At 40.8% G+C, this 72,089-nt stretch overlaps 1 protein-coding gene across 1 annotated transcript; it reads left to right on the plus strand.

The window, feature by feature from the left end:
* The first annotated feature begins 1,809 nt into the window (after positions 1–1,809).
* On the plus strand, positions 1,810–51,851 carry mmp15b (matrix metallopeptidase 15b). The gene is made up of 8 exons (XM_048605811.1): positions 1,810–1,928; positions 2,162–2,469; positions 16,842–17,003; positions 18,108–18,328; positions 18,991–19,129; positions 42,436–42,586; positions 43,081–43,196; positions 46,846–51,851. Exons 1-8 carry the CDS (start codon positions 1,810–1,812, stop codon positions 47,277–47,279), a joined length of 1,650 nt encoding a protein of 549 aa, XP_048461768.1. The 3' UTR covers positions 47,280–51,851.
* The last annotated feature ends 20,238 nt before the right edge of the window (positions 51,852–72,089 follow it).

A 72,089-nucleotide genomic window follows, 5' to 3' on the forward strand; every position in this document is an offset into this window, starting at 1 on the left:
CATGCTCTACGACTCTGTCACTGTTTCTGTATCTGAAGAGTCAGAAATTGTGTTGAGCATTGTGTTATCTTCAGTGAACATTCCCAGTTTTGACCTTTATCACCTTGATGAAGCAGCTGAAGAGAGATTGGACCGAACTAACTGAGGAATGCCTGCAGTGGTGTCCTGGGGCTGTTAGTATCAGTGGTTTAATCTGTATCTAGTTAGCTTCTAATTTTTTTTTAATTTCAACTTTAAATGTTAAGTGAATTTACAAGATAAAACAAGAAATGTCTCTAATGAATGCAACATTTTCTAATATCATGCATTCAATATAAGTATCAAGGACTGCCAGATCAAAGCATAACATAGTCGAGATATCAAACAGTACTTTCTGTTCCCAGCCTCAAATAAGTTTGGTAAGTCAGACAGGAAGATTTGTTGCTCCATTTCAACCTCTTTCGGCACTACGAGGTGTTTTTCTCCACTTCCCATCATCCCCCACACCCACTGCCACCTCAACTGCTACCGCATCACGCCACCTGATGTAGGCAACCTCAGCCTGCTTTGTTATATGAATTAGCTTTATTGCCACCTGTACTCAAATGCATATAGTGAAAAGTTCACAGTCACCGCATTATAGCACCATCTTAGGTACAAAGGTACCTGGCTACAGATACGTAAGATCAAATTCTTAGGAAACAGCAAAAATGTAGAAAGGCAAAGAAATAAATAGTCCAGCATTGTAGGTCATAGGAATAAATTAGAAAATAAGGAAGTAAAAAGTTCAGAATATCAGTCTTTCTGACCCCGTCCATGCCGGCATCTAGCCTCAAGGGAGCTTCCACACTTCACCGCCAGTTGTGCCGGACCCACCAACATAGGGATCGTCCCACTTTAGACATCATCTCTTCACCGCTGGGCCCACTTCACTGATGCCGCTGAACCTACACTTGCCCCACAACCAAGAATCTCTGGCTCCGCTGTCAGCCCAGGGTCCCACTGGACCACAAGTCCTGCTTTGGCTGCAGATGTTGCTTTGCCGGCACCGCTATCTTCAAGAGTCCGCTGCCACCAGCACTACCTTCCCCAATTGCTGGAGGAACTTTGCTGCTGCCATCGCCAGTCCTGAACACTGGGAGAACAACCCCACCGCCACCGGCCCCCTGAATACTGGAAGGATGATCTTGCTGCTGCCATTGATCCCAAACGATGGAAATATCAGTGAAACAACAGATCCTGGGGCAGCAGCAGCCTGTCTTTTCTGAAAATAATTAAGTGAGACAGTTTAGTATTAAATCTTTAAACCTTGTCAGAGATCCATTGGCTCATATACAATCTGCATTGAAAGTAAAAAAAAATTCCTAACACGATTCAGCGTTTTTCCATGTTGCTCCTTTTATTGATGCTACAGCAAGTGTCCTAAGTAGTATCACCTACTTTTGCTCCCATGAGATTGTGAGCTCAATCTTTCCAGTAGGGATCCTGTCAGAAAACTACTCTACATGCATTATGAGTGTCAATCTGGGCAAGTAGATCAAGGCATCAGCTGGAAACCCAATCCCTAACCTTACCAGTGGTGAATTCAAGCCTTTGAAGATATAAGCCAGAGGGAAATCCAATTCGAAGTGTTCAAGCATCAATGTTAAGAAAGTTCAACTGCTATCAGGCTATCTAGAAAGCTTTAATCTCATCAATATGAGCAAACCCAGTTAGGAACAGAAAACATATTCAGGGTGGCCTGAACAAACAAGCAGCATCATCAATTATGATTGAGAACAGGATGTAGGTTTCACTTCATTTTTTGTTTCATTAACCCCTGCCAGATGGATGAAGAAACCCCGCTGTGGTGTTCCTGACAACTTTGGTACAGAAATCAAGGCAAATCTGCGTCGTAAACGGTATGCCCTCACAGGACAAAAGTGGAACCGGGACCGTGTCACATTCAGGTAAGGAACTCAGACAACCTAAAATCTCATTAAAGGATTATGGTGTTTGCATATTGCCACATCTGTTTATGTGTGTGAGTCTATCTACAATCAACTCTTTAAAATCTCATGTATTCCATCTGAGCAGGAGGCATCATATTTTTATGTTTGATTTATGTGCACAATATCTTTCTTCAAAACTTATGCTAAGATTTGAGGTACCAAATTAATGTTGTCACTATTTCTTCGCACAGTATTCAGAACTATACACCCAAAGTGGGGGAGCTTAAGTCATACCAGGCCATCCGGAAGGCTTTTGCAGTCTGGCAGAAAGTTACACCATTAATCTTTGAGGAGATTCCTTATTATGATATTCGATATGGCCGCAGGAAGAATGCAGACATCATGGTCTTCTTTGCCTCTGGTTTCCATGGGGACAGTTCTCCATTTGATGGTGAGGGTGGTTTCCTTGCTCATGCCTACTTCCCTGGCCCTGGAATGGGTGGTGACACACATTTTGATTCAGATGAGCCCTGGACACTGGATAACATTGACCTTCAGGGTAAGAGTGTTTGTTTTTGTTTCTCTCTCAGATGTGAAAGAAAATAGTGAACAGTAAATGGGCTTTGTGATAGCCCCTACAAGGTCCATGGGGAATTCCAATTAATCTCCTTGTGGAGCTCATTGGATATGAGATCCCTTGGTAACAAGCAATGGCTTGTCCAGTTGGAACTCATCACCTGAGCCCTTAATAAGTTTTTACAAATTAACCATTTAAAAAAATTTAAAACAATAAAGCAGAACCCAGGGGGACCCTCTTGCGGCATAGTGGTAATGTCCCTATCCCTGGATCGGAAGGCCTGCATTCAAGTCCTACCTGCCCCAGAGATGTGTAATAACATCTCTGAACAGGTTGATTAGCAAAATAGGTTAAATAAAAAAACAAAATCACTCAATATTTGCATTGCCCATAATGGGCTTTGCTTTTAAATACTCAGTTGGATACACAAGTGTTTTGAGGGGGCCCTCTTTTGGTGCGTTGCTAGTGTCCCCGCCCCGGACCAGAGAAGTCTGGGTTGAAGTCCCACCTGCACCAGAGGTGTGTAATAGCATGTATGAACAGACTGGTTAGAAAAATAAGTTAAATAAAAGTTAAATATTTTTTAAAAATTAAAGCAGGCCCAGTAGCAGTCTTTGCAATATTTAATTGGCTACATGGGTGATTACTGGTGGTGATTAGTAATTTACCGCATAACACAGCCATGTGATTTTAGTGATGGGAAAGTTGTTCAGTTGTGTTTGATTACACTTCTGGGTAGAGATATGAAAAAACCCAGTAACGGGCTTTGCATGTAAATATTTAATTAGCTGCACAAGCAATTACTGGTTGTGGTTAGTAATTTACAAAAAAAACAGTCACGGTGATTTTGGTGGTGGGATGTTGCTCAGTTGTGTGTGATAACACTTCTGGGTAGAGATAAAAAAAATGCAGACCCAGTGGTTATGTTTGTGTCCAGGTATTCCTGGAGAGGGAGCACACGGTGTCCATCAATGCTGTCATGTCTTTAGAGAGAGGTGGGCACTGCAGGGGATATCGTGCTTTATTTGCCCATCCAACTCCATTTTGATTTAGCCCCTTCCCACTCTCCCTAGCTCTCCATCAGTTTTGATGGTTTGCATTGCCCTTAACAGGCTTTGCCCGTAAATTATTCAATTAGAAACACGTGATCAGTGGTGATTAATAAAAGGGTTTAAAAGATTAATAAAAGGTTCACTTGTGTGTAAGAGCATACTTCTGAATATAAAAATAAAAAAAAGCAGGCCTAGGGGTGGATCCACAGAACTGTCTGAACCAGGCTGGGGCAAGACTGTGTACACCATGAGGAGTGACTGTATTTTGGTGTTCAACAATAAACCCTGTTCCTTTCCAGTTTGGCTTCCTGAGTTATTACAGGCTTGAGGTTCAATCATCCTACTTCTCTCAGCTTTTGCACAGATTAACTCCTCGTCCTCAGTGATTTCAGTTTCCATTTTAGCATCTTGTCACTATTTCCAGCTATTAGGGGTGGCACAGTGGCTCAGTGGTTAGCATTGCTGCCTCACAGCATCAGGGTCCCAGGTTCAATTCCAACCTCAGGCAACTGTCTGTGTGGAGTTTGCACATTCTCCCCATATTTGCATGGGTTTCCTCCCACAGTCCAAAGATGTGTAGGCTAGATGGATTGGCCATGCTAAATTGCCCATGGTGTTTAGGGGGGTGCATTGGATGGGATGCTCTGAGGGTCAGTGTGGGCTTGTTGGGCTGAAGGGCCTGTTTCCACACTGTAGGGATTCTATGAATATCAACTGAATTAATTACAATTATGGTCCTTCTTAATTCTTTCTTCTTGTATAATCTCTCTGACCTTATTCTTGGACAACCTGTTGATCCTGCAATCCATGAAGCCTGTAGATTTATGTCTATCGTTAACAGAACCATCTCCAGCTACTTTCTTTTTTCTATTACCACATTCTAACTTGTGGTTATCAACTCTGGTTTGCTATATTACCATGAACTCCATGAGCCAACATGGGATTCCAAGAAACTAGCAAATTAAAAGAAAAATATTTCTTTTGAGGTGAGCAGGAACCATTTATTCTGGCAGGGTAATTCTGGTATATATTGACAGCCCAGGAAATGAGGGGAGAGCCAAAGAAGTTGAGACATTAGCTGGGAAGCAGTGTCAACAGAGCCTAGAGAGCGAGACTAGATACTGGTGAATGGGGCTAGAAACTGGTTAAAAGCACAGGTAAGCAGATCCACGAGCCCTATGAAAGGTTCCCAGGAGAGTGGGAATGTTATTTGTGGAATTTTTATGCTGGGGTTTTCAGTTCCAGCTCCAACCGTGAATTCTGCAAACTGAAGCTTTCTGTATGATTTGGACAAGCTTAGTGAATGGACAAATGCATGTCAAATGTTATACAATGTGGACAAATGTGAGTTATCCACTTTGGAAGCAAATGCAGGAAGACAGATTATTATCTGATAAACTATAAATTGAGGGAGGGAAATGTGCAATGAGACCTGCCTGTCCTCATACACAGTCGCTGAAGGTAAGCATGCAAATACAACAGTTGGAGAAGAGGGGAAATGCTATGTTGGTCTTCATAATGACAGGATTAAACTATGGGAGCAGGGATATCTTGCTGCAATTATGCAGGGCCTTGGTGAGACTACACCTGGTATGTTGTGTGCAGTTTTGGTCTTCTCAGCTGAGGAAGGGTTTTCTTGTTATAGAGGGAGTGCAATGAAGGTTTACAGATTGATTCCCGGGATGGCAGGACTGACAAATCAGAAGAGGCTGAATCAGTTTGGATTATTTTTGCTGAACTTCGGAAGAATGAGGCGGGGGGATCTCATAGAAACTTACAAAATTCTAACAGGAATATACAGGGTAGATGCAAAAAAGATGTCCTTGATGACTGGGGAGCCCAGAACCAAGGATAGGAGTATACCATTTAGAACTGAGATGAGGAGAAATGTCTTCACCCAGAGAGTGGTGAGCCTGTGGAATTAACTACCACAGAAAGCAGTTAAGGCCAAAACATTGGAAATTTTCAAAAAGGAGTTGGATATAGCTATGGGTTTTTCTTCTTAGCAATTTTTTAAACAAATAAATTCCTGATTCTTCTTCCTGAAGGCAAGTCAATGCCCTTCAACATTTACTCTGTCTGCTTTTAAAGCTTTCCCAATGTAAAGGAATTCCATTTATCAATCCAGGGACTCTTTTGTCAAAGTTCTGAAAAAGGGTCATATCAGACTTGAAACTTAAAACATTAACTCTATTCTCTCTTCACGGATGCTGCCAGACCTGCTGATTGCACCAGCATTTTCTGCTTCTCTTTCCTTCTTTCTGTCATGCTAGTTTAAAAATAAATCATAGCTCCAGAAACAATGACAAGTTAATCATTAAATCCCCTCAAACACAGAAACCAAAACCTGCATGCCTCTAGTTCAAGATCCAAACTCTACTATGAATGATCTTAATGTAGGGGCAGCACGGCGGCTCAGTGGTTAGCACTGTAGCTTCACAGCACCAGGGACCCGCGTTCGATTCCACCCTCGGGCGACTGTCTTTGTGGAGTTTGCATATTCTTCCCGTGTCTGCGTGGGTTTCCTCCGGGTGCTCCGGTTTCCTCCCACAGTCCAAAGATGTGCAGGCTAGGTGGATTGGCCATGCTAAATTGCCCATAGTGTTCAGGGAAGTGTAGATTAGGTGGGTAATAGGGGGATGGGTCTGGCTGGGATGCTTTGAGGTTCGGTGTGGACTTGTTGGGCTGAAGGGCCTGTTTCCACACTGTAGGGATTCTATATAGATAAATCGCACGCCTTGAAGCATATCAGGACAATTTTTGTTTCCTGTCCCTAAGTGCCTACAGGGCAGTTAAGAATCAACCACATTGTCATGCGTCTGGAGTCACATGTAGGTCAGACAGCAAGTTTTCTTTTCTGAAGGACATTACTGAACAAGATGGGTTTATTTTGTGGCAATCGTCAATAATTGCATGCTCATTGTTAGACTGACTTTTCATTCCAAATTTTCTTATTGAATTCAGATATTTGCCATGGTGGGATTTGTATCCTTGCCTCCAAAACATTACCCTAGTATTCTGGATTACTAGTCCATTGACATTACCACTGCATCATCACCTTTCCATCTGTGCAGTGGAGCCTGATCTCTAATTGCCTCAGTTATACCTTTGAAGGCCAAAACCATGTTCTGCTGGGACTGTTGTGAATATAGTGTGCAATGGTGACCTCATATTAAAGGAACCCATATTCAGCATCTTTCACTCCCCCAAAATGTAATACAGGATCTTGAACATCAAGACTCTTATGGACAGCCCCAGAAGCAACAGACCTGGATGTCGAACTGCTATCATTGCCCAGGATTTTCAATGTTATGACATCATAGTTACTGTCCTGTGTGAGACAAGATTTGCAGGACAAGGCCAGCTCAAAGAAAAAATAGTTGCACCTTCTTCTCAAAAGGTAACAGAAGACTCAATGGGGCTGGCTTCACCAAAATAAACAAAGTAGTTGAGTATCTCACTGAGTCCCCTTGTTGGAGAAATAATCATCACACGACCCTTTGGTTTAGACTAACCCAAAAGGAGCGCAACACCATCATCAATGCACAACCGTGCCCTAACCCATGAAGCAACAGATGAGGACAAAGAGAAATTCTACTTCAGTCTCATTGTCCTGTATACCAAAGGGAGACAGACTGATTACTCTTAGTGATTTTAATGCCAGAGTTGGCAAGGACACAAATCTCTGGAAAGGTGAAATTGACATCACTTGAAAGCCTCCTTTTGATGAAATACCTAGAAAGTAGTCTAATCAAAAGGTACACCCTATTTTATCAGAGAGACAAGTACAAAACTTTATGGCTATACCCTTACTCCTGATGTTGATACCTGCTTTACTCTGTTGTCATCAAGGTGCTTGCTTCATCCACGCCATCACAGATGACTGCCAGACTGACCATTGCATAATCCAGTTTACTATCTTACTTAAACAAAAATAGAAGTTGCTGGAAAAGCTCAGCAGGTCTGGCAGTATTTATGAAGATAAATCAGAGTTAACATTTCAGATCCAGTGACCCTTCTCAGAACTCACTCACTATCTCTCTTAACCTGGCCCAAAAATTGCAGAGGCAGCAGAAGAGCTGCACAGAAACTGCAATGTCGATGGACCTGGGGACACTGTAGAGAAAGACCTACTTACTGAGTTTCTTGCAGTCAACGTGATAATAATCAATGTATAGAAACCAAAGATGTTCGCAGTGCTTGATCTGCTCTTCTGTGCCCTAAACAGCTCAAGTGAAGATAATATTTCTCTACTAGGAAACATTAAGACTGGTTTGATGAGAATGAACAGGAAATTCAGCAACAGTGTAAGGTGTTCATGAACTGGAAACACCACCAAAATTCAACAAATTTCAAGGTGAATTAAAGCAGGCCCACAGACAAAGAAAGACTGAGGTTTAATAATAAAACCTATGATCTAAGGAACAGATGATGAATGAAAAGAGTGCAGGAAATCCAGCACATGCTGACAGCAATGACGTGTGGATTCAAGCACCAAGTGCCTATCCCAATAGAGAGCTAAGAGTGGAGTGATACTCAACATAGAAATAAAGGAACTTAGGAGAAGAATTAAGCAGTTCATTTTGTCAAGCCTGCTTTGCCATTCAGTAATATTCTGGATGATAATCCACTTCAGTGCCTTTTCCCCACACTATCCCTTTATATCACTGATGTTTAGAAATCTGTCAACGTTACTTTAAATGATGACTGAGTTTCCACCACTATCTGGGGTAGAAAATTCCAAAGATTCACAAGCCTCTGAGTAAAAGAAAAATTCTCTTCAATTTGATCCTAAGTAGCTGCCTCATTATTTTGAAATTCATTCTCCTAGTTCTAGACTCTCTATCTAGGCAAAGCATCTTATCTACATTGTTCTAACTATCCGTTCATATATTTTGTAAGTTTCAATGAGATCATCTATTAAATATTGCAAAGGAGATAAAAAGTAAAAGTTTTCCAATGAGGTCTCTTTGTACATCAAGACTAATATGCAAAATAAAAAGGCTTGAAAGGAGGGATGCCAAGATAAAACATATCAAAACTATTGACTATCAAATCATCACTCACTGTATGTCAGAAAAACTCGTGCAAGGTTCTATGTCCACCACTTTTGTTCTTAACTGTGCCCAGTTAACCTTAGATACCCTGGGACGGAAAGATGTCTAAAAGAATTGAACAACAACTGAAGCTGTATGTCTCATGTTGCAACTTTGCAGTGAATGCACAAGTGGTTTTCTCCAATAACAGAATGCTGCCATCAAACTACTTACATGATAAAAAGAGTAATATGATAGATGAGATTCACTGCCTGTGTGATGCCGGGTATGTGGGCTGTAAGTGCCAATACTGGCAGACTATATCAAAGAACATGTCCCATTGACAATTTTCAGTGGCAGCATATCAACCGTGCTCAGTCTATGCTTGTGAGCCTCAGAATAATGTGTCTGCTATTGGAAAACACTTACTGAATAATTTGAGATAACAAAGTGTGGAGCTGGAGGAACACAGCTGGCCAGGCAGCCTGATGTTTCAGGTTGGGACCCTTCTTCAGAAAAATCTGAAGAAGGGTCCTGACCCGAAATGTCAGCTTTCCTGTTCCTCTGATGCTGCTTGGCCTGCTGTGTTCCTCCAGCTCCACACTTTGTTATCTCTTGACTCTAGCATCTGCAGTTCTTGCTATCTCAGTTGAATAATTTGAATTACACTGGAAACTAATTTAAGATCACTGGCGAGGCTTACAGTGTGATGCATTTGCAAGCGCTATAGTCTATACAGGACCCTCTTTGCAGACAAAAGGAAATCCTATATACATTGCATCTGTTTCATAGGAGCTGCTTTGTACCATGGCAATGTCCTGACCAATCAGAGCTTGCCTTCCTAGTTTGAAAACTAAGATTGACAGTTAATTGTTCTTGCATCATTATGCCAAAGATGGCCTTACCAATGAGCACCCTGTTCTCATGCCCTGTAACCTAGTTTTCCTTTTTTCAAGTCTGTTTCTTGCATCCTTGTCCTGATGAGTGCAAGATGAAAAGCTTTGACTTCTTGTCTCCTTTTAGTTTGAGATCACTTTTCAATTTTTAAACTAGAGAATACAGGCCTAGATTCTCCAAATCACCATCCTGGGAACAGTCTTGTGAACCTTTGTTACCTTCCCTCTAAGGCAATAATACCTTCCTAAGGAAAGGGTAGAAAACTGCACGATACTGCAGATCCTATACCAAGGTTCTATATAACTGAAACAAGATTACACTACTCCTGTGCTCAAATCGTCTTGCAATAATAGCCACCATACCCTTAGCCCTCTTAACTGCTTGCTGCACGTGCATTTTAGCTTCAGTGACTTAATAATGAGGACACTGAGGTCTCTTTGTACATCCATACTTTGTAACTTCTTACCATTTAAGAAATACTGTACACATCTGTTCCTCTTCTAAAGTGGGTAACCTAACACATCCACATTATGTTCCAGCTGCCACGTTCTTGTCCATTCACTAAGTCGGTCCAAACCCTCTTTGAGGTGATTTGCATCTTCCTCACAGCATTCCCACCTAGTTTTGTATCATCCATTAACTTGGAAATATTTGTTTTTTAAAAATTAACCTATTTTTCCTAATCAACCTATTCAGCAATGTTATCACACACCTCTAGAGCAGGTGGGGTTGACTGGGCCTCTCGGTTCAGGGATAGGGACACCAGTCCCCACGTTTACATCAGTGCTACATATTGTGAACAGCTGGGATCCCAGTACTGATCCTGGCAGTACTACAATAGTCGTAGCCTACCAACGTGAGAATGACACATTTATTCCTACTCTCTGTTTTCTGTCTGTTAGCCAATTCTTAATCTATCCTAGTACATTCCCCCTTATCTCATGAGTATTTATTTTGCTAACCAGTCTCGTATCGGGAATTTTATTCTGAAAATCCAAGGAAACTAAATATCTACTTTATCAATCATGTGAGTAACATCTCCAACAGTTTCATCAAAAATGAGTTCCAATTCACAAATCCAAGCTAGCTGTTATTATACAACTATCCATTCGTCATAGCCTTTATAAAAGATTCCAGTTTTTTCCCTATTACTGCTGTAATGCTAACAGTTCTGAAATTCCTTGTTTTCTTTCTTACTTCCAATTTGCAGGAACCATTCCAGAATCTGTAAAATTTTAGATGATCATAACTAATGTATCCCTGATCTCCAACTCTTTCAACACCCTGGAATGTAGAATATTAGATACCAAAGGCTTAGTAACTTGAGTCCCATCAATTTCTCCAATATAAATTTCTGTTAATTCCTTATTCTCCCTAGTACCTTGCATCTCTAATCCTGGGAAATTTCTTGTATCTTGCTCAGCGAAGACAGACACGGTGCAATCATTTAGCTTCTATGCCATATCTTTATTCTCCATTATAAATTCTAAGGATTTTGATTGACATTTGTCCCAGTTAAGTCTTTTTAAGCAGCTGTGGAAGCTTAGGCAATTCATTTTCTATGTTTGCATTCTTATTCTATTCTCCACTTATTTGAGTTTCTTGGTTCTTCTTTGCTCTATTTGAAAATCCTCCCAATCCACAGGTTTATTACTATTTCTTTTCAAGACTTTTAATTTTACACAATCCTTATTTCCCTTTGGTGGCCGCAGTCGACTGATTTTGGATTTTGAATTTTCTGTTTTGAGGGAAAGTATCATTGTTGTAACATATGATATAACTCTTTCAAGGGTTTTTATTGCCACATATTGATAAACATTTTAAAGTTTTGTCCAAATTCACCACAACAAATTTACCATTCAAACTTTCATAATTTATTTTCTTCAAATTTAACACCCTTGATTCAGGTTGGACTTCAAGTATATGCAAGCATATAATCACTCATCCCTAAAGGTTCTTTTACCATAGTTCCATGCACTATGAGATTGGTCTTATTGGCAACCTTGTAATTATGGCCTGAGTGAGTTGTCCACCTGCAAACTTGCTGCTGAACTAGGGCACATCAAAGCCAATCTTTGTGATAATGGCTACCCTGATCAGATCATTTCTCGTTATATATCACACAAACTCATAAAAGGACCCAAACCTCTTATTCTTGAAAGGTGCCCAGTCTACCTCAGGTTGCGCTGGCAGGATAAGGTATTTCAAATGTTCGAGCAACAGATGAACAGATGAAACTAATTAATTCACACTGCTATTACGCAGTTGCAACACAAGTGGTGTTTGTCACTTACGGAATGTTGCTGTCAAGCCAAAAATACAATTCGCCTGTCTACAAATTAGTAATGCATATGAACTTCAGTGCTGGTGTGATGCCAGCTATGTAGGCTATGTGAATCGAATCAAACAACATAGTCCTTCAGCTGTTTGCCACAAGCAAGGTGCTGACTATACCCATTCTGCCCACACTTGCAAAACTCTTAACACAGTGTCCAACATTAAATGTGATTCGGCAGTTAGACAACAATTGTTGGGCTATTGAGTGTGTGAAGAATCATGCTGACAACCAATTTTAGGCAACATGGTGCACGTGCATTTACTGGAAGCTGTATGTATTGATACACAGAGCCCTGATCTTAGCAAACGGAAAGAACATATACAGACACTGTGCCTTTCCACTAAATAAAATAGGTGACAGCCATTTGCTGATTCATGACTTATGGCAATGCCCTGACCAATCAGAGTCAACCTGTCTGATTTAAAATTTAAACAAAGCCTGCCAGTTAAATTCAGTCACCATTTGTGGGTCCATTCTCCATGACAATAGCTCTACCAATCCAAAGCCACTTGCCCTCCAATCAGCACTGTTTTCTCATGTAGTATAAATGTTGGCTTCTGTTTGAATTGGCATTCTTGCGAATTGTCCTGATGAGTGGAAGATGAAAAGCTTTGACAAAATGTTTATATTTTCAGCAGTATTCATGTTCTGTATTATTAAAAAAATTGAACATTTTTGTTGAACCTAATGTCAACTGCATTAAACATAGGCATTTTGCCCATCCATCTTCCAAAAGATTAAGAATTTTAGTAAAGGATAAAGGAAAAGGGACAGGGTGTACAATAAGCTTATAGAAGGGATGGACAATAAATGTGATATCTGTAAGGAATACCAAAGGACACTGTCACAAACTACAGTAAGTCCACCCCGAGCAACAGATTTCAACAATGTAGTGGCTGTGGATTCTAAAACATTGGATCAAAAGACAATCATTTTACGCTTTGTTGATTTAGCAACCAGATTTTGTTGGTTGACAATAATATTAGTAAAGATAAAATAATTGTGGATAAGGACCAGACCTGGACAAATGACAACATGTTTCACTGATAATAGGGGGTAATTTGATAACAATGAATTTAGAATTTTGTATACAAATATAAAGATAACAGTTATAAATACGGCAGCAGAAATTTCTTTTAACCCTAATAGACAAAACAGTTCATAAAATTTTGGCATATCAGCTAAATTGTAAGTTATCATCTGCACTGTCATGGACGATCTATGTAAAATAAAAACCCATGGCAGATGATCTGAGGACATAACCCATTTTAATTAATTTTTGGTAGAAATCCTAACATTCAATCATTAAGTGTGATCAGACCCCGGCCCAGGAAAGGACTACAATGAGCTGCACTTTTTCAGACCACTTGAATGCACTGAATCCCAGCAAAAAAGCTTTCATTGAAGCCAAAGACTCAGGAATTTAGTGAACATTTAGATATAATGTATGACCATTGGAAATCAGTTTACAACACGAAGATATGCTTTATCACCAGAGAAAGAGGCTTAAAGAATGGAGAGGCCCAGGAAAGGATATTGGTAAAGACAGAAACATAACTGTACGGCATGGGAACTAACTGGGTATACTTTATATGGTTGCTTGGTATAGCTTATAAATTTGCAGATTTTAATGAAATTAAAGGAAAGTAAAAAGGAGCCAGATACCTGTCATAACCTAATGTTGAGTAACACAATGATGAGGATCAAACTGTTGCACTGGCAGCTTTTCTGATTATGGATAAGTCAATTCTGATGATCAAAATGAGGCTATTTTGTCCCAAAGGACAGCTGATATAAATGGGTACTAAAGTCAAATATTTGCCAGAAAGCTAGTCAGTGGAGAATGTAACAATTATAAGTACAGCAGTGATGGCCACTGGAAAGTACAGAAGCTAGTTTAATGTACAGCATGAGATCAGGGTTGGGACCGTGGGTTGGTAGTATGAAGCATTACCATGTTAAGACCAGAAAACAAAGTGCAAGCTCAGACAGTGGGTCTGAGAGTGAGCATGCCCTCGGAAAGAGATCACAAACCACTGAGAGGAATGTATTCATAGGAGAAAGAAGTTAAACAGGCCAGAAAGAGATGTTAGGCGAGGTAGAGGGGAGGCGATGGCCTAGAGGTATTGTCATGTTATAGTAATTCAGCGACCCAGGTAATGTTCTAGGGCCTGGGTTTGAATCCCAACCATTGTCAGTGCATTATGGAATTTGAATTCAAGAAAAAAATTGGAATTAAAAATCTAATGATGACCATGGAACCACTATCGATTGTCTTAAAACCCCTCTGGTTCATTAATGGTCTTTAGAGAAGGAGACACTGTCCTTATCCGGTCTGGCCTATGTATGATATACAACCTACAGAAATGTGGCCAACTCCTAATTGCCCTCTGAAATGTTTCAACCACTAGTAAGGAAAAAAAGTGAAAATGTATGGACCTCCTGACATCGACTGATGCACTGGAAATGACAACAACAAACACAGCCTTGTTGATCCTGTAAAGTCCTCGATAACATTTCGGGGCTAGTGCCAAAATTGGGAGAGCAGTCACAGAGATTAGTCAAGCAACAGCCTAAAGTAGTCATATTCATGGAATTATAGAAACACTATGTCCCAGATGACACCATCACCATCCCTAGATATATCTCATCCCACCGGCAGGACAGACAAGCAAAAGTGATGAAAAAATAGTGTACAGTTAGGAGGGAGTTGCCGTAGGAATCCTCAACATTGAATCTAGAACCCCTCCCCCCATCCAGTTGCTGATGACAGTACTCCTCCATGTTGAACATCATTTAGCAGAAACACTGAAAGTGGAAAGTGCGCAGAGTCCACCACCAAGGGTTGCTCAGGAGCATTATTACTGACTGTACTGGTAATGTCCTAAGGGGAGCCAGCAAGAGAGAAGAACATATTTGACTTCATCCTCACTAATCTGCCTGCTGCAATCTATGACACTGTTGGTGATGGTGATCACCACACAAACCTTTTGGAAATGCACCCCTGTCTTCACATTAAGAATACCCTCCATCATGTTGCGTGGCATGATCACTGTGCTGAATGGCATAAACTTTGAACAGATCAAGCAATTGAAGACTGGGCATCAGTTAGGCACTGTGGGCCATGAGCAGCAGCAGAACTGTAGTCTAAAAATTAATAACAGATGCTGATCAGCCAGAATTGCAAAGCTGGGGAAAATTTGGGATGTACACATCAGTGCAAAAAAAAGGGAACAGCCAAGCCAAAAAAAAGGTCATCCGAATGTTGAGAATCAAAATGGTCACCACCACAGATGGAATCCTCACTGAAATATTAAAATATGGCAGGAAAACACTTTTGGAATGAACACATGACTTCGTTGCCAGCCTCTGGAAGTGGCAGAGCACACACTCAAAGGCTGACCACCAAACCATTGTCAGTGCATTCACAGAGCCATGTGACAGAATGCAGTAAACATCCAGTGTTGTTTGATGCTGAACAACACAGAGGCTCTTCACAGCCATTGACAAGCTGAAGTCACCAGGTACCTGGTGTAACTTCTATATCGAGAATTCTTGGCATTTAGTTTGCTTGCATCACGTGATAAGATGGGAAGCTGCATATTAATGCGGTGTGATATGCAGTTAATAAGGCCATTGATATGCGATAATACGCTAATAAGCAACTTGCTACTTCCAAGCTAGAATCTCGCCTGAATGCCTGGAAATTACTTGATAGATGTAGCAAGTTGATCCTGATATAAGGTTAGAACATTCCAGACTTCTTGTGAGATTCTGCCGCATTGATCACCATAGCCCATGTCGTTCAGGTGTCCACATGGTTATGCCCTATATCTTTTAATCTCGCCTTTAGTCATGGCTTGCTGAGGTGACACGTCAGTCTTCAGAGACGAAAGAAACTAATCATGTTTGTCCTTTGTTAAGGTAAATGACGAAAAAATGAATACGAAATATACCTAAATAAGCTGCTATAATACAAAATCATCCAATGCAATTATTATAATGTTCAACAGAAATGAGTTCTTATGGGACCAGTCATTAATTTGATAAGTAACCACTTTTATTCAGAAGATTATCACTGTTTGCTTTGATTGACCTCATTGGCTCCTCTCGGTGATCGGAGACGGCAGTGGCAGCATCAGAGGCAGCTCCTCCCAGCAATCGGTGGCAGCAACAGAGGTGGCTCGTTCTAGTAATCAGTGGTGACAGTGGAGGCAACAGAGGTAGCTTGTTCCAGCAATTGGTGGTGGCACTGGCAGCAGCAAAGGCGAGCATTGGAGCATTTCCCCGGAGAAAGCGGACTGAAACTCCAGGCCAGGGCTAGGCCCAGGGAGATAAGACTTTAAAATCTGGACTTTTTCCTTTTCTTTTGGATTAGGACTTTTAGGTCTGGGCATTTTCCTTTTTCTTTTGGCTCTGTTTCTTTTAGTTCTTCTCTTCTTTTAAATTCTGATTTTGTATTTTGTATTGTGAGGTGGTTCCGTAGAATGGCGACTTTGTACACTTTTCACTGTACTGCTGTACTTGAGTACACGTGACAAATAAAATCTAATTCTAAAGAATTTCTTCAAAGAAAATAGCTTTGTTGGAGAAAATTATGAAATATGTGCAGCATTGATTAGATTTATTTTGAGAAATCTATGAGTGGGAGATAAATTAATTGTCTTTGACAAATGACTATTTCTTGAATGTATGTAACATTGCCGTGATTCTTCAGCTGCAGCCTGGCAATTTTTTGAATTACAGGTCCTATGTTCATTTTGTTACACATTTAGGAAGGTCAAATAATATCAGTGCATTGTTCTAACTGTGCCCTAAACCACAAATTATGCTGATGTCTTAATTTGATGCTATGTTAACCAGTACAACTGCATGTTATTTTTGATTTCCCCTGTGTCTTCTATCCTTTAGCCATGTTTATTATCTGACATGAAATGAAAAATATATTTTACTATGGTTTTCAGAATTACTATACTGTGGTATGTTACTGCTTAACTAGTTTTAGTTAAAATCAATTGCTTTTGCCCACAGGGAATGACCTGTTCCTTGTGGCAGTACATGAGTTGGGCCATGCTCTGGGCCTAGAACATTCCAATAACCCGACTGCCATCATGGCACCCTTTTACCAATGGATGGATACAGAGAAATTTGAGCTTCCAGAAGATGATCTGAGGGGGATACAGCGAATTTATGGTAAGCTTGAGGGATATTACTTTATTTAGCCTCTATATTTTGAAGTGAGATTCATTTGTGATAATTCATTTGTAATTCCCAGTTTTGTCACGTTTTGAAGGAATTTAACAGAGTTACGGAATGATTCTAATATTTTGAATGCCAAGAGGGGTTTTGATAGATACGCAGGAGTTGTTTCAGCCTTTGGACAAATTTCTAATAACAGCATACCGCAAGGGTGAATACAGTTCTATATAAAACAAAGAATTGTGGATGCTGGAGATCTGAAACAAACAAAAGCAGAAATTGCTTCAGAACTCCAGTTCTGAAGAACGATCGCTAGATTTGAAATGTTAATTCTGTTTCTCTGTCTACAAATGCTGCCACACCTGCTGAGTTTCTTCATCAGTTTTTGTTTATATACAGTTCTAATTTACACTTGATCTGTACTTTCATTGCATCACAACTATCATTTTAATCACAGGTGCCACACACATTTCTAAAAGCTCAGCTCGCGCTGAAGTATGCTTCCATGGTCACTGACAACGTTTTGGACTGATCCAAGTAACTGTTCTCCAAATATGGTAGACATCAGTCTCCTTACATTTATGCCATGCCATTTTTGCCCAGGAGAATATTCAGAAGCAGTAACCTTGGTTATTTTCTGTTTTTTCCCTCTTCTGGTATGGAAAGAAAGAGACCAATTGCAGTGCTCTCAACCATAGTAAAGATTATCCAGTTCAGCACGGAGCAGTGATGAATCAGGGATTTTAGTGATCTTTGTGGCTGAGGCCACACTATTACATCTATTTAATCATTGAATAACAAGAGATCTGGTAAAAATAATAAATCAAAATGAGGTGCTGGAATTCTGAAATAAAAGCAGAAAATTCCGGGAAGCACTCAGCTGCTCTGGCAGCATAAGCAGAAAAAAATGGAAGAAATCTAGAGTTAACATATTGAGTGAATTATCTTTTATACAGTTAATAGTCTGTACCTCATACTATGTATGTGAGTTTGATTATTTTCACCTCTCCCCCAGTTCACCCCTCCTTCACTTCACCCCTGCAAATGTGTAATTTATTGATTACTGCAAGGTTCTGATATTCATTGCTTTGTTTCTAGGTCCACCAGAAAGCAAACCCAAACCTACAAATTCATTGCCAACTGTGACACCACGGAGACCAAAGAAACCCAAAACACCTTCGGAGAGAAAGCCATCTCCCAGGGACCCTGATTCCGATAATCCCAGGTCTACTGATGGACCTACCCAGTATGGTCCGAATATATGCGATGGCAATTTTGATTCTGTGGCCATGCTGCGGGGAGAAATGTTTGTATTTAAGGTAAAAATAGACTGCATGTTGTTACTGAGTTTTTTCTTTAAATCTAGTTTTTTGTCAAGTATTCCAGAATAAGTCTGTGTAGTAAAATTTTTTTAAAAACTTAGGATCAAACATGTGGTGATGAACGTCAAGTAATCTGATGCAGATTTAGCAATGGTAAATTTGATACAACTCTTTAATTTCTGTTCTTCAGGCTCTCTCACCATTCCCCATAAGTGATGCAAAAAAGAGGAATAATCATTAATAATTAGGTGTGTCTCTTAACAATGCACAGAGAGGCAGTAACTGCAGAAGTAAACATGTAGTACTAGACAACTAGAAAGAACATTAAACGAATTATCTAGATGTATACCCATAGCAGTACACTTTGGGTTAGTAATGTGATTTTGATGCTGGATCTCTTATTATTGCAAGCTGTCCACATAGATGATATTACTAAACCAAAGTGTACTGGTTCACAGGAGGATCGTAATACCATTGTAATACTTAAATTATGCTATTCATTTAGGCTTGTTTAGTCCCTTACAACTAAGAATTAGTTTTGGTGATAAAAGGCATTTTTAAAACATCTAAATATTATGAACAACGTGAGAGATTTCGAGCTTGTACAGATCTAAAATTTGGTAAATGTGTGACCTGATTTTGCTCTCATCTCTAAATAGGGTCTTTGGTTCTGGAGGGTTCGAAATAACCGAGTACTCGACAACTACCCAATGCCTATCGGCCATTTCTGGAGAGGACTGCCAGCCAATATTGATGCAGCATATGAACGGCATGATGGAAAATTTGTATTTTTTAAAGGTAAAAGTTGCTTATGAATTCTGACTGACTGTATCCAGTGGGGAAGGGGAATGAGGCCAGTGCATTAATTACCAACTTTTCAAGTACATTTTGGTACCCTCTTTACATTAGAAGTTATTGCTTTGAGCTATGCTATCATCAGTGTCAAAACTGCTTAAATAAAATTGCTGCTGTTTTGGAGGCTATGCACTCTATGAAGGCAGGTGACTTCCAATAGTTCTGCAGCATAGATAAGAGGTGATGGAACATCAGTACAGAAGAGGTCAAAAATCTTCACCAGTCATGTGCTGATTGACTAAGTTCTTTTTACCCATCTCAGTATTAACAATGACATTTGCTACAAATGTATTAGTTAGATTTGCCATTGTTGGAGGCACTGGTACTAAAAGAAGTGGTCACAAATAGCAATCTTGAGATTCATGAATATACTGTTGTATTAATTGCTATAAAATTGATCTGCAGTATAAATTTGATGGTTTTATTTCAGCAGTAGCAACGGTAGAGACATACAGGACACTGGGGTTTTTCAGGCAGAAGGTCACACTTAATTTGGGAAAATAGACCAATCAATAATCTGCTCAAGATTATTTTTAATTTTACAGTGTCAGGAGGCATAAGAATGGCACTTCTGACCCAGTAAAAATTTTCCAAGTGATCTGCAATTAATTCCCAGTGACCCTGGTCCTATGCAGAGGGGCCAGTTTCTTCTCCTGAACAAGCTAGCTCCATCAGCGAATCAGTTCAGTCCAAATGAGGTTCAGGAATTAAAATTAATCTGGATACAAGACGGAAACAGCAGATGGCTAGAGGATATACTTTGCCCACCAAATTCTTGCTTTTCAACAAATATTAAAATTAGCCCTTGTGTGCTTATTACTCCTGAGGTATGGAAGGAAGCATTTATTACAATTCGTCTGACAAGATGAATTGCTTCAAATTGAATTCAGTGTCGATTTATTACTCATTGTCATTGACACGGGTTGATTCTGTTACAGGGTAAGTTTATTGCTTTTGCGATGTGACAGGTTTAAATTCTGAAAATGAAGATGTGTGATATTGTTACAAAAAAAAATGGCTAAATAGAAGCATGACAGTATGCTGTTGTTGTTCCAGAGGTGGAGAGGAATACATTTATATCACTCAGTAGACTTCTGAGTTTCCCCTGTTTTTTCAATTCCTCCATTTTGAAGCTACCTTCAAATGAACACTGCTGCAGCTATTGATATGCTGAACATTGCCTCAGCTCTATTTTCAAATACTTCAACCCTAGAAAAATCTTCCTTGTCCCATATCCCCTGAACCATCTCCCATTTTGCTCTCTAACATTCATGGGACACTAATTTGAGGATAGCTTGGTTGGAAATAATTTGACCCCGTCTCATTTTACTGAGCCTCAGCAGTCTCTGTCAAAATTGTGAACTGCTATGGGATCATGCCAGATGGTAATCCCTAGAATCTTTCTTATAAATACCACCTTCCTCCCTCAATTAATCTCCCCTCCTTTTCTAGCCTCATTTCAAACAACAAAGGCGAAGTGGTCCTGGATTTCTCTGCCACAAAGATCAAAACCATCCATTTAGCCAAATGCTACCTCCTCCTTATTTCTTAAGTCAAACAGTTCCTCCGGATGCTCCAGTTTCCTCCCACAGTTCAAAAATGTGCAGGCTAGGTGGATTGGCCTTGCTAAATTGCCCTTAGTGTTCAGGGATGTGTAGATTAGGTGGGTTATAGGGGAATGGGTCTGGGTGGGATGCTCTGAGGGTTGGTGTGGACTTGTTGGGCTGAAGGGCCTATTTCCACATTGTAGGGATTCTAAATAAAAAGTATTCTAGTCCAGAGATCAACCACTAGATCCAAGGTAAGTGCAGGATAGCGAAGGGAAGCAATAGTGGTTGGCTTGTAGCATGGCAGGTGGTTAGAATTCCCAGCAAGTACATCCAGATGGACATTTAGAGTTGTTTGATTTTTAGATCTGGTCATGTTACTGCAGACCACATGACCTACCCCACTTCCTTTTCTGTTAAGCTGGCATAGAGGTCCTGTTATTTCATTGGGTGATCTGTGCTATGACCCCATCCCCCAGGTAAGGATCCCCAATTTATTATGATTCCAGATGAGACACCCTAAAGTCATTACATTCCCAGTGAGAGGGAGGAATTTGATCACTCTCTTTATTCAGCCTCCCGCCTTGCCTTCGTCGGTTGCATCAAGGTTAATTTAACACAAGGAACCTTTCCCTTGTGGATATCTTGCCTAGTCCAATGTTTTAAATTTTAAAAGGAACAAAATTAGCCAGACTTTCTTGTACCAAACAACACATAAGCTTATTTGTTACTAAATGCAAGGAAAAATGATAAAATGCAACACATGAACTCATCTCCCATGTTCCCTTTTAGCTGTGTGGCTGCATGGTTGCACAGCTGGTCAGATTAACCACACAGTGGGAGGAATATTTAGAGGTAACATAGCTCATCTTCATCTTAAAAACAAGACTTTTGCAAAATCATGTTGATTTGATCTTATTATGTTCTGATTTTCTAAGTATACTGCTCTTACATTTTTAGTAATGTATTCTAGTAGTTTCCCTAATGACAGACGTAGGACTAATTGGCACGTAGTTTCCTGCCTTCTGTATCCCTCCTTTCTTGGATAATAATGCTACATTAGATCATTTTCAACCTGCTGAAAACCTTCCAGGATCTAAGTAGTTTTGGAAGATTATAGCCAATGTCTCTACTATCTCAGCAGCCATTCTTTTAAGACCTCAGGATGCATGACATCTAGTCCTGGGGACTTACTGAAGTTTAAGTCTAATACTCTCTCCCTGGTGATGGTGATTAATTTAAGTTCCTTCCTACTTATCACTAGTTGACTTTCAAGGGTCTTTGGGAAGTTTTCAAAGTCTTCTACATTGAAGACAGATGTAAAGTATCTGATAAAAACTTCTTTTTTTAATTTAATAATATCCTTAACTGCCTGAGTAAATCATGGATCGATCTTTCTTGCCAGGCTTATTTTTTCAATGGAATGCATTTTTGTTGAACATTTTGAATTAATTCTTTATAATTTTCCTATTAATATTTTATAGCCACATCTTTTGTCTACTTATCCATTTAAACTCAGCCAGCTTTCCCTCAAACATACGTGATTGGTTTTGATTAAGTTTAATATTTTGGTTAGTGATCAAATTATATTGTTTTCAAATGTAAGATGGAATTTGATTGTATTCAGATCCCAGTTCCTTTTACCATGAGATTGCTAATTGCACTCCCTCATTATCGAATACGGAATCTAAAATAACTTCTAAACTTAATTAGTTCCACAACCTATTGTTTCAGAAAACCGTCACAGAAAGCATTCTACAAACTCATTCTCTTGATCACCTTTCCAATTTGATTGGTCCAGTCTATATAAAGATCAAAAGTACCCCAAAATTATTGCATTGCCTTTGTTATTCACTCCAGTAGTTTGAATCTCTGTCCATTGGTACAGATGCAGTTAGGAGTTCTGTTTTCTGACTCTTGCTATTCCTAATCTCTGCCTATAAATTTTACTTCATAATTTCTGAGCCAAGGTACTTCTCTACTAATGTCCCAATGTCTTCCTTTATTACCAGGGCTACCCATTCTTCTGTATTGTTCTGTTTGTCTTTTCAAAATATTATGTACCCTGGAATATTTATTTCCTGACCATGGTCACCTTGTAACTATGTCTCTATAATCGTAATTAAATCTAAACCATGTTTCTCTATTTGTGTCACTACTGTGATCTGTCTTATTGTGGATGCTTTGTGCATTCAGATACAGAGTCTTTATTCTTTTTCACTATTCCTTGCATAGAACTTACTCAGTTATGACAATTGCTATTAAAATCCCCTTCCCCTCCTGTCCCACCTGGCATATCTTCTCCCACAGTACTATACTGCCCCATTTTCTCAGTTATTCTCTGTGGATTTCTAAGTCTCCTTCAGCCAAATTCTCCTTCCTCATCTATGTAGTTTAAAATCTGATCCATAGCCTTGTTATTTGATTCACCGAGACACTGTTCACAGTCCAATTTAAGTGGGACCCATCCTAATGGAACAGCTCTTTTTCTTTCTTAAGAACTGGTGCTAGTTCCCCTTGAATTTAAACCCCTTCTCACACCATTCTTTGAAGTCTGCATTTAATTCTGTAAACTGCATGACCCTTTGACAGTTGGTGCATATCTTAATAGTGAGAGCTTTTGTAAATGAGAATGTTATAAGGGTTAATTTCTGTGCAAAGTCTCATTTTATCTTTAATTTAGTCATTGACAAAAACTTAAAGTGTTGTGAAAGAAAGCAAAAGTGAGATGAGGCAAAACATTTTCATACAGCAAGTGTACAGAGTCTGGAAGCAATACCTACAAGGTGGTGGAGACAGGTTCAATTGAGGAATTTGAAGGGACATTAGATGATTAAAATGAAGCAACGAGGAAAAGGCAAGAAATCAACACTTACTCAAATGCCTGAAGAGCTGGTGCAGACACAATGGGCAAACCTCTTTCTGCATCATAATGATTCTGTGCTTCCCTTAGTTACTGTTCAAGTAAAGAGAGGTTATGTTTCATTCCAGCCTTAAAACAGAAATATATAAGCTCTCTAAGAGCAGCTGTAGCTAACTAATGAGTTGGCTATCTTAAACTGGTCTTCAGAAGCTTGAATCATTTTTTTCTGAGAACATAAAAAGAGCCACCTCTTTTTAAGTGCTGCTTATTTGCATAGACGGAAAAGTACAAATTCCATTGAAGAAGGGAAGGAGGTGCTCGTTCATTTTTATATATCTTTAGCCTCCAGTAATTAGCTCTTACTCTGGTAAAGTAACTGGTGAGTAACTGGTAGCTTATTCTTCTTATTCTAATTGTAATCAACCATTTTAAAAGTTATGGTAAGGCAGGTCAACTTTGCCAAATGGAATATACTTACTGTGGGGGGTAAGCTGGAAGTCCAGACGCACCATCTGTCTTAAATGAGCACATCTGCAGAAGGTGTCACCAGAAGCTTGAGCTCCAGGTTTCGGAACTCAAGTGGCAGTTGGAATCACTGTTATCAATCCACAAGGCAGAGAACTTTGAAGATAAAACATTTAGGGAGGTGATCACAGCAGAAAAGGAATGGATGACTAGATTGCTTGCCAATTGATTTTCCCTTTTGTATATTGGTGAAGTAATGGCTCCTTAGGAGTACCTAACATACTGATATAAATTGAGTCCTGCCATTCTCAGAGTTGTACCAATTGTTAAAGTTGTTTTTAGGGTATGCACAGTACTCAATTTACCTGATGGTTGATCAATTAGGGACCAAGTTTCTGTACTAAACAATAATCAGACTGTAGCTACAGGTAACAGATATAAATCATTGGCTTATAATGCAACTAACTAAAACTCTAATCCCCTTATAAACTCGCCAACCCTCTCTCTATTCACACACGTACACACAGACTACACAGATGCACACACACACACACACACACACACACACACACACACACACACACAAAAGCAAGGATCCTAGTTGAATAGGCCCTTGGTGTTCTCACTTGTAAAATGTCTCTTCATTTATTAGCTCAATAGTCATAGTTCACGGCAACTGTTGCAGCAGATTTAACTGGTTTTGTCAAGTTTCAACTGAGTTTTTTTTAACCACAGAAACAGTTCTTCTGCTGGGAAGAACTGCACACCCTTCTGTTTCTTTCTCTGTTTCTGGATCTCTCCAACTTGTTTCCACTTCCAACCTGCTCGGTTTCAAGATCCTAACAGCTTCACTTGTAAGCAATTTCTTGGTTTCTTATTGTCTATACATTGCAGGAGCCAACAGCCACAAAGCAGAATAAAAACTGAAAGAACTGCAGATGCTGAAACAAAAACACAAGTTGCTGGAAAAGCTGAGCAGGTCTGGCAGCATCTGTGAAGAGAAATCAGTGGTATTGTTTTGGGTCTGGTGACCCTTCCTCAGAACACAGCCACAAAACAGAGTTCACAATAGGTATCAAATTCCTTGCTGTGAAATTATGCAGCCACGCTGGTAAAACCTTATTTTTAAAAACGGCTCTTCCTCCTTACTGTCCACAGGTTTTAAAGAAACTCCCTACATGTCAGCCAAGTTCAAATCCATAGCACCATGGGTAACTCAGCTGTCCAGGAGGGGAGGAATAAGAGTGAAAGAACAATAGTGTTGAGGATTCCATAATTGGAAGGATCAGAATCAGTGATCCAAGGGAGTGAAGAGAATGAAGAATTAGTGGAAATTAGTATTACTAAGTTTGTGTTGGAAAAATGAATGGAACTGAAGGTTGATTCATTTTCAAAGTATTGAAATAGGCAGCTATGGAGGTAGGGAATGCATTGTCATCATCCTCCAAAATTCTACAGATACTAGAATGGTTCTTGCAGATTGGAAGGTGGCAAATGTCACCCCACTCTTAAGAAGGGAGGGAAAAAGAAAACAGGGAACAATAGATATTTCAGCCTTACATCAGAAGTAGTGAAAATGCTAAAATCAATTCGAAATGATGTGATAAATGGATATTTGGAAAACAGTGATCTGATTGGACATAATTAGTATGGATTTATGAATGGTAAATCATGCTGAATTTTTGGAGGTTTTGAGGATGTTACCGACAGAAGTGATAAAGGGGAATAGGTGGGGGATACTTACATTTTCAGAAGATTTTTGATAAAGTCCCCCACAAGAAGCTGGTTAAAAACATGAAACACATGAGTTGGAAGTAATGTCCTGGCATGGATTAAGGATTGTCTAACAGGCAGAAAGCAAGAGAGTAGGAATAAATGGGCCATTCACACATGGACAACCAGTGACTGTTGGTGTAACACAAGGTTCAGTACTGGTGTCGCAGCTGCTCACTGCATACATTAGTAATTTGGGTATGAGTATCATATGTAATATTTCCAAAATTGCAAATGTCACAAAGCTAGGTAGGAATTTGATGATGTGAGGAAGATGAAAAGTGGCTTCAAAGGGATTGAACAGACTTAGTGAGTGTGCAACAACATGGCAGTTGAAATATGTTGTGGAAATGTGAGATTAGAAAGTGTAGATGTACAAAGGAAATCAGATGTTCTTGTCAATAAACCATCGAAGGCTAACATGCAGGTATAGCAAGCAATTAAGAAGCTAATGGTATATTAACCTTTATCCCAAGGCAAGTCATGAAATTTTGCTTTAATTGTGTAGAGCATCGGTTAGATTGCACCTGGAGTATTGTTCAGCTTTGGTCCCCTTACCTTAGGAGGGATATTATTGCTATAGAGCGAGTGCAACAAAGGTTCAACAGACTTCCAAGGATGGCAGGACTGTCTCCTGAAAGAGATTGGGAAACTAGGCCGTGTTCCCTCGAATTTTGAAGAATGAGAAGTGATTTCAATGAAACATACAACATACTTTAAGGGATAAAGTTGGAAGTAAAATACTTCCCCTGTTTGGAGAGTCTGGAACTAGGGAATGCAGTTTGAAAATGTCGAGGTTACCACTAGGATCAAGATGTTAAAATTTCATTTATAGAATTTGCAATCCCAGAGGGCTGTGGAAGCTAAGTCATTTAGTATGTTAAAAGTAGGAATCAACAAATATCTAAATACCAATGATGTAAAGGGATATAGGATAGCATGGGGAAAAAGCATTGAAGTAGATGATCAACCATTATGATTGTATTAAATGGTGGAGTGAATTTGATGGGATGAACAATCTACTCCAGCTCCTGTGTTTTATATTTCTATGTAACAATTATTGCCTACAAGTAGGTAGCGCAACCTTCAGATCTGAAGTCAGCAGTGTCCATGCCCTGACTACATTGTCCCTATTTACTGCCTCATTTCCCCCACTTAGATGGCATATGGCATCATAATGCATTGGTCATTTTGCTCATCCACCTTGAAGTTCCTCTCTGTGTCTGCATGGGTATCAAACTACTCGTATGTAGCTAAGTCCATTATGACCTGTTGGATACCCATAGCTGCCTAACTCACAGTTACAAGCTCCTGACCCTTACTGTTGATGTGCTCTTAAGTTCAACCTAGTGTCTGACTGTCTACTAGACCAAAATGTCCAGATAACTCTTCCCTACCTGATGTTCAAAATGTTTGCAACTCACAACTTGGAGCTGATGCTGCTCAAGACACGGACACTAACCACAGATAAGGTCATCAGGGACTGCAGAGCATTCTACAGATTCCCATATGTTGCAGTCACAGTGAAGTAATGGCTCCTTGGGGGTACTTAACGTACTGATGTAAATTGTCCTTTCCGTTTCTGTCTAATCTTGTTTATTTAATTATTTAATCAGTTATTAAGTTACTAAAGTTCAGCTCCTAAAAGCTGAGAAATAGTTTAAAAAAGAGAATTTGTTTGCCCCCACCAAACCTAATTTTCAACCATACCGGTTCCCAACATATCACTTGTTCCTACTCATACTCAGTCATTGTCACCTCACCCTGTGCTCTCCCACCCAGTGTACATTCTGTGTTGTTGTTATCCTTGCAAGGAATGGAGGACTGCTGATTTATCAGCTGAGTGAAGACAGTTTATGGTAATTAGGAAGGGCCTCATTGCTACTGATTGCTCTGGTGCCATGTATCTTTTTTGGGGTGTGGAGTTGATGTTGAGGATGTCCAGGGCCACTCACTCCTAACTGTGTATATGCTATGGTTCACCTCCGGCAATTTGTCCTGTCATTGGGACAGGGCATACCGAGTGATGGTGATGGAGGAGCATTGGCTGTAAGAATAATTCAATGAGTATGTCTACATTAGGCAAGATGTAGCCTTTAGGGAAGTGAAGAAACAGCTGTCGTTGTCTAAGTTGTTGACACAGTATGATCCCAAGCAAGATGTAGTGCTGACACGCGATGCCACCCTGCATGGTATTGGGGTAGTGTTGGCTCACTGATTGCCCATTAGAGAGGAACGCCTTATAGCATATGTTCCTGGACTTTACGCTCAGAAGCCCATAAGAGAAGAAAGATTTGGCAGTCATCTTTGGTGTGACAAAGTTCCACCAATACATTTAATAGTTTGTAATAGTAACGGACCTCAAACCCCTGCTTGGATTACTTAAAGATGACAGGGCCGTGCCGCCCATAGCTTCAGGATGAAGTTAGCAATGGGCTCTTATTCTGAGCGTGTACAATTACGCATTGGAACACTGTCTTGGAGGCCAAGTAGCAAATGTGGACGCCTTGAGCTGCCTCCCACTGGTGGATACACCACTGGTGGTGCCGCCACTAGAAGAGTCCATTCTGATTTTAAACTTTCTGGACACTCTTCTGGTCACCACTGACAACATCAGATTGTGGCTACAAAAAGATTCAGTCCTGTCAACCCTAAAACAGCTGCTGGTGATGGTGGAATCAAAAGGGCCATCACACCAGGATTGAAACCTTTCTGGACCCAGCAAAACCAAATCACTATAGAGACGACGTATTATTAGGGGGAGCAAGAGTGATTGTCCCAAACAAAGGTCACTGCCAGATACTGCCTGAACTCCACCAGGGTCATCTAGGGGTTTTCCAAAATGAAGATATTGGCAAGAAGTTATCTCTGATAGCCAAAATTAGATGCTGACATAGCTGCGTTGGTGGGGCAGTGCCCAGAATGCCAGCAAGGACAAAAATTACTGCCTGCAGCTCCCCCACTTTCATAGTAAACCCTGAACTCGGTTACATGTCAACGGTGCAAGTCCTTTCATGTGCGCTGTGTTTTTAGTAATTATGGATGCCCATTCAAAGTGGTTGGACATGCATTGAGTTCATTTGTCAAATGTGGGGATTGAAAAATTGAAAAAAGAAGTGTTAGATCTGCTCTGTTTTAACCGTCCAGTTTCCACCTGGTGGGAGAGATTGAAATTTCCTTCTGCATGTCTGTGCCCATTGGCTCTGTGCCCTGCAAAGCAAATGAGAGTTCAGTGCTCGAAGTAATTGAAAGTGCAAATAATATAAAAAAGTTCTTTTTTTAATTGCAAAATCACTTAAAACTTTGAACTCAGTCTTTTTCTGTTTTTTTTTGTATTTACCCAACAAAGATTATTTGCAGATAGGAAGTGGCAGGACTTCTTATCTGCTTTTTCAGGAGGTTTTGGTGTAAAGTGCAGGAAAATGTGTGTTTGTTGTATAACTTACCATTGTTTCCAGGCAGGATGAAACATCATTATTTTGTATAGAGGGCTAGGGCTGAATATACAGATTTCCCAGACATAAGCACAGAACAGCTGTGGGTGAAGCAGCCTCTGCATTGCACGAGCACTCCCAGAAGGCTATTTACAGATCCTACTTCCTTACAAGCACACATACTGAGTGAAACTACGCAGCATATTGATAGGGCTGTTCCCCTTTGCCAAATCCAAAATTGGACCTATGCTGGCTGTGGAAAGCGACTAGGGCTAAGTAATTTGGAAACAATAAGGACTGCAGATGCTGGAAGCCAGAGTCTATAGGTGTGAGGTTGGAAAAACACAGCAGCTCAGACAGCATCCGAAGAGCAAGAAAGTCAACGTTTCGGGTTGAAACCCTTGTCAGGAGTGGGGGAGGGGAAGGGGAGCAAATTAAATAGAGGAAGGGTGGTGGGATGGGGGAGGGATAGGAGAGATGGTGATGAGTGAATGCAGGTAGGTGGTTATTATGATTGGTACATGGGAAGGGTGGATCAGATAGGTGAGTAGGGAGATGGACAGGTAAGGTCAGGTCAGTAGCGGGAGTGGTGGCGTGGTGGACATGGGATAAAGCTGGGGATGGAGGGATTTTGAAGCAGGTGAAGTCAGTGTTAAAGCCATTGGGCTGTAAGCTTCCAAGGTGAAATATCAGGTGTTGTTTCAATGCAAGAAGTTAACAGGTAAGACAGATGAACTTAGAGCTTGGATTAGTACTTGGAACTATGATGTTGTTGCTGTTATAGAGACTTGGTTAAGGGAGGGACAGGATTGGCAGCTTAACATTCCAGGATACAGATGTTTCAGGCGGGATAGAGCGGGGGGGTAAAAGGGGTGGGGGAGTTGCACTATTTGGAGAGGACACCTTAGATGGCTCATACGGCGAGGCAATATGGCTAGAGCTCAGGAACAGGAAGGGTGCAATCACAATGTTTCGGGTTTACTATAGGCTTCCCAATAGTCAGCGGGATTTAGAAGAACAGATATGTAGGCAGATTTTGGCAAGATGTAAAAGTAACAGGGGTGTTGTCGTGGGTAATTTTAACTTCCCATGTATTGACTGGGACTCATTTAGTGCTTGGGGCTCAGATGGGGCAGAGTTTGTAAGGAGCATTCAGGAGGGCTTCTTGAAACAGTATGTAGATAGTCCAACTAGGAAAGGGGCTATACTGCTCCTAGTATTGGGGAATGAGCCTGGCCAGGTGGTTGACGTCTCAGTAGGGAACAGTGATCACAATTCAGTAAGCTTTAAGGTACTGATGGATACAGATCGATGTAGTTGTCAGGTGAAGGTGCTAAATTGGGGGAAGGCTAATTACAACAATATTAGGCAGGAACTAAAGAATGTAGATTGGAGGCAGATATATGAGGGCAAATCAACATGTGGTATGTGGGAGGCTTTCAAGTGTAAGTTGCTGGGAACTCAGGACCGGCACGTTCCTTTAAGGATGAAGGATAAATATGGCAAGTTGAGGGAACCTTGGATAACAAGAGATATTGTGAGCCTAATCAAGAAGAAAAAGGAAGCATTTATCAAGGCTAGGAGGCTGGAAACACACAAAGCAAGGGTGGAATACAAAGAAAGTCAAAAGAAACTTAAGCAAGGAGTCAGGAGGGCTAAAAGGGGTCATGAAAAGTCATTGGTCAACAGGATTAAGGAAAATCCCAAGGCTTTTTATACATAAATAACGAGTAAGAGGGTTGGCCCACCCAAGGACAGGGAAGGGAATTTATGTGTGGAGCCAGAGAAAATGGACGAGGTATTAAATGAGTACTTTGCATCAGTATTCACCATAGAGAAGGACTTGGTGGATGATGAGTCTGGGGATGAGTGTGTAGATAGTTTAGGTCATATTGAGATCAAAAGGGAGGAGGTATTGGGGGTCTTGAAAAACATTAACGTAGACAAGTCCCCAGGACCTGATGAGGTTTCCCCAGAATACTGAGAGAGGCAAGGGAGGAAATTGCTGGGGCCTGGAGGGAAATTTTTGTATCCTCACTGGCTACAGGGGAGGTCACAGAGGATTGGAGAATAGCCAATGTTGTTTCTTTGTTTAAGGAGGGTGGCAAGGATAATCCAGCTAATTACAGGCCGGTGAGCCTTACGTCAGTGCTAGGAAAATTATTGGAGAGGATTCTTTGAGACAGGATTTACTCCCACCTAGATATCAAGGGGCGTATTACCGAGGGGCAACGTGGTTTTGTAAAGGGGAGGTTGTGACTCACTAACTTGGTTGAGTTTTTTGAGGAAGTGACGAAGATGATCGATGAGGGTAGTGGATGTTGTCTACATGGACTTCAGTAAGGCCTTTGACAAGGTTCCTCATGGCAGGCATATACAGAAGGTAAAGTCGCACGGGGTCAGAGGTGAGCTTGCAAGATGGATAAAAAAACTGGCTTGGTAATAGAAGATAGAGGGTAGCAGTGGAAGCGTGCGTTTCTGAATGGAGGGCTGTGACTCGTGGCATTCCTCAGGATCAGTGTTGGGACCTTTGCTGTTTGTAATATATATAAATGATTTGGAGGAGAATGTAACTGGTCTGAGTAGTAAGTTTGCTAATGACACAAAGGTTGGTGGATAGCAATGAGGACCGTCAAAGGATACAGCAGGATATGGATCGGTTGGTGACTTGGGCAGATGGAGTTTAATCCAGAAAAACGTGAGGTAATGCATTTTGGAAGGTCTAGTCCAAATGAAAAATATACAGTAAATGGCAGAACCCTTAAGAGTACTGATAGGCAGAGGGATCTGCGTGTACAGGTACACAGGTCACTGAAAGTGGCAATGCAGGTGGAAAAGGTAGTCAACAAGGCATATGGCATGCTTGCGTTCATTGGCCGGGGCATAGAGTTTAAAAATTGGCAGGTAATGTTGCAGCTTTATTGAACCTTAGTTAGGCCGTATTTGAAATATTGTGTTCACTTCTGGTTGCCACATTACCAGAAGGATGTGGTGGCTTTGGAGAGGGTGCAGAAAAGATTTACCAGGATGTTGCCTGGTATGGAGGGCATTAGCTAAGAGGAGAGGCTTGTAATTAGCTGGATTATCCTTGCCACCTTTCTTTAATAAAGGAACAACACTGGCTATTCTCTAGTCCTCTGTGACTTCCCCTGTATCCAGTGAGGATACAAAGATTTCCCTCAAGGCCCCAGCAATTTCCTCCCTTGCCTCTCTCAGTATTCTGGGGTATATCCCATCAGGCCCTGGGGACCCGTCTACCTTAATGTTTTTCAAGACCCCCAATACTTCCTCCCTTTTGGTATGGAGGGCATTAGCTATGAGGAGAGGTTGGAGAAACTTGGGTTGTTCTCACTGGAATGATGGAGGTTGAGGGGGGACCTGATAGAGGTCTACAAGATTATGAAGAGCATGGACAGACTGGATAGTCAGAAGCTTTTTCCCAGGGTGGAATAGTCATTTACCAGGGGCCATGGATTTAAGGTACGAGGCGCAAGGTTTAAAGGTGATGTATGAGGCAATTTTTTTACACAGAGGGTGGTGGGTGCCTGGAACTCGCTGCCGGAGGAGGTAGTAGAAACAGATAATATCGTGACTTTTAAAGGGCGTCTTGACAAATATATGAATAGGATGGGAATAGAGGGATACAGTCCCCGGAAGGGTAGGGAGTTTCAGTTGTGACGGGCAGCATGTCGATGCGGGCTTGGAGGGCCAAAGGGCCTGTTCCTGTCCTGTAATTTTCTTTGTTCCTCCAATTTACGTATGGCCTCACTCTGACAGTGGAGGAGGCCAAAGACAGACATGTCATCAGGGGAGTGGGAGGGGGAATTAAAATGGATGGCAACTGGAAGGTCAGGTTGGTTGTTTTGTGCAGAGCACAGTTGCTCCGCGAACCAGTCCCCAAGTCTGCGTCTGGTCTCCCCAGTATTGAGGAGGCCACCAGATCTGGCAGAGATTCACCTGCACTTCATCCAACCTTATCAATTGCATCTGTTGATCCCCATGTGGTCTCCTCTATATCAGGGAGACCAGACACAGACTCAGGGACCAGTTCGTATAGCACCTGAGCTCTGCGCGCAACAACCAACCCAGCCTTCCGTTTGCCATCCATTTTAATTCCCCCTCCCATTCCACTGACGACATAGCCATCCTTGGCCTCCTCCACTGTCAGAGTGAGGCCAACCGTAAACTGGAGGAACAGCACCTGATATTTTGCCTTGGAAGCTTACAGCCCAGTGGCCTTAACACTGATTTCACTAGCTTCAAGATCCCTCCACTCCCAGCCTTATCCCATTACTGCCTCTCCCCCTCCTGACCTGACCTAACCTAACCTAACCTAACCTGTCCATCTTCCTACTTACCTATCCACTCCACCCTTCCCACAGACCAATTATGATAATCCCCTACCTGCATCCACCTATCACCATCTCTCCTCCTCTTAACCCCGCTCACCACCCTCCCTTTATTTCTGGGCTCCCCTTCCCCTCCCCAGTGCTGATGAAGGGTTTTGGCCCGAAACATTGACTTTCTTGCTTCCCGGATGCTGTCTTATCTGCTATGTTTTTCCAGGGCTTAGTAGTTTCACAGGTCTAAAGTAATCTTTTAGCAAAACCTCTGTTATAGAAAATGGTCAGCAGTAAATGTTATTAGTCATAGAACAGCAATCATAAAATATTATTTCAGCATTGTATTTAAGTTGGGCGAACAGTATTATTTGTCTCAGCTTAGGACAGTTTTAAATAATACACACTGACTGGATGGAATTCAGTTTTTTTTTCAATGCCATTTAAAGTGTTCATACACATCTCAAAGGCTGTGCCTGTGCAGCAAAGATATTGCATGTATAATCCATCCCCATTCTCCAAAACCAAGTTTATAGTATTGAATTTTAAGATGAACTTCTTGTGCTTGAGATTATTTGTGTACTGTCCTCGTGATGGAGGATCAGCAGAGGAGAAATTTTTGCTGCAAGCATGTTCTTGTTCTGATGGTGACAACAATATTCATATAGTGCATTCAACCTGATAAAATATCTCAAGATGCTCCCAGGCACTTTAAAGCAAGATTTGACATCAAACCATTCCAAGGAGTTATTGGGGCAGATGACCCAAAGGTTGGTCAAAATGGTAGTTTTTAAGAAGATGAAAATGAGAGAGTGAAGAGGAAAGGGTTAGGGAAAGAACTCAAAGAACTTAGAGCCATGGCAACTGAAAACACAACTGCTGGAGGTAGATTGATTAAAATTGGGAGTGAGCAAAAAAGCTAGAATTAGAAAAGCACAGATATGTTAGAGGGTTGTAAGACTGGAGGAAGTTGCAGAGATAGGAGCAAAGCATGGAAGGATTTGAAAACAAGAATGAGGAATTTAAAATTGTAGTGTTGCTTCACTGGGAGCCACCTTTAGGCCAGGAGAGAACAGTTGATGGACGAAGGGGACTTGGGTGGAATTTTTCATAGTCAGTTAAAGTATTTTTTTCGAGTGACATGGTGCCTGGTCTGCTTTGGCTTGGAGTGACTTCTGTCATGCAATCTTCCAATATTCACCTCATTAATTACGTAACTTGGCTCTGGATGTCTTTCTCAGGGAATCGTGCAGCTGGAGAGGGAGCAATGCTTGCCACAGCTGGAACCTGCTATCAACGACACTGCTAACATTATGCCTAAAGTCTAGCTGCGCAACACTTCAGATGCTGCAAGCCAGGAACTTCCGTTACACTGAGGTGCTTGACTATTATCACTGAAGACAGGGCCCAGAGATCTTGCACCCCACTTCATGGGCAGGAACCTGGAGTTCTTGGTGGGCAGGGTGGTGAGAGGAAGATTGTCTTTCTTCCTGCGGATTTCCACAGGAGGTCATGCCATACCAAGTCAGCTTCGACTCAAATTGCAGTCTGGGTAGAGGGTACAGTATGCCAGGTGAATGGGACACCCAGTAGCACAGGAGAAAAATCAATAATCAAGTGTCACCATCTTATTGTAGAATTTTATAGTACAGAAGAAGGCCATTCAGTCTATTGTGTCTGTTCTGGCTCCCTAACTCGTCCTATTCTATGGTCGTATCTTCATCGCCCTTTAAATTCATCACTTTCAAACATATCCAGCTGTCTTTTGAAACCTCCTCTGGAATCCACTTCCAACATTCTCCTAGGCAGCATATTCCAAATCCTAACAACTCTCTGAGTAAAGAAGTTTCTCCTCATCTCACTTCCAGCTCTCTTGCTGACTACCTTGAAATTGTGACCCCTAGTTGCTAATATACAAACTAGTGGAAACAGAATATTTGGCTTTACCCTGTCAAAATTGTTCATACTTCTGAACATCTCAATTAGGTCACCTCTTAATCTTCTCTGCTCCAAAGAGAATAAGCCCAATTTCTCTAATTTTTCCTTGTATCAAAAATCACTCATTCCTGGTATCATTCTAGTGAATCTTCTTTGCATTGTCTCCAGGGCTTTAACATCCTTTCTCAAATTAGGTGCCCAGAACTGTACACAATACTCTAAACGTGGTCTGACCAATACTTTGAAGAGGTATTAGCATCACTTCCTTGCTTTTGTACTCTATGCTTCTATTTATAAACTCAAGGATTTTTTCAGCCTTCTTAACAACTGTTTTGACTTGCCTGCCCACCTTCAGAGAATTACACACTTGAACACCAAGGTCCCTCTGTTCCTGTACTCCGCTCAAAGTTGTACTATTGAGCCTGTATTGTCTTTCCATGTGTCTTCTACCAAAATGCATTACCTCATATTTCTCTCTATTGAAATTCATTAATCAGGTGTCTCTCCATGTGGCTAACTTGTCAGTGACCCTCTGAGGTTGTTCAGCATCATCGTCATAATTCACTATTTTCCCTAGCTTGGTATCATCTGCAACTTTAGACATTTTGCCCTCAAACCCATCTCCAAATTTATATAAATCAAACAAATTGAAGTGTCCCAGCATCGATCCCCAGGGAATACCAACTTTCAACTTATAGAGACATAGCGTCATACAGCACAGAAACAGACCCTTTGGTCCAGTCAGTCCATGCTGAACATAATCCCAATCTAAACTAGTCCCATCTGACTGCTCCTGGCCCATATCCCTCCAATCCTTTCCTACTCATGTGTCTATCTAAATGTCTTTTAAACGTAATTGTACGCGCATCCACTACTTCCTCAGGAAGTTCATTCCATAGGTGAACCACCCTCTGTATAAAAAAATTTTGCCTCTTATGTATTTTTTAAATCTCTCTCCTCTCACCTTAAAAAATGTGCCCAGTAGTCTTGATTATTATTAACTCTATCTATACCTCTCATTATTTTATCAACTTCTATCAGGTTGCTTCTCAACCTACTATGCTTCAGTGAGAAAAGTCCCAGCCTATCCAGCGTTTCTTTATAACTCAAACCTTCCATACCCAGCAACATCCTGGTAAATCTCTTCTGAACCCTCTCCAGCTTGATTATATCCATCCTATAACTGGGCGACCAGAACTGGACACAGTATTCCAGAAGAGGCCTCACCAATGTCTGTACAACATCAACATGACTTCCCAACTCCTCTACTCAAAGGACTGAGCAGTGAAGGCCAGCATGCCTAATGCCTTTTTCACCACCCTGTATATATGTGATGCAAACTTCAAAGAATTATGTACCTGCACCCTTTGATCCATCTGTTCTACAACACTACCCAGGGCCCTACCATTAATTGTATAAGCCCTACCCTTGTTTGTGCAGTCTGAGAAATGTCCATCTGTACCTATCCTCTTTTCTATCTTTTAGCCAACTTCTATCCTGCAAAGAAGCCATCAATTCCAAACATTTCTGATTTGCTAACCAACCTGCCATGTGGCACCATATCAAATGCTTTCTTAAAGTCCAAACATAAAACATCCACAACAGTGCACACATCCAATGCCTGTGTTACTTGGTAAAGGAACTTAGTTAAATTTGTCAGACATGACCTTCTCTTTGCAACTTCACACTCACTGGGCCTCCATCAGTCAAAGTCTGCCACTATACATGCCTCTCGCCAAGGCTCATAGACTGCAACTTTCCCTATTGCTGGAATCATGTCCTCTCTATGGCTGTTAATCACCTCATCCTCCCAAACTACTAATTCTTCCTGCCGTTTACACTTCCTGCTCACTCACTGGTGATACCTGACCTCCTCTCTTGCTCCAGCATCACCACTAACTGCTCTTTCATTCACTTTCATCATACTCCGAGCAGGGAAGTGTGGCCAGCCCTGGACTGAAATCTCCACAATACCCCTGAATTATTGTAATCCCTTAGTTGTTTGCACTTTGCCTGCAAGACTGATCATGACCCAGTCCCTGGGCTGCAAGGGTAAAGATACCCAGAGTCTAGTAGGACCAACTGTCTGACCCTGGCCAACCTGCTAAACTCAAATTAGACGAGCCCCGTGATTGACTGTGGCAATAACCCTGACTGATTGTAGTCCCCCTTAATCCCACTAAGGACTGCTGCCCTTTGGCTTTCAGACATGGTCATTTACTTGAAACTTATGCAATGTATTTGCTCTGTAAGCTGCTGGCATACGTTGTAGGTGTGTCATTGACATATATGTACTACACAGTAATAGATACACCCTCGTGACTTTTCCCAGTGTGATGTCATCTGCCCCTCCTTCTGTGCTACAAAGCAATGCGAGTCATAGAGCCTAGCATCCTGTAACTGAGCACTATAAGCTCTGTGCTAAGAGTCATAAGATGCAACTTGTACATATGCATATGATGCATATTTGTCACTACATGCAAAGCTATCGGCAGAAGCATGCAAGTTATAGGTGTCCCTGAGCTTCAGAGTAAAGTGTGAAAGGGTTATAAGTTGATCCAAAAGCAAGCTTGATGAGGGGGTGAGGTTTGTGCTTTGCCAGTGCCAGTTTGTGTCAGTGAAGGGTCAAGGAGGATGGTGGCCATAAGCATGCAAGAGCATTGTGATGGCCAGGTATTTGATGAACTGCATCACCAGGGACCTACTCTGATTTGCATGTCAGAAATTTGCACAATTTAGTTTCTTAGAGAAGGGGAGGAGAATTGGAAGTGTCATATAAATAAGGTGAGTAGGTACTTCAGCGAGATACAAATACATAGAAACAGTAAAATTCTGAAGTTGCTATGTAAAGCTTGATGGTGGGACAATATTATGGCTTTAAGAGGTATATTTTGACCTGTTTTATTTTTGTGTGAAGAGAAGTTGAGACAGAGATGACGAGCGGTCTGCTCAAAGCCAATAAACAAATCAGTATGTGAGACCTTGGGCTTGTTTAAAAAAATGTTGGACCAAAAGAAACAGGCTGAATGGGTGGGGTCAAACTCCCACAGAACCAGGATTTTTAGTTCAGTTTTCAGCAGTTGCTGGGGTTTTGGAGCAAGATATGGAAGCTCTTTTTCCTCTCCCTGTTACAGCTAAAAGCTGGGGTTGTCTTCCTGCAGTTGGAACTTCATGTGACACAGTCTATTTTACTGACTTTACCTTTGTCCAGGGTGTGCTTATGAGATGTTATTATAATGGAACAGTTAATGAGTAGTTTATTATTTTTAAGGAGTTTCAGCTCAGAGAGAGGGAGGTTCAGGCTGTGCTGGGGGCACATTAGAAACCTCAGGAACAGTCATAGAAATGTGCATTGGAGCAAGCAACGGCAAAGAAGAAGCTACCTCTAGGAGAAAGTGAATGCCTGAGGTTGAAATTTTTTCAGAAGTCCAAGTGGCAGTGTCAGCGAAGACAACCACTCTCCAGACAGACTGTCATCGATCTCTGCACATTCTACAGGATGAACTGACATTTATGAGAGTTGATGGACTCCCGATGTCAGTGGCGCTAAAGATCAATGTGCTTATCAACTTTCCACACCTATATAAGGATCTACTGGAGACTTGGATAAAATTTCTCAGTCTGTAGCTCTTAATTAAGGAAGTGACCAAGGAATATTTAAGAGGGCTGTCTACTATTTGTGCTATCAAACCAATCCAGACATTCGGCGGGATCATCACCTTTGGGGCCATCATTGATTCTCCCAGGTGCAAAAAGGTCAGTCAGTGATGGGTGACAAAGAAAGTTAAGGTTTGTATAAGATTAAAAGAATTGCTTCCAAAGTGGCCTGTAACAGTAATAAATCAGAGGACTGGAAGGTTTTTAGAATACAACAAAGGAGGACCAATAAGGAAAGGAAGAAAGGAATATAAATGCAATCTAGCAAAAAGATGTAAACATGGACTCTAAAAATACGTCAAAAGGAAACATTTGGCTCAGATGAATATGTGTCCATTATAGACCGATTCAGGAGAATTTATAATAGGGAATCCAGAAACAGCAGAGAACTAAATAATTTTTTTGTGTCTGTTTTCACTGAAGATACAAACATTCTCCCAGAATTAGAAATCAAGTGACTTGGGAGAATGAGAATTTGAAGGAAATTAATATTAGTAAGGTTATATTGACAAATTTGAATAGTGCTGAAAGTTGATAGATGCCAGGACCTGATGGTCTACATCCCAGTGTTGAAGGAGCTGGTTATAAAAGGTGGTTGCTACTTTGGTGATTATATTCCAAAATTCCATAGATTCTGGAGTGATTCCTGATGATTGGAAGCATGCAAATGTCACCACATTATTCAGGAAAGGATCAAGAGGGAACTACAGACCTGCTGGTCTTATATCAGTAGTAGGGAAAATGGTAGAACTTATCATAAAGGATGTGATAAAGGGACATTTGGATGAAAATGATCTGATTGGGCATAGACAGCATGGATTTGTGAAGTAGAAATGGTGTTTGACAAATGTGTTGGTGTTGTTTGAGCATGTTACTGACAAAATTGATATAAGGGGAATCGGTGGATGCAGTATACTTGAATTTTCAGAATGCTTTTAATGATGGCTCCCACATAAAGTTAGTTAGCAAAATTGAATCATTCGGGTATCAGAGGTAAGATACTAGTGTGGATTAAGGATTTGCTAACAGACAGAAAACAGAGTCAGAATAAATGTGTCATTCTTATATTGGCAGATTGATTATTGGGGTATCACAAGGAACAGAACTTGGGTTCCACTATTCACAATATATATATCAGTGATTTGGACATGTAGACCCAATGAAATATTTCCAAATTTACAGTTTATACAAAGCTAAGCAGGAATGTATATTGTGAGGAAGATGTAAAAGGTGTTTCAGGTGGATTTGAACAGGTTTACTGATTGGGCAGAGAACATGGGAATAATGTGAGGCTATCCACTTTGGTAGGAGAAACAAATGTGCAGATTATTTCTTAAATAACGAGAGGTTGGAAAGTGTGAATGTAGCACATAAAGGGACTGGAGTGTCCTTGTCAGTAAGTCACAGAAGGCTAATATGCAGGTGCAGCAATCAATTAGGAAGGTTATGGAATGTTAGCCTTTGTGACAAGAGGATTTGGCACAGGAGTGGAGAAGTACTTCAGTTGTAAAGCAGATTGGTTAGAATGCATCTGGAGTACTATGTAGACAAGATCTACCCACTAAATCTCTGGCAATTCATGTCTATGACTATCTATTGTCAGAGGAAAGTCACAACACCTCCGAAAGGACGACGTGTGTCCATTGAGCAGGCCACTTGGCTTATGACGATGCGATTCAGGTGTCTAGACCAATCTGATGGATTCTTTGAGTACAGGGCTGGTAGCCCTTTAAATCTGCCATGACGTCACCTGATGCTGACTTTTCCACTTGACTGGGATAAAACTGTAATGATTAAGTTTAAGCAGAGACTTATAGTAAAGTAAAACATCTGGTTGAATACAGTAAAAAACAGATCCCCACATTTGCTCCAAGACAAGTGTAGAACTGACTACAAATATACTTGTTAGCATGTTGGCAGATATAGAAAGTTGGTTTTACTGACTGATGATCACCTTGGCTTGTCTTCTTCTATGTAACATCCTGATAGCATAGTGTGCTTCTGAAGCTCTGAAAGGTTCCTCACTGTGCCATCACACCTCCTGTAACAACCTAACTAGAAACTTAGAACTCCCCCCACCCCTGGCTCTGATACTCTGCTATTCAAGGCCCTTTGACTTTTGTCTATAGATAGATAACTAGGAAGAAAGTTGAAATGTAGGACCTCAAAGGTAGTTATTTCAGGATTACTGTCAATGCCACGAGCTAGTCAGAGTAGAAACAGCAGGATATATAGGATGAACACGTGGTTGAAAAGATGGTGTGAGGGGGGAGGGTTTCAGATTCATGGGGCATTGGAACTGGTTCTGGGGGAGTTGGAACCTATACAAACTGGACGGATTACATCTGGGCAGGACCGGGACTGATGTCCTTTGGGGGGATATTTGGTAGAGAGGTTGGGGAGGGTTTAAACTAGTGTGGCAGGGGAATGGGAACCAGAGGAGTAGGGCAGTAGATGCAGAAATTGAGGGAGAATTGGAACCACAGCAAACATGTCTAAGAACAGACAGTTTCAGTATGGAAGGGCAAAATGTGTCGGCGCAGGCTTGGAGGCCCGAAGGTCCTGTTCCCGCACTGTATTGTTAATTTGTTCTATACAAGTGTACATGAACACCAGGTAGACATTAGAATACCCCTCATGCAGCACGAATTGCTTCAGATACTCCTCAACTTCTCCCAAACATTTTAGCAAGGATATTTCCTTTGGGAAACTAATTAATTTCAGTGATGGTGCTGGGGAGTGAGTTTTTTATATGAAAGTTTCTGAAAACCTAAACGCCGGAAGAAACAAATAGTCCAATATTGCTTCAAAATTGTTGTGTTAATCTTGATGCTGTTTCCATGTGCTCGTTGGTAGAAACCCATTTATGACAGTGTTCTTTTAGATTGTTGTGGACTTGTACTGGATGTTTCCTCCTGATTTCTTCTTCTCCATTAGAATTGCAATAAAAGTTAAAGTTGCAAAGTAAGAAATTTACCCAAGGAAATTCCTGACACCAGTGTTTTAGACAGGAACTCACTCTACCTGCATCCATAATCGTGTCCATCTTAAACAAAATGGGTAGAAACTGATGATGCAGCTTATTCAGGACATAAGATGTCCCCCAATAAGTTTCTAAATTTGAAAATAAAGATTTTTATGGCAGCAAAAGAGAAAAAAGTCTTGAGGTTTCAAAGTTGTCTAGAATTCAGTTTAGGTTGAAGGGTTACTAGAATTCTTTCTTCATTTCCAGGTGACAAATTCTGGCTGTTCAATGAAGCAATGTTGGAGCCAGGGTATCCTCGTCATCTGATGGAACTTGGTGCTGGAATGCCTCATGACAGGATTGATGCAGCTATTTGGTGGGAAATCACCGGTCAGACATACTTCTTCAGAGGTGACAGGTCTGATTTGAGTTTCATGCCATTTTTCACTTTGCCATTCAAGTGGGATTACAGAAGAGAGCTCTGGCCTCAGAGTCAGAAATGCAACAACTTTCACTTCCCTGATTGTTTTGAAAGGACATTTTACTTTCATAATAAAAAAAATCGTTCTCAGGCCATTACTGTAACATTAACTGTCAGCAATCTGAAGCAACACAGCGAATGCCACGACGCAGGTTCTGCAGTGAAAGTATTCAGTAACATGCCCGTGCCTAATGCACTTCAAAAAGTACTTTGTTTAGATATATCTACTCGTATTTCATTTGGGTTATATGCTGCCTTGTATTTAATTACCTGACCTGGTCCCATTGACCTTGTATGGTCTTTGATGTACAGTTACCTACCCAGACTTAATACCCCTTGTGTAGAGAATTATGTGAGCTTAGGAGGGACTGACTTGTCTTTTATAGTGTTGCTTGACACTAAATATTGACTTGGCTTTCTGATCATTTCAGATACTGGCGCTTCAGTGAAGAGAGGAGAGCAGTAGATATTGGCTATCCAAAGCCAATCAGCATTTGGAAAGGAATCCCACCTTCACCAAAGGGGGCCTTCCTTACTGATGATGGAGGTAATCAAAATCTCCATTTGGAGAATTATAAGAAAATAGCAAGCCCGGTTAAATGGCAACTGATGAGCATGTTGAATGCTGGCAACTGTTACTGTTTGTTAAATGAAAAGAAATTGCATTTAACTTCAGGTAATGGCTATACTATTGTATGATGTGAGCATGAGGCATCATTTTTTAATAAAGAGTGCAAGGTCAACAATAGTATAACACAATGGAAAATATAGTCACTTAGGGCGGAATTGTTTGAGGGCCAAGTGATGTTGACTGTGGCAAGCTGTGTGGCAGAATCAGGTAACAAGTTCAGCAAAGCCCATCTCAATGTTGAGAACATCTTGCTCTATCTTTTATGATTTTCAGAAGTGGCATAGCAAGATTCTTCATAGACAGTGGCGCAGTGCCATTTGACGGTCATTATTGATTGTTAAGCGCTTTGTTAATGCTACGACACACTTTATTAATATTCAAACTCTCATGTAACCAAACTCGCCAAACAAGCAAAACATTGGAAAGCCCAACAAGAAAATCAGAGTAAGCACCTGGCAGATTTAATTTGCCTCTTCCTCCGAATCACGTTAGGGACTGGGCTCCATCATCTCAAGACATTCCCCAAGAGCATTAGCCACATTAAAAAAAAAATAATTTATCAGATGTAGGGATTGCCAGCAGGGCCAGCATATATTGCTCACCTCTACTTGCCTTTGGTGGTGAGCTGCCTTCTTAAACCTCAGCAGTCCATCTTCTGTACGTAGACACATAATGCTGTTATGGAGGGTGTTCCAGGATTTTGGCCCAGCAACATTTAAGGAATGGTGACAAATTTCCAATGCAGGATCGTGAGTTGCTTGTAGGAGAACTTGCAGGTGGTGGTGTTCTACTGTATCTGCTGTCCTTGTCCTTCTAAGTAGCTATGGTCATGGCTTTGGAAGGTGCTGTGTAATGAACTTTAATGAATTACTGCAGTGCATCATGTAGGTGGTACTTACTGTTACTACTTAGTGTTGGTAGGTGGAGGGAGTGAATGTTTGTATCAGTCAAGTGAGTTGCATTGTCCTGGATGGTGTCAAGCTTCTTGAGTTTTGTTGGAGCTGCATTCATCCAGGTAAGTGGGAGTATTCCATCACACTTTTTTTTTTAATTCATTCACAGGATGAGGGCATCACTGGCTAGGCTAGGATTTGTTGCCCATCCCTAATTGCCCAGAGGGCAGTTAAGAGTCACCCACATTGCTGTGGGTCTGGAGTCACATGTAGGCCAGACCAGGTAAGGATGGCAGTTTCCTTCCTTAAAGGACATTTGTGAACCAGGTGGGGTTTTCCGTCAATCAACAATGGATTCATGGTCATCATTAGACTCTAAATCCAGATTTTCATTGAATTTTATTGAATTCCAACATTTGCCAACATGTGGTATTTGAACCCAGGTCCCCAGAACATTACCTGGGCCTCCGGATTGACAGTCAAACGATAATACCACTAAGCAATAGCCTTCCCCATTTGTGATTTATGTCTTGGAGATGGTGGACAGATGCACCCCATGTCCACAGACTTTGACATCCGTCATGTGCCAATCTGTAAGGACCCTTCAGGCACATCTTTGATTCACTTACATGTGGCTTCTGCATTTTTGCACTTTAATGCTGTATCGCAGTCCTTGCTATAGCAAGAACACTGTGCGCTCAGGGACATGTGCCCAGATCATGACTGGGCCTGGCTGCATCTCTTGGCTCTTAGCTTGCTCTTATAGTGCTTACTCAGTCTGAGCCTATCTGGGTGTTAACAGCGTTCCTGCCGTGCATCGCCTTTTCTTGCTTTTTTGTGCTTTGTCCCCTCAGGCAGAGATACCAGGCTCACAGTACAGCTCTCTTGCCTTGTCATTTTGTGCAAGTAGAAAACTAAGAAACTTGTCATAGTTATCAGCAGACCTTAGCCAAGTCAAGGAGGATAGTCTATGCTCAGAGGTGGTGGAGCAATAATTCGAGGGCAGCCTCCAATGCCAAATGAGGCCCTTCTTGGAATGGTCAAAGTCAGAATCTCATAAGGAATGAGGAGCTAAATATCGGGCAGCACTGCACCTGTCTTGAATCTTCCTGCCCTGTTGTGGCTGTTCCCTCCTTGAATGAAAGAGAAAGGCTAATATTAACAGAGATTAGATTTGGTGGATCAGCTGTGACATTTGGTAGGTCATTTATCTCTGTTGATAGCTGGTTTGCAGTGCAGAGTGACACCAACAGCAGGGTGACACCAACGTCCTTCTCAATGTCACCTCTTGCCTGAGCTGTGGTGACCCTTGGGATAAACCCACCACCAGTTGGCTCTCTGTATTGAGAGAGCAACGTATTGATTCTTTAGGACTATGGTGATTGCACATTTGGTGCTGATGGAGACTTGTACGAAGAGAGTGAATAAGCAGCGTAGAAGGCATACAGGGTGCCAGAGATTGTTGAGAGCAAGTGAGGAGAGATATTGCAAGCAGCTGTGAGAGTGGTAGACCATGAACCTAAATGAGATGTGGGTATAGTAGCACAGATCGAGTAAGTATGAGTCATTCGGAAAGCAGATTGATGAGCCTTACCCTGTGGAATGGCGAAAGACATTGACCTTCTTCTTTTAGTGCTAGGCATTCCTCCAAATATCTTTAACCTGATGGCAATCTCAAACTCAGCTGGCATTGTCTGATATCGTGACTATCACTGTTGGTCCTGGGGTGAGGAAGGAAGTTCCATGGCAGCACTGTCCCATCTTTCACAACCTCCTGAACTGTGCCCACAAAGTGGGATTTCAGTTTCCCCCTGTCTCCCATGCCTTGAGCAAATATCAGGAACCATATAGGGTGGCCCTGGACTGAATGCTTGACTGGGTGCACAACAGGCCTGTGGTGATGGCATGGATACAGAGGATGCCAGTGAATTCCAGGATGTCTGGTGAATAGTGAGTTGTTCTAGGACTGGGGCATGGTGAGATAGGGTGAAAATGGGACGCGAGATACTCCATAGGGGCAGGATTGCTAATTAGTGTGGTGAGATTTTTTAGGATGGAGTGAGATAATTCGCTAAGCCTTGCAGCCACCACTCTCTTAAAAAAAACTTGATGCAACTCTGACTTGGCCAAAGAAGCGTAAGATCCAGCTTAGTTAGTGCTTTATAATAAGTTTACTATGCCTAAATACAGTTTGGACTGTTCTGTTACTCTGAATAACCCTTAGTGATTGCTGCATTTCATTATGACCCAATTAACTTGTGTTGCTATCTATAGTAATTTATGTATTTGCACTCACAAAACCTTTTGCTTTTCAGTCCTATATAAATTTTTCTTTTACAAGTAACATGTACCCTCTTTACTTACAAAAATTAAAATATCTCAATTATCTGTTGGAATTCAGTTGCCTTGTCCGCGGAAATACAATGTCATTCTGTAATTTTTTTAATGGCATCTTGTAATTATTTGCAGCCCTCTGCAGCATTTACGAACCATCACTATCCCAAATTGATGTCATCTACAAATATGGTTGTGTTTTTGATTGTCTAATTTGTCAAAAACATAATGACCATCAATACATAAAATAACTATCCAGTAAAAATACTGAATTAATTAATTATGCAGCATTTTTATTGCAATGTAATTTCTAAAACTATTTATATTTTGATTGACAGCTTACACGCATTTTTACAAAGGTACCAAATACTGGAAGTTTAACAACCAGTTGCTGAGAACAGAACCTGGTTATCCAAAATCCATTCTTCGTGACTGGATGGGATGCCATCAGGATGGTGAACCTGGTTTTGATGAAAAGGAGCCTACTTTTGATATTGATGATTTTGATGATGCTAATGATATTGATGATGAGGATGATAAAGAAGGTGAGACCACGGAAGAGGAGGACAAAAAGAGGGAAGAAGAAGTGGATATCCATATTAATATCCCCGTGGATGACTATACTAGAACAATGAATATAGTAATTGTCATTGTTCCACTAATTCTGCTGCTCTGCATTTTGGGATTGATCTATGCCATTCTCCAGCTGCAAAAGAAAGGAACACCAAGACTCTTGCTGTACTGTAAACGGTCAATGCAGGAATGGGTTTGACTCTCTCATTGGTGCTGTTACTAGATGGCTCACAGTTGGGTCACAGTCATTGAGTCCAGGTGACATTACTTCTCAATTTTGTTATTTTACTTTATACAGTCCTGCTCAATGATGTTAAATAAGGCATTAACATAAGAAACATAGAGAATTTGAGGTATTTTGAAGTGGTGCCAGTGTTATTGGGTTAAAAGAATTTGTGATCTGGTTCCAAGGAATGCTTTCCAAACCTCTTTATCTCCAGACCCTTAAATTGTGCTGAGTGGGATGGTACAAAATTTTGAAGCCTGGCCTGAGTAAAAATTCCTATTGAGCTTCCAAGAGGAGTTTCACTGGCTGGAGATGATGAGCCACAAGGCACAAATCACTTGAAATAACTAATACCATATGTGTACATTATTCATTAGGATTAATTCATAAATAATTTTTATCCAACCCCACTGCTTTTAGTCCTCTGAAATATTTCCACTCCTGAGCTGAAGGAAGATTTTCTGCATATTGGCTAGAATCATCATAATTTGGTGATAGGACAACTGCTGATAACTACAGTGAGTCATAAAAAAAAGTATGTTCATTGGAGCAGGTTCAAAAGATTGCCTTGTTTCTTCATACCTTAGAATTGTTGCAGTTACACTAATTATATCCAGAGAGCTTTAATAAAACCGCTGTATAATTGGGAGATATATGTAATTCCATTGCATCTTTGTAAGTTACTTAGTGTAACTTACCGTAAGCACTTGGAAATTGTCATTTACTCTCCTATTACTTAGACTTAGCTGATTCTATGAGATGTCCTGTCAATATTATGACTCTAGTATGGTTACACTTGTTCTACTGAAAGAAGGTCATTCTGTTTCACTCTTTTTTAGTAGAGGACCAAAGAACTTTATCAATTTATTTTTAAAGCTTTGCACTTGTGCCTTTCCTACAAGTTGGGTTGTTGTTGCCATTAAAGCATCACAAAAATGGTTTACCAGAAGTCCTGGCTTACCTTCTCAGGCTGAAAGCAGGGTCTCCTTGACAGTAACCTAACTCTGGGCTGGAATCTAGAGGCTGATGCCTGCTGATTGCAGACTTGTCTCTCCTGGTGAAAGACTAAAACCTGCTGATTACAGTCATTCTTACAAGCTAGATCGAGGCAGAGTTCTAACTGGATAGAGGTAACTGTTAAAAATTCCCATTATGGATAGTGTACATTCTGATTGCTGTTTCATCTGTAGAATATGTTGTACATAAAGAGTGAAGCTGTCCTTGTTAGCACTTTGAATCTATTAAACGACCTGTCTCTGGATTGGAGGCAGAAATGCAATAGAATGGGGATAATCAGTTAGTGGAGGATATTTCATGAGGATAATCTGTCAGCTGATTGGCTTTGATTTAAGAAGAATTTGTGTATAAGAACATAATGAATGCCTGAGGAATAGGCTTGTCTTGTAGCCTTTATTTCAACACCTGCTACAAAAAGGTCATCAAGGTTGCCCTAAAATATAGTAAGAGTTAACTTTCACCTTTAACTTTTAATGAGCTGCAGGAAGTCTTATGATGTGTTGTTTCTTCATTATTTATTCACAATTCCCTCAATGAAATTATAGAGACCCCTGGATGAAATTATGGAGATACACAGGAGTCAGGTTAGATATGCAGTCAACAAAAGTGAACTCTATCTGTTTGTCTCCTCTGAAGACTATTGATACAATTTCTATCTGCCAGTCCAGTAGTAAGAGTTGGATGATCCAAAATTTCCTCCACTTTTCTTCCAATAAATCTGAAAACATTTTCAGCAGCTGATGATACCTACATGTCCACTAGCCTCTGTAGTTGCACATTAGTCTAAATCAGCCCATGTAGAACTTTGCTGCATTGCTCAACTCAATTATTAAAACTACCACTATATATACTGCACCTCTTGCACCTTCACTTCCTATTCTAGTCCACAACTTGGTCACATCTAATGTTTTCCAGCCAGTTTTCTTGTTTTCAACTTGAACAAAATACAACATATTTAGAACTCTATGGTTTGCATTCTGCATGCAAGAATTCTTCATTTGCATCATTCCAGCCTTTTCTAAAGTCTCTTAGCTTGCCATGCTCAAAGAATATTGACTTCAACATTGTAATGCTTTACTTCAAATCCATAGCTCCCTCCCACATTTCCTGCTTCCATTTAAACTTCCCAAAACACACTTCTCTCCAATTTTTTTGTTTTCTGTGCTTTTGAGTATGTCATTGGACACTTTCAGCTGTGATCGTTCTCCTCCTACTTCTCTTCTTGCCTTCCAAACCTCTGAAACTGATTCTGTTTGTGCATTTTCTCTTTCAGCAGATTTTAACAGTCACATTTTGTAATGTCAAACACGTCATAATTATTTTTCTTTTCATGAGGATCATTAAAGAAATGTAATTATTGATTGTTGCGTTAACTAGGTATCCAGAAGGTTTTTTTACAGAGTAATGCCCAAGAACCTGCAACAAAGTGATGAAAGTTCAATGTAAAACCTGGAAATGATTAAGAAAGTGGTTAGTGGTTAGGAAGCAGCACATATTTGTTAGCAGATTTTTATTGAGTACACCAGTGAGGGTGGGTGGTGAAGGGAAGAAGGGTCCCTACCCAAAATGTTAACTTCCCTGCTCTTCTGATGCTGCCTGCCCTGCTGTGTTTTTCCAACTCTATATTGTATTATCTCTGACTCCAGTATCTGCAGTTCTTGCTATCTCTGAGGGAAACAGTTATTGTTTTGTATAGCCAATAGGATCTGTACTGGAATTCCTTCTGTTTTAAGTAAAATCTAAATGCTAATACATCAAAAATGAAAAAAAAACTGCAGAATCAGGTGATGCAATCAATATTAGTGAGGCAGTCAAGAATGAGCTGGATAAATCTTTAATTGGTAATAATATCATGGTGAAATCATGTGCAGATAAATGTTAGTTATTGCACACCAGAAAGGAAATGATTGATACACCATGAATTATATTGGCATATCTAAGGATGAAACTGGAAGACACCCGTGGTTGTCTGTAGAGTTGCCATTTGATGTTAAATAATATTAAAGCAATTAAAATTTTGAGCTTTTTACAGGATAAGTCAGAAAAAATAATTAAGCTATTAATATGTACAGCACTTCGGTCAAAATCTAGAGTTCCTTAAAAAGATATTTAAATCCCCTAGCTGGTGCATAGAAGATCCTTGAAGCATGTAGCTAATGCCAGAGAAATGGAGTTATAAGGGAACCCTATAGAAACATTATTTCTTCAGCCTTGACGGGAGCTGACTGAGAGGTGAGCTTAAGGACAATATAAAATGATAAAGTTTGGAACTTTACCAAGTTAAACTAACAAAAGGGAAACAAAACACAGATGCGGTCTTCAAAAGGTAAATTTGGGTCTAATGTGTGGAAGTTCTTTTGTAGAATAATCAATATTTGAAATGGATTTCCAGGCAAGGCAGCCAAAACTTTGGAGTCATTAAGAGACAGTTGAAAGATGTGATTAGAATTGCAGATATTTCCATATGCTCAACCCAATGGCCTCGCTTTTCTGTAATGCCTTTGTGCCTTTGGAATCGTACATTTCAGTTTCAGGGCAGCCAGTCACATGTTGCATTTTGTCATAAGGTGTAGGGAGACTGAAGAAAGATGTTCTCTCTTGGATAATGACCAGATGTTGTGGATTATTACAGGGTCACAGCTTATGTTTTAGATTTGTTCAAACTGTCCACTGAAAGCCTTGGTTGGCTGATCCAAAACAAAATGGGTGACAGTTCTGATCAGGACACTCCAAGATCACGCTGGGTCCGTATGTCACACTGCAAGTGACTTTATGTTAAGTATTTATAAAAAGTGGGAGCATCTAACAGTCTTTCTCTTCATTCTATCCAAACTGTTAGAGGTTGCGGTTTAAAGTCTAAAACTTTCAGAATCACGACTTAAATGCTCAATTAGAATCAGACTTATTTTTTGGAGGGTATCTGTTTAATCAGTCCATAATAGTGTGGTGATTTCAAGGTATCTTTTGAAATTGGTGCTAATTTCCAATAATGGGAAGGTATCCAACAGTGACTTCATTCAGGGTATTACAATGTGATCTGGGCAGCTAACAGTGTATTTTGTACATAGTACAGCTAGGCAGTCATACATTACGTTTGTATTGCGGGTATTTACAAGACAATAATAACTAATTAAATATGGGAGCATCACCACTGAACTCTTTTTGTTGTCCAACACAGGCTTCTGCACTTGTGTAAATCAGCCATTACAGTGATGGTGTACAAACATGGCTAAGCTGCAATAATGACTGTCACTCAATGTTCCTAGAAATCATGCAGTTTGGAAACAAATGTTATACATATGGTTATACTTTAAAATAGCATCATGTATTTAGAGTTTCTGATGCTCATTTTTAAATTGGTTCATGCTGGGCGTGTGTTAAAATTAAATGCCACAAATGAAACTTCCTGCTCCTGCAGTGACTGGTCAATTGCTTCTTTCATGTTTTGTGAGAATGCATAGTGACACAACATGTATTTGCTCATTCATAACACCAGAATGACAAATCATTCTTATCTATAACACAGTGTGTGGGCAATAAATTGCAATTGTGGTTCACAGCAAAGTAAGTATCCAGAAACAGGATTGTGTCTTTTCTGATCTGAAACTTAAAACCTTATTCATTTCATAGAACAGCATGCCATAAGGCAAAACTATTACCTTTGGCAAGGTGTAAAACAATTGAAATTCACAATTTGCTCATCATGATTCTTCTCTGTCAGACAGAAAATAGAATGCTTTCAGTGTATTATTCAGGCTAAAACTGGCACAGGAAATATGACAACTCAGGGGTAAGACAGCACAATGAATAAATGTTAAACTGTTCTAAAAATTATAAGTACAATTTTTCTTTCAGAATCTTTCAGTCGAGGTTTTGATAAATATTGTTTGCTTGGATGGAACCTCTTCCACAGTTTAGCATGAAAATTAAATACACAGGGCACTGAAGTACAGAGAGGCCCCATTGTACCATTTTCTTTTCTAGGTCAGGGAATCTCAGCTTTTGCTACTGAGGTCCCACTCCTATGTTATAAGAAAATAAATGGACATCCTGTAACTGAACACAGGTATTTTATTTGTATGAAAATTAGTTAATAATTAAGGGTGTAAATAATTTTTTTATTTTTATTTTGCTTAAAATGAGTGAAAGATTGACTGCATGACCTCCAGTGTAGCAGTGAGGGGGAGCTGCATTGAACGAAGTTAGAAACTGAAGATGTGAAAAATGAACTGTGATGTCCTGCCAACATTCCCCAGGACATTACCATTGACTTTGTATAACTCCTGCCCTGATTTCCCTTCCCAAAATGCAGCACCTCACATTTATTAAAATTAAACTCCGTCTGCCACTCCTTGGCCCATTGGCCCAGATAATCAAGATCCCATTGTACTCTGAGGTAACTTTCTACGCTGTCCACTACACCTCCAATTTTGATGTCATCTGCAAACTTTCTAACCATATCTCCTATGTTCACATCCAAAACATTTATATAAATGATGAAAAGCAGTGGACCCAGCATCAATCCTTGTGGCACACTACTGGTCACAGGCCTCCAGTCTGAAAAGCAACCCTCCACCACCACCCTCTGCTGTCCTTGCCATTCTAAGTGGAACAGACAATGGGTTTGGAAGTTGCTGTCAAATTTTAATATAATTCCTTTATTCCCCAATCCCATTAACTTACAATGTTTCTGGTATCGATTCCCAGAGAAATTATAAGCTTTTTTGTTGCTGTGAGAACCACCCCACTGGTATCTCAGGCCGTGAGCATCTTCCACATCTTGCAGCTCAGTCCACACAGATAACAACTCCTGATGTGTTATTCTGCTAGCTGGGGAGGTTCGTGCTGAAGATGGGGTCTGGGACGTGTGTCAAATGGGGCTGTCTCTAGAATAAGTGTTCAGTATTTTAGTTTACAGCGAAAGAAATCAACTCAAAATCAAAAAGGAACCTCAAATACTCTGAAATAGAAACAGAATTTTTTTGAAATATATAGAGCTATGGTAACTTGTAAACACACAGGATCCTGTTTCAGATGTGGACTTTCACTTCAGTAGATGAAGAATCTACACTTGAGATGTTAATATTTTCTGTCTTTACAGCTGCCAATGGAATTAATGTGGCCATAATTTTGTAGAAAAGCAATTCAGAACTGGGTACCCATGAGACACAATGGCTCATCAGCAACCACAGAATTGTATTCAGTCACAATCTGTAATCTCGTCAGTATATTCCTGACTCTAACATTATCACCATGCCAGTGGACCAGGTCTGATTCGATGAAGTGCAAAAAGGGTCGGCTTGTCAACTAGTATAACTATAACACAGGATTACTTGTGTCCCAGCAATAGAAGCTGCAGGCAATAAATAGACAAACAGGAGACCGGAAGAACACAGCAAACCAGGCAGCATCTTGAGGAAAAGTCAACATTTCGGGTATTACCCTTCTTCAGGACTGAATGTGGGAGTAGGGAGAGCTGCAGATAAAGTGGGGGGAAGGGTAGCAGAATGATAGTGATAGGTAGAAACTGGTAGTAGGTACCTTGGATACTTTGGATATTCCAGCATCTGCAGTTTTTTTGTCTCTATGCAATAAATACAACTAGGTGATCTCAAAACCAATTGATCAACACTAAGCTGTGCAGTCCTGCCACATCTGGCCCTGAATGGTGATGGTCAATTAAACAACTAGTTGGAGGAGGCGATTCCATAAATATCCCCACCCCCAATTATGAGGGAGGCCAATTCATCAGTACAAAGGTCAAGCATTTGCATTCATCTTCAACTCAGCTAGAAGTGATGACTGCATGATCCAATGCAACGGAGGTCCCCAGTTCCTTTGATGTAGGTATTTGGATTATAATCCTTATGACGAATGGACACTATAACGGTTATGGGCCCTGACAACATTTGGCAAATGTACTGAGGACTTGTGCTCCAGAACTAGACATGGTCCTGCCAAGCTGCTCCAGCATACCTACAACACAGGCATCTACTCCAGCAATCCAGATGCCCAAGTCACTGCTTTGTGGACAAAGGCTAAATAATAAATCTGGAATTGATAGCTCATCTCAGTTTCAGCCTCGGAAGTCACTAAATTCAAAGCCAATTATAATCAGACAACAGATGTTGGCCTTGCTGGTGACACACACATCCTATTAAAGAATAAAAAAGTGTGAAAGTGACTGCCCTTAACATCAAGGCAGCATTCTGACTCCACTACAAACCAACCAACTCCCACAGTTACCTTGACTATACATCTTCACTCCCTGCTTCCTATAAAGAGTCTATTCCATTCTTCTAGTTCCTCCGTCCCTAAAGTAAACTGCCTCTCTCACTTGGAGTCTTATGCCCAGCGCTGGCATTCCTGATGCTGTTTCTCATACACACATACACACACACCCACCTCTGGTCCAGGAAGATCTGATTTAACCTGGTGGAGTATCTTCTTCCCATTAGCAACTCTGCTGGAGCTGTCACTGTAATTGCGTGAGGGGTGGCCCTATAATCAAACAGGAACTGGAACAATTTGGTATCAAGTGAAGCTGTAGGCTGTTTCTTTATACCTGCCTTTAAAGTTTGGGCTGCTCTTTCCACCAGACCAATGGACAATGGATTGTATGGAGATGTCCTTACATGCTGAATGCCATGCGACTTTAGAAAATACTCAACTTCCCTGCTGGTAAGTGATAGCCCTTTGTCTGTGACCGACACTTCTGGAAGTCCATGTATTGCAAAAGATGCTTGCAACTTTTCAATCTTTGTCCCCATGTTTGATGAATGAGCCCTATGCACATTTAACCACTTTGAATAGGAGTGAAAAGTATGATAGAATACTGCCCATTTGGATGACTGCAGCTCCAAGAACACTCAAGAAGCCCAATACTGTCCAGATAAAGGGTCCCTCTGGACAGACACCTCCTTTACCATCTTAAGTATTTACCCCCTCCACTACTGATACACAGTAGCCATAGTGTATGTTACCAGTAAGATGTGCAGCAACTCACCAAGTCCCCTTCAACAGCACAACAAAACCGGATATTCAGGCCATTCATCCCATCGAGTCTGCTCAATGAGATTGTGACTGATCTGATAACGTTGAACTCCACTTGCCTGCCTTTTCACCATAACCCTTACTAATAAAACATCTGTCTATCTCAACCTTGAATATATTTATCAGCCCAGCCTTGGCAGTCCTTTGTGGTAAAGAATTCCTCAGAATCACTATTCTCAAGAGAAGAAATTCCTCCTCGTCTCTGTCTTAAACGTGTGACTCTTTATTCTGAGGTTATGTCATCTGGTCCTGGACTGTCCCACAAGGGGAAACAACCACTCTGCATCTACCCTGTTAAATCTTCAAAGATATTAAGGCATAATTTTAAGTTGCAAGAGCAGGAGATTTTAGAAGGGATTCAAGGAAACTTTTGTTTTCACCTGAAGGGTGTTGGAAATGCACAGCCTGGGAGGTAGAAAACCTTACGTTATTTAAACTATACTTGATGAGCACTTGAAATGTCATCAAATATTTGGGCAGGTACATGAATAGGAAAGGTTTAGAGGGATACAGGCCAAACGCAGGCAAATGGGAGTAATTTAGTTTGGGAAGCTTCGTCGACATGGACAAGTTGGACCGAATGGTTTGTTTCCATGCTGTATGAGTCTATGACCCAATTTTCAAATCTGTGGAGCAAGTGCTGGAAAGTGGGTCAATTATAGGTGTACAGTAGCTTTTGTCAGTACAGACTTGATGGGGCTTCTTCTAAATTCCACTGAGTACAGGCCCACCCTCCGCGATCTCTCCTCATAAGACAGTTCCTCCATACCCCTTATCAGGCTGGTGAACCTTTCCCTGGACTGCTTCCATGCCAGTATATCTTTCCGTAGATAAGGGTCCCAAAACTATTCATAGTATTCCAACTGTGTATGACTGGTGCCTTGTATAGTTTTAGCAATAAAAGCCAACATTCCATTTGCCTTCCTTATTGCCCCCCGATAGGGGGTTGATTAGTCCAATTGGCTGGATGGCTGGTTTGTGATGCAGAAGGATACCAACAGGATGGGTTCAATTGCTGCACTGGCTGAGGTTACCATGAAAGAATCTCGATCTCAACCTCTGCCCTTACTTGAGGCATCGTGACCATCAGGTTAAAACCACCACCAGCAATGCTATGGTCCTCTGAGACTGTGGTGGTGACTTAACTAACCAACTGATGATTCATGTACAAAGACTCCCAAATCCTTCCTTTCAGTAACTTTCTACAGTCTTTCTCCATTTCAATAATATTCAAATCCTCTATTCTTCCTGCCTAAATACATTTTCACACATTATATTCCATCTACCAAGTTTTTGCCTACTCACTTTACCTATATATATTCCTGTACAGACTCTTTGCATCATCTTCCCCACTTGCCCGACCTGTGCCCTTTGTCACCTAGAAGGACAAGGGCAGCAGATGCATGGTAACATCACCAACTGCAGGTTCCATACCATTCTGTCTTGCAGTGATACCACCTTCCATTCACTATGTCTGGATCAAAATCCTAGAACTCCTTTCCTAACAGCAATGCATGTGTCCCTACACTGGATAGACTGCCGTGGTCAAGAAAGCAAAGCCAATTAGGGATAAGTAATAAATGGTGGCCCTGTCTTTGACACCCACAAACCATGAAGTAATAAAAAAAAGTTGGCACTCCTTTGAGATGGAAAGTGAACATTGGCCTAGTACAGGTTTGCAACAGCATTTGGTATAGTATTTTACAGGTAGCGGCTAATTAAAAGATTGCTGTCAGTGAGATGCCTTTGAATGCCGTGTGTTCCTTTTAACAGTGTTGGTGCCAGGCATACAGACATAGCTAAGTACCATTTCCACTGAGGGTGTCCCTCCATAGACCAGAATGTAGCCATAAAGGAGAATCCCACTCTCATCCCTGGACTGACAGTGGTGGTAATGTCACTGAGCTAGTAATCTAGAACCCGAGGCTAGTGTTTCTGGCAACATGAGTTTGAATCCCACAATGGCAGATGGTGAAATTTGAATTCAGTAAAAAGAATTTGGAATAAAAGAAAAGTTTAACTGCAGCCATGTAACCACTGCTGACTGTTGATTGTTGTAAAAACCCATTTGGTTCACCTCATGTTCTTTGGGAAGGAAATCTTTCATCCTTACCTTGTCTGAATTACATGTGATTCCAGACACAGCAATGTAGTTGACTCTCAACTGCTCTCTGGGCAAATAGGAATGGACAATAAATACTAGCCAACAGCAACGTCCATGTCTCATGAAACTGATGAGTCGGCAGGCTTAGTTGGTGGCACAGTCCCCACAACAAAAGCCACTCTAGAAGCTGGTATTATGCTGGTGCAGGTGGAAAGTGGGTAATAATTGGTCGGTTTTCCCACTGCTGATATGCCATCGTAGCCAGCAGGCATGAGGAGAGGACTCCCTCCTGGCACCTTCTGCTGTTATTTAAGGTCTCCCATCTCCCAACTTAGCTTCAGAGGGCTGGTAAGATCTAACAGTATGTATTTTCCAGCATATTCTATTTTTATTTCATAGTTCTAAATTTTATTTAGACTTTGCTGTGAACGCTGTATATATTACGTATGTGTGTAGGCTAATTACATAGAGTATAATACAATTCTAAGAATCAGAGCAATACAACAATTAATAACTCCATAAGACTTGAATGGAAATCAGGGTTGCTGAGCTGTGGCCAAGGAGACTAACTGGAGAATGGCTGGATCAGAAACTGTCTCAGCTTCCTGAAAGTATTCCGATCTTTAGTACTGGAAGCGTGGGATGGAGGACTGAACTGTTAAATAAGGATGTGCTTGTTCACAAATATTGTCCCAGGAAATGACTACTGCCATATTTCCTGTCCTTTCAAGCAAAGTTCCACCAAGTTCCCTAAATATATGTTTAATAATTAAATTACTGGAGCAAATATAGTAATAAAATAAGAATTGCTGACATTATCCTCCAGAGGTTGAAAATTGATGAAGATAACAGACTATTCATCTCATCGACTGTCATCTAAAGAAAGAGCAAGTCAGTGAATTACAGACGTTAATATCCTGACAATTTACAGAGATTTTAATGAGGAGACAGGTTTGGCCAGTTCAGTATTCTCCTTCTTAACAATGGGATGAATGCAAACAGTGAATTTTGATTATTAGTTAGTATTATTTCTAAAGCATTGTCTGGAATCTTCTTTATGAAGTCTTAGTCCTGAGGCAGGACTAGAAGTGAGTATCACTTCTGCTTGGGGTAGGTCAAGATTTTTTGTGAGATTGTACAGATTTCGACTCATTACGTATATGTACAAATTTTGAACAAGTTCAACAGAGAATTTTATTGGCAGGGCTGGGCAGGATGTTCTTGCACCCACTGGGATACTCTGAGATCGAAGATCAAGGCACTATATTTAGAATTAGAATTATGTTTATTGTCACATGTACTCATATGCAATGAAAAGTTTACAAAGTCGCCACTTACGACGTCATCTTAGATATAAAGGTGCCTAGATATAAAATCTTAGGAAAAAATTTTAAAAATAAAGAAATAAAAAATTCAGCATTCCAGTCCTTCAAGCAGAACCTTGCCTCCAGTCCGCACCAGGTCTTGCAGACAAGCACTCATTCTTTCCAAGCCAGGTGGATCAGTTATTCTGTGTTGCTTCTGGAGATGTTTCAAACCAAGCACATTTGCATAGGTATTTTCTTCTTTAATTTCAAAATCCTGCTGGTCTGTCAATTGAAATTGTACTCAGGTGCAAGAAGAAGGGTTTCAAATCCTTGGGACATTGGGACCACTTCTGGGGGAGGTATAATCAGTACAAACGGGACAGGATCCAGCTGAGCAGGACCAGGACTGATGTTGTATGGTAAGTATTTGTTAGTGTGGTTAGGATGGGTTCAAACTAGAGTTGCAGGGGTATGGGAACCTAAGCAAATTGACAAAGAAAAGCGAAACAAAGGATATATAAGAAAGAATGGTAAAATGCAAAAACGAAAGACAGGGTAATCAAGAGCAAGAAGCAAATAGGGCCATGGTACAAAGTAAAGTTAGGATGATTAAAATGGCAAAAAAGCCTAAAAGCTTTGCATTTGAATACACAAATTAATCATAATAAGATAGTAAACCTGACAGCTCAAATCAATGTAATTGGATATGATCAGATAGCCATTATGGAGTCACGATTACAAAGAGATCAAAATTGGGAACTTAACATTCGGGGTATTTGACTTTTCGGAAAGAAGGAAAGATGATGGGGTAAAACTGTTAATAAAAGATGAAATGATGATAGTTGTGAGAGACAATCTAGGTTCTGATGACGTAAAGTCCATTTTAATGGCAATATGAAATGGTAAGTGAAGGAAGACATTAGTAGAAGTAGTATATAGACCCCCAAACAGTAGCCACACTGTAGGAAAGAGTATAAATCAATAACTAATAGGAGCATGTAACAAATTCATGGAATATATTAGGGATAGTTTCCTGGAACAGTATGTCATAGAGCCAGCCAGGGAACATGCTATCTTGGATCCGATAATAGATAATGGCAGGTTTAATAAATGACCTCAGAGTTAAAGATTCCCGAGGAAGTAGTGATCATAAATAGATAGAATTTAGTATTCAATCTGAGAGTGAGAAACTTGGGTTGAAAACAACAATGTTTCATTTTAATAAAGGGAATTACAATGAAATGAGGATAGGGTTAGCTAAAATGGATTGAATAGATAGATTAGCAGGAAAGACAGTAAGCAAGCAGTGGAAGTCATTTAAGGAAGTAATTCGTGACTCTCAGCGTAAGAACCCAATGACTGGGATAAATTCAGAATTCAGCAAAGGAGGAGTAAAAAGATGCTAAAATAAACTATGAGGGCAAACTGGCAAGTAATATGAAAAATAATAATTTCTTTAAATAGATAAAAAGGAAGAGAGAAGTCGAAGTGGCCAAAGGCACCATAGAAAATGATTCTGAAGAGATAGTTATGGGGATTAAGGACACGGCAGAGGAATTTAACATATTTTACATTAGTTTTTATGGTGGAAGATATTTTGAATATCACACTAGCACTAAAGAATACAGGGAGGAATTAAAAGCCATAACTAGGTCAGACAGTCCTTCTGAAACAGTGACCTAGATCTCTAGAGTGTTAGTGGAAGATTGTTTTTACTGTGGTAGTTCACAACTGGGTATGTAAACATTGAAGTACGTTAGTTTGTTTTCAGTTCAGATAATTAAGGATTTATTTTAGCTTTGAAAACCAAGACCTAAAGGTGTTAGGGCAGTTCAGAGAGACCTGACTGAGATCAGAAGGAAAAATAGTTTCTCTCCTAAAAAGAGTTTAGATTTATTATCACATGTATATAAAAATACAGTGAAAAATGTTTTCTCATGTGTTACACGCGAAGTATTGCCATGCTCTGATGCAATCTGATACAATATTTTATTGCATAGAGTTCATCTTTCTTCTTATTGTCCCTCCTCTGCTGCTCCTCTAGTCTCTACTTGACATCAGACAGAGCCTCAGAAACGGGCTCTGGAGTTTCTGTAATGGGCTCTGGGCCCTCGGTTACAGGCGTCCACGGCTGCCACTCTGTGACCACTGCGTCTGAGCTGGAGCAGTGACCTTGGGGATGCACGGGTTCCCGAACCTCCTGTTCCCCATTCGACACTCCTCCAGATCCTGCTGTTGGTCAGCCGTCCGCCCCTTTCGCCAATATTTCTGCTCCTTCAGGCGCCCAGGCCTAGCTGCCAACCTGGAGCCTCCGCTCAGCCTGTGAGTCTAAGCAGGGGAGTCAGCCCAGGACCTGCTCCTCGCTCACCAAGACTCTGGACTGGGGTGAAGCCATGTCTGGCTTGCCCTGGTGTTTCTGTCGCCAGAGGCCTCCTCCTTCACCTGTCACTCTCCAGGCAGACAGCTCAGCATGTTCCTCTCTCTGGGCACAGGCCAAAGGTGTACAGGACAGTCCTGGAAATGCTCAGTTACCTTGGTGAAAATCATATCCTACTCTGTCAATCATTGCAACTGTTCAGTACAACAGCAATCATTCACTGATTAGCCTGTTAACTGTGATGGTTGACATGCCAGAATGGCTGCTGCAGACATTGACTATCCCATTTGATAGGTTACTTGACCAATGAACCCAGGTTTCCTGAGTAACAGGGGCTCCTATGATCACACCACCACCTGGGGTCCCTTTCCTGGTTCCTGGTTGAAGGTTCTGAAACAGTGTCCTGTGTGCTTCATCCTCATCCCTTTTGTAGAGGAGGCTGCACAGCTGGTAGTGGTAGAGTTTGACCATGCCTATGAGAATGAAGAAATAGGACTAACAGAAAGCCAGTGAGAATGCCTTCAGTCTGCCTGTTTCAAATGTGCAGGCAGTGTGAGAGATTATTCAGGGACTTTGCAGGTCCGGCAAGCAATTCTTTCTCTTCTCCAATCCCAAGTACTATGCACAACAAGACCATACAGAAAAGGATACAGTCTACTCCCAGATTCCCCTCCATCTGTTTCTCACCCTTAGGTCACCAACCCTGACCATGACCACCTTTAAGGATGAAGTCTCTGAAAGGTCAGAGGATGTGTCAGCACGGCATTCGTATGCATCCTCCTCCACCTCAGAGACATTCACCTCGTCGGTGCACAATGTAGATTAGGTTTGGAGTTACAACGTGGTGAGCATGTTACAGTCTCAGGTCCACAGGTGTCAGAGGAAGCAATCTTCAAGGTCTTTAAGATTCAAAGGACTGCTGGAGACTGTGCCCATGCTCAGACCCGTGTAGATGATGACCTTGCATACTCAGCTATCAGGGACATCATGTTGGAGATGTGGAAACAGTGAACATCAAGCAGAGCTGCCAGAGGCCCTCAGTGAAGTAGCATGCAGGCTGGAGGAGTCCATCCAAAACTGTCCACTGTTGTGACTCCCAGCTGATGCTATTCCAGACAAATCAGATCACAGACAGGAACCAGGCTTGATAGATTTTATTTTGATCTTTTTTTGTTGGTTTTAACAAAGTGGTCTCTCACTGAAACCATAAGCAGGCAATGTTGCAGATTTTACTTTAATGACAGAAGAAATCAAGATAAAATAGAATGAACCAAACTATCTACTTTTAGTACAAATTCAAAGGTTTTTAAACACACATCAAAGTATAGAATCCTACTAATTGCAATATACTTTATAAATTGAAAAGAAACAAAATAGCTTATGTATTGTACTCAGAATACATCTCTGATACAATACCCAAAATACCATTCATACAGTAGTGCACACAAACCCATTCTCTCTAATGTCAGACACTAAAAACTCTTTTAAAGAAATCACCATGCCAATAGAACTTACAAGTTAATTATTAACTTCAAACGCCCAGAAAACCCATATTAGTAACTCAAAAACCCAAACTTATGATAAATTATATACATATCACACTTCCAGAACAGATGGCACTTAAACTCAGACCTTCCAACGTAGAGGTTGGGACACAGCCACTGTATTACGAGACACCTCTAATTTCCAGAGTTGAGCTTGAACCCCCGAACTTTTAAAATCAAAGTTGAAAGCTCTGACCACTGAGCTTGTATTTCTACCCTGTTAAATATAGTCAGATATGTGAAGGTGTGTATTTTCAGTTGGGTACAACTTAATTGGGAGCCAGTTCTAAATTCCATCATGATGTGCTTTTAATGAGATGCAAAAATGTGCAGACGGACTTCCAGTCACTTGAAGTCGGGAAGGTTGACCTGCTTTTTAAGGTTAGAGAACTTCATTTCAAGACCTTATTCCGCTGTCAAGATTCTGAATTTTGGACTCTTGCCCAGTGCCCATCACTGAATCCCCCACTATCAACATCCTGGGGGTTACCATTAACCAGAAACTCAACTGGACTCACCACATTAACAGAGTGGCCACAAGAGCAGGCCAGAAGCTGGGAATACTGCGGCAAGTAACTCAGCTCCTGACTCCTCAAAGCCTGCCCACCATCTACAAGGCACAAGTCAGGAGTCTGATGAAATACTCCCCACTTGCCTGGATGAGTGCAGCCCCAACAACACTCAAGAAGCTTGACACCATCCAGGACAAAGCAGCTCGCTTGATTGGCACTACATCTACAAGCATTCACTCCCTTCACCACTGACGCTCAGTACCAGCAGTGTGTACTATCTACAAGATGCACTGCAGAAATTTACAAGATCCTCAGACAGCACCTTCCAAACCCACAACCACTTCCATCTAGAAGGACAAGGACAGCAGATATATGGGAACACCATCACCTCCAAGTTCCTCTCCAAGTCACTTACTATCCTGACTTGGAAATATATTGCCGTTCCTTCAGTGTCACTGGGTCAAAATCCTGGAATTCCCTCCCTAATAGCATTGTGGGTCGACCCACAGCAGGAGGACTGCAGCGGTTCAAAAAGGCAGCTCACCACCACCTTCTCAAGGGCAACTAGGGATGGGCAATAAATGCTGGCCAGCCAGCAACACTCACATCCCACAAATGAATAAAAAAAAGTTGATTTCCCCACCTGCGATTCTTTGTACCTCCTCCAAGTTTGGAAGATTCCTCCACTGATGTTTTTTTTAATATTTGCTAATAGTAATATCACTGGACAATTTGTGACTCTATTCACTTTTCTTCCAAATGATTAATTCTAGAGTCTTGCTTTCTTGGTACAGCTCCAAGATTATTTTCCTACATCTTTAGGTCTGTTTGACTTTGAATTAAATAGTCAAAGGAATACTGAGATCACTTCATTTTTATATTCCAGATTTATTCTTCACAATAATGTATGTTTGACAGAACAATATAAACATACCACTCTCAGAATGTTGGAGTTACAATTGTTAAATGTATAACTAGCTGTATTTTCCTTAAAATTTTGGTCATCACCCAGAACAGGGCCGGAACTGATTTGTCTACGTTGTCATTCACTACTTGAGTATCATCTCATTGTTACCTAGATCCCACTTTGATTTGTTATCTATTTTTCTAATGCTTTCTGGAGTTCTCATAATTGATTAGCACATCAGTTAGGTCCTTTGATTTATATAGCTTTACTCCTACTTCAATTCTGACAGGTACTTACCAAACTTTGGTTCTTAAAATTGACTTGCAATAATCCTAGTAAACTTCACTTCCCCACTTGGGGTTACTAACTTACTTCAGGGATTTAACTTCTCGTCAAGCCTTGGGCCTCAGCAGCACGTGATTTAAATCTTTAATCTGGACTTAATACTTTTACCTTGCATGGATAAAAAGGCTATTGAATTATGCAGTTTCCCAGGCTTCTGCCATCACTGTAGTGGGAGGCCAACAGAACAACCAGAGACAATGCATAATTGGATTGAAAATGACCGTTTATTTGGGGTTCCTGCTAGATTGGAGAAATCTTAGGGAGTTTTGAAGCCAGTTAGTTTTAAGCACAGTTATTTATCAAACATGGAAAGGTATGTCCCTCAGAGCAAACTTGACTATTTTGGATACCTTTACATGATATTCTATTCACACATTTGGTTGGTAAATCAATTCATCTGGTCTAGATCTCAGGGAGCTTTCTGTTGGGCCAAATGACTTAGTTTCACTTCCTAAATCCGACATTCTTTTACTTTAGACCTTTCAGGAAAATGAATCAAGTTATGCAATCTTCTTATAAGGTTGAGTAGATCACAATAATTTTGTTTGCGGGGGGTGGTGGAATGCAGATTGTAGCCTTTAATGATTCAATCAGAAGTTTGCTGCATGTAGTTACATAAATTTTGTAAATAACTTGTGTAATAAGTTGTGCAGGGTCTAATTTCCATGTATTTCTCAGACATTTTGATACAATATTACTTAATTGTCTTCAGTTATACCTGAGGTTTCACTTTCACAAAACTTTGACTTTGTATATCTGCTCTGAATATGCCTCATTGGACTGGGCTACTTAAGACTGACTGTTCTCTCTTAACAATCTTATTTTCATACATGAATGTCTTTTCTTTCACTGTTCTTTACAAGCACTGTTAGCAGTCCCAGTATTTGCACTTGCCGTGCCATTAGTCATTATTTTCCTTGTTGGAGACTGGCCACTTCCTACTTACAGTTAACATCACTCTGTCCATGTCTACCATATGTACTTCCAGTATTTCCCAGCATTACTGCCTCATGCCAGTGGATTTATTTTCAGACTACTTATCTCTGTTCTCCCTCCTTGAGCATCAGTTTCCAACTGATTTTTACCAATTTCTCTTGTTTACATTGGATCTGCTCCCACTGATATTATTTACATATTATAAAATCCTACTGCACAGAATGAAGTCATTTGGGGGAGACTTGTGCCACCTATTTGGAACCGCTAACCACTCAGTCTCACAACCTTATTCTTTATTGCTGCATAAGAACTTTCTTCATCTCCACTTCAGTTCTTCTGTCCATTATCTTAAGTTTGTCTTCCTGGGCTGCATTTTCCCAGCCCCTGAATGATGAGGATAATGGTGTGTCAGTTTTCAAAATGTGGCAAGATTGGAAAAATGAGATTCCCAACATCAAGAATGATTTTGCCCCCATGTTGAGACAGGAGTCTCACTAGTGAATGGTGAGAGGTCATTTTCATGCATTAAAATCTCACTATTACCTACTCTCACCCCATTTATATGCAGCTTGCTTTTCTCCCATGTGGCAGAAGAAACTAGATGATGGCAATTTTCAACATGAAAATGTGAGTCAGAGCAGGTATCTGGCAGCTCCACTTGCTCCTCCATCTTGGCCAGCAGTTCCCAACATCTCAGGGCATGCTCCAAGGGCAGCAACTGCTCATCCCCCTCCATCCACAAAAGTTGGCATTGGACACACACCAGTGTCACGCTATCATGATGGCACATCTCTGACTCACTTGGAATATAATTAACCACTTCTGTACTGTACTTTGGAGTGCACTGACACCTCACTGTAATGCTGCTGTCAGGTTGCTTTGCATACAGGGACAGACACCCATCTCATGGTTTGGAGAACTGTGTACCTCAGCGCTCTTCGCTTGTCTTCTTACTGCACTCACTTTGCACCTACATGGATGCTCACAGCATCTCCACCATGCCTTCTCCTGCATTGCTGCCTCATTCAGAACTTACAGGCTCACATTACTTCTGTTATGCCTTGCCTCTTAGCGCACACAAAGCAAATAGTTTGTCATGTTTACAAACAGTGATCAATCATGGACCGGGCATATTGCTTTAGAGCACCGTATAACATCAATCTCATGCCTGCACTATGTACCAACAGCCAACATAGGAAACATACTGCGCATGCTTCAATCAAATGGCCATGTCTGAAACTCTTAAGGGGAGTAGTTCTCAGTAATGTCAAGGGAGATTGTTGTCAGCCAGGGAATACACACACACAATGTCCAGGAGCATGAATACAGGCAGTCAGGTGCTTGGACATTCAGAGTCATGCATTCCATATCATTACAGCCTGGGGTTGCAGTCATTGCTGCAGGTCCAAGCAATCAGACAGGATTACTGATAAATCAGTGGGGAGATCATTCAGAAGTCTGACCACTCATCAGTCAGAGTTGTCATTCTAATTCATTTGGAGGATGGGCCATAGTCAGTACTGAACAATAATAATGTTATGTTACATTGGATGTTAGAGAACAAGTAGTACCTGCTAACAAAGTTCAAACATAGTATGGTACTGAAGACAGGTATCCTGTATAGCACAATTCTTGTCCTTACAGTTATTACTCTAGAGGGGAAAGTCAGTAAATAAAGCCAGTAATACTCGGAAATAAATGCATTGATCTTCCATTTTGAAGTATTCAAGACAGGTTAGACCAATATTGTAATTTGCAAGTCTTTCTTTCTGGGATGCCAATCGACAGACAGATGATGGTGTAAAGCAGCAATAAATTTACAATCCTGAGCTTCAATTTTGATGAAGTGTTACTCATGCCACCTATGTATCCTAAGAAGTTGTTCTTTGTTTTGCTTCTACTGCAAGTACTGTGAAGGGCTATTGACCTGATGCACAATTAAGCTTTAAATATGGTGCTAATCTCATAAACTCCAAATATCCCAGTAATGGCAAGTATTTCTGCCACAGACAAATGTAAGATAGAATGAAAGCAGTACATGACAATGAAGGGAAATTGGCACCCCGCTCAGGAGGCTGACCTGTTGAGTTTCTCCAGCAATTTATGTATTTGTTTCAGATTTTCAGCATCTGCAGTTCTTTGTTCTATAATAACCTGCCGTCTGTTTTTGCCACCAAAGTGGATAACCTGCCAGAGATAGTAGGAACTGCAGATGCTGGAGAATCCGAGACAACAAGGTGCAGGGCTGGATGAACACAGCAGGCCAAGCAGCATCATAGGAGCAGAAAGGCTGACGTTTCAGGCCTAGACCCTTCATCAGAAAAAGCTGACAATGGCATACCCAGCTCTGACAATCCTGCAAAGTCCTCTTTACTAATATCAGGATTCTTGTGCCTAAATTGAAAGAGCTGCCCCATAGACTAATAAAACAACAGCCTGACTTAGTCATACTCAACATTATCTTACAAGTAAACCCCCAGACATTACCATCACTTCAGTGGACAGACCCATCAGAGGTAGAAATGCAATGATAAACAGTCAGAAGGGTGTTGGCCTGGGTATCGTTAATGCTGATTCTGTGTCCTGTTGAAGTCCCATGGTATCAGGACAAACATGGACAAGGAAACCTCCTGTTGATTGCCACCAACTGCCCTCCATAACCCGAAGAAACATTTCTCCATGTTAAATACTATTTGGAAGAAACAATGAGAGTAGCAAGGACACGTACTAGGAGAGTCTCAGTAGCACCATCACTGAGCTAGCTGATTACTGAAAGATATATCTACCTCCTTGGCTCGAAAAATCTTAGAAATGTACCTGTTGCAAATGCATCAATCTATGACAGTATTGGTAGGAGTGACCGCCATACATGTCTCTGGAGATGAAGACCTATCTTCACAGTGAGGATTGTCTCTGTTGTGTTATGTGGCACTACCACCATGCTAAATGACATTGATTTGGAACAAATTTTGCAGTTCAAAGCTGGACATCCATTCCTGTCAAGATTCAGTAGCAGCAGAAATATACTCGGTCACAATCTGTAAACCTGTGGGCCAAAGTATCCCTCACTCTACAATAATACCAAGGAATCAACCCTGGTTGAATTAAAAGTGAAGGAGACCACACGAGGAGCAGCACAAGGCATACCTAAAAATGAGGTGTCATAGAGTCAGACCCTTCGGTCTTACTCATACATGCCAACCAGCTATCCTAAGTTAATATAGTCCCATTTGCCAGCATTTGGCCCATATCCCTCTAAACCCTTCCTATTCATATACCCATCCAGATTCCTGTTAAATGTAATTGTACCAGCCTCTACCACTTCCTCTGGTAAACTCATTCCATTCAAGCACCACCACCTGCGTGAAAAAGTTGCCCTTTTAAATCATTGCCCTTGCACATTAAACCTATCCCCTCTAGTTTTGGATTGGCTATTTACCTTATCCGTGCCTCTCATGATTTTATAAACCTCCATACCGTCACTTCGCAGCCTCTGACGCACCAGGGAAAGTAGCCCCAGCCTATTCAGCCTCTCCCTATAGCTCAAGCCCTCCAACCCTGGCAACATCCTTGTGAATCTTTTCTGAACCCTTTCAAATTTCACAACATCCTTTCTATAGCAGGGAGATCAGAATTGCACACAGTATTCCAAAAGTGGCCTAACCAATGTCCTGTGCAGCTGCAACATGACCAACCAGCTCCTGTACTCAATGCATTGACCAATAAAGACAAGAGTACCAAATGCCGCCTTCACTATCCTGTCTACCAGTGACCCCACTTGCAAGGAACTATGAAGCTGCACTCTAAGGTCTCTTTGTTCAGCAACACTCCCCAGAACCTTACCATTAAGTGTATAAATCCATTCTGATTTGCCTTTCCAAAATGCAGCCCCTCACATTAATCTAAGTTAGACTCCACCTGCCACTCCTCGGCCCATTGGCCCATCTGATCAAGATCCCATTGTGCTCTGAGGTAACCTTCTTTGCTGTCCACTACACTTTCTATTTTGGTGTCATCTCCAAATTTACCTCCACGTGTGAACCTGCTTAATGTACAACTGAGGACTACTTGCAGTAAAACAATGAAGCAGCAAGTGTTAGCACTAAACAATCCCACAGCTAATGGATCAAATGTCTGCAGTCCTGTCACATTCAGTTATGAGTGGACATTTAAAAATCAACAGGAGAGAGATGTTCCTCAATTATACCCAATCCTCCCATTATGGGGAAGCTCAGAACATTAAATGAAGAGGAGAAAACTGAAACTTTTTCAGCCAGAAGTGCAGAGTGAATGATCTTTATTCACCCTTCCCTTAACTAAATTTGCCAGATCACTTTAGCTAGCTGTGTTTTCATGCCGTCATAATTCCCTTTATTAAAGCATAAAATACAAATCTTAGACATTTTCTGTCCCAAAATAAAAATTAAAATGCAATCATATTTTGATCGCTGTAAACTAGGGGTGCCTTTACTTTGAGATCATTAATTAATTCTGTCTCATTGCACAATACCAGTGTGGTATAGCCTGATTCTGGTTGGATCCAAAATTTACTGTTCTAAGCATTATGATAAACAGTTAAAATGTTGTATTTTCCTTGGCTTCTTCATGCGTTGTGTGAGAGGGGACAATGTTCGCAGTTTGTTGTTCACAAAGATTCCAAATGATGCCTTCAAATCCCAGGCCTTAATACCATAAAAAAGCAATAAAGAGCCTAAACTCGTACTAAATAGTCTTCGTATAATACTCATCCACTGGGTACCTCTTCACGTTCTATAAAGAAGCACATTTAAGCTGGGGAAAAGCCACAGTAACACTTCTAAAACTGTATATAATAATCATGAGAGAACAGACAAAACCCATCTGCAGAATATGAATGACTGCTAAGGATTTCCATTCAATGAGCATCTGAAGGAGCAAACTAATAAAGAAGCATCATCCTCAGCTGAAAGGGAAAACCAAAAAGTCAGGTCTAGCTCTTTCGATTTGCTGTTGTTTGATTCATTATTGATCCATTGCTTATTCATTGTGCAGATAGTGGAGTTCAAGAGCTAGAAATTAAGTAGAGTTTATTACCATGCCCTGTGTATCATAAAATTCTTGCCTGTCTGATAATCAGAGATATGTTGAAATGTGAGATGCCAAAGGTGAATTTTTACTTCTGCCTCTGCTGTGAAGTAGAAGAGTGGCCATCTGTTTTACACTCTGAAAACAAAATTTGGGCTTAATGCAAAGCAGACAACTAATCTGCTTCTTTCCAAAGATAAAATTGAATATTCATACCAGATTCCAACAGAAATAGAACTCGAACACTGACTGTTAATGCTGCAGATGTTAATGTATTTCTTAAATGGTGAAATTCAAGGACAGGGATAGGACATGAAAGGGTTTCATTTTGCTTCTTGTATTCACCATAGCCAAGTGATTTATTCTATTTTGCATCTAGGTAAGACTGCACTAATTTTTTTAGAAAACACTTAATAGAATTGACCACCTCCTTGAACAGCATATTGTAATGTCCATTTATTTATATACATCCCTCTATCAAAGAAAAATTCATCAGTACTGGATGAGGAACATTTTTCCACTTCTGACATGAGGACCAGGATCTCCTGTCAGAGAGTGGAGGGAGGGAATGGTGACAGGCAGGTGCATAATTTCATCCTGTTAGCAATTGTGCCTGGCACCATTCTGACTGTCTGCAATTTTGCTCCCAGTATGAAACTGGGACACAGTAAACCAAATGATTCACAGTAGTTCGTAATTAAGCTTGCTATTAAGGTTCTGAGCTCATTAAGGAGCCATGTTGCAATATTTCCAAAAGGCATGTGTTTCTTTTTCTAATCAACCTTTTTCAGATATTATTACACACCACTGGAGCAGGTGGGACTTGAACCCAGGTTTCCTGGCTCAGCAGTAGGGACACTACTTGGTCATCTCATTTGACTGGATAGCTGGTTTGCAACAGTGGAGGCCAATAGTGTGGTTTCAATTCTTTTGCATGTTGAGGTTACTGTGAAGTTCCTGCCTAAGATGTTGTGACCCAGGTTAAACTCACCATCAGTTGTCTCTCTCTCTAATGGGAGTGCAGTCTCTGGGACTATGGCGGCTTTTACTCCTCTACCAGCGACATCCTATCAAATTATGCATAAGGATGTGACTGATATGATTGCATCCGTTCTGGTGCTGAGTTTGTTGGTTTTCTCTTGGCTGAGGCCCAGTGATACTGCAGCAGCACTAGCATGATCTTCTCCACAACTGTGCAAAATAAGGAGATCATGAGAACTTGCCTTTATTAACAGATGCTTCTGCATATCTGAGGCTTCCCAATGCATTTGAAGTTTTGCTATGCTGTCACACCAGGAGGAGAGAATGCCATCTTGATAATCTACTGAATTCAATGTCTTTTTCTCGCTTTTCTTCAAGAATGTCAAATTCTCCGTCACCCACATCCTCAAGTGGTATTATATTTGTGATGTCAATGCAGCCTATTACTGTGCATTGTCACCATAAGACTATAGGAGATAGGAGCAGAATTATGCCATTCAACCCATCAGGTCTGCTCTGCCATTCCATCATGACTGATAGGTCTGTCAACCCCATTCTCCTGCCTTCTCCTGAAATCTTTGATTCCGTTATTAATTAAGAACCTATCTAACTCTGTCTTAAATACTCATAGTGAAT

Source organism: Rhincodon typus, chromosome 15 (assembly GCF_021869965.1).
Source record: "Rhincodon typus isolate 14 chromosome 15, sRhiTyp1.1, whole genome shotgun sequence".
Lineage (NCBI taxonomy): Eukaryota > Metazoa > Chordata > Chondrichthyes > Orectolobiformes > Rhincodontidae > Rhincodon > Rhincodon typus.

Excerpts from the sequence above, each read along its gene's own strand:
- mmp15b (XM_048605811.1), top strand. The coding sequence starts at position 1,810 with ATGAAGAAACCCCGCTGTGGTGTTCCTGACAACTTTGGTACAGAAATC. Across the intron at positions 2,470-16,841 it reads GGATAACATTGACCTTCAGG|GGAATGACCTGTTCCTTGTG; the intron begins GTAAGAGTGTTT and ends TTTTGCCCACAG. Across the intron at positions 42,587-43,080 it reads TACTTCTTCAGAGGTGACAG|ATACTGGCGCTTCAGTGAAG; the intron begins GTCTGATTTGAG and ends TGATCATTTCAG.